At 40.8% G+C, this 72,089-nt stretch overlaps 2 protein-coding genes and 1 pseudogene across 2 annotated transcripts; 1 reads left to right on the top strand and 2 right to left on the bottom strand.

Annotated features, from left to right (window-relative positions):
* Window positions 1-21,704: 21,704 nt before the first annotated feature.
* Window positions 21,705-27,196, bottom strand: LOC102410180 (annotated as a pseudogene).
* A 13,815-nt stretch (window positions 27,197-41,011) lies between these two features.
* Window positions 41,012-41,959, top strand: LOC102410511 (putative olfactory receptor 52P1). The gene has a single exon (XM_006062035.4). It carries the CDS (start codon window positions 41,012-41,014, stop codon window positions 41,957-41,959), a length of 948 nt encoding a protein of 315 aa, XP_006062097.4.
* Window positions 41,960-63,757: 21,798 nt separating this feature from the next.
* LOC102403894 (olfactory receptor 51G2-like) lies at window positions 63,758-64,727 on the bottom strand. Its single transcript, XM_006062018.4, has one exon. It carries the CDS (start codon window positions 64,709-64,711, stop codon window positions 63,758-63,760), a length of 954 nt encoding a protein of 317 aa, XP_006062080.4. The 5' UTR covers window positions 64,712-64,727.
* Between the last annotated feature and the right edge of the window lie 7,362 nt (window positions 64,728-72,089).

The following is a 72,089-nucleotide window of genomic DNA, read 5'->3' as shown; positions in this document are numbered from 1 at the left end:
ATAAGACTGATGTATACATCAGTGTCTCTTTTGCTGTCTTGTACATAGGGTTATTGTTACCATCTTTCTAAATTCCATATATATGCGTTAGTATTGGTGTTTTTCTTTCTGGCTTACTTCACTCTGTATAATAGGTTCCAGTTTCATCCACCTCATTAGAACTGATTCAAATATATTCTTTTTAATGGCTGAGTAATACTCCATTGTATATATGTACCACTGCTTTCTTATCCATTCATCTGCTGATGGGCATCTAGGTTGCTTCCATGTCCTGGCTATTATAAACAGTGCTGCGATGAACATTGGGGTACACGTGTCTCTTTCCCTTCTGGTTTCCTCAGTGTGTATGCCCAGCAGTGGGATTGCTGGATCATAAGGCAGTTCTATTTCCAGTTTTTTAAGGAATCTCCACACTGTTCTCCATAGTGGCTGTACTAGTCTGCATTCCCACCAACAGTGTAAGAGGGTTCCCTTTTCTCCACACCCTCTCCAGCATTTATTGCTTGTAGACTTTTGGATCGCAGCCATTCTGACTGGAGTGAAATGGTACCTCATAGTGGTTTTGATTTGCATTTCTCTGATAATGAGTCATGTTGAGCATCTTTTCATGTGTTTGTTAGCCATCTGTATGTCTTCTTTGGAGAAATGTCTATTTAGCTCTTTGGCCCATTTTTTGATTAGGCCATTTATTTTTCTGGAGTTGAGCTGTAGGAGTTGCTTGTATATTTTTGAGATTAGTTGTTTGTCAGTTGCTTCATTTGCTATTATTTTCTCCCATTCTGAAGGCTGTCTTTTCAACTTGCTAATAGTTTCCTTTGTTGTGCAGAAGCTTTTAAGTTTAATTAGGTCCCATTTGTTTATTTTTGCTTTTATTTCCAATATTCTGGGAGGTGGGTCATAGAGGATCCTGCTGTGATGTATGTCGGAGAGTGTTTTGCCTATGTTCTCCTCTAGGAGTTTTATAGTTTCTGGTCTTACATTGAGATCTTTAATCCATTTTGAGTTTATTTTTGTGTATGGTGTTAGAAAGTGTTCTAGTTTCATTCTTTTACAAGTGGTTGAGCAGTTTTCCCAGCACCACTTGTTAAAGAGATTGTCTTTAATCCATTGTATATTCTTGACTCCTTTGTGAAAGATAAGGTGTCCATATATGCATGGATTTATCTCTGGGCTTTCTATTTTGTTCCATTGATCTATATTTCTGTCTTTGTGCCAGTACATACTGTCTTGATAACTGTGGTTTTGTAATAGAGCCTGAAGTCAGGTAGGGTGATTCCTCCAGTTCCATTCTTCTTTCTCAAGATAGCTTTGGCTATTCGAGGTTTTTTGTATTTCCATACAAATTGTGAAATTATTAGTTCAAGCTCTGTGAAGAATACCGTTGGTAGCTTGATAGGGATTGCATTGAATCTATAAATTGCTTTGGGTAGTACACTCATTTTCACTATATTGATTCTTCCAATCCATGAACATGGTATATTTCTCCATCTATTAGTGTCCTCTTTGATTTCTTTCACCAGTGTTTTATAGTTTTCTATATATAGGTCTTTTGTTTCTTTAGGTAGATATATTCCTAAGTATTTTATTCTTTTCATTGCAATAGTGAATGGAATTGTTTCCTTAATTTCTCTTTCTGTTTTCTCATTGTTAGTGTATAGGAATGCAAGGGATTTCTGTGTGTTGATTTTATATCCTGCAACTTTACTATAGTCATTGATTAGTTCTAGTAATTTTCTGGTGGAGTCTTTAGGGTTTTCTATGTAGAGGATCATGTCATCTGCAAACAGTGAGAGTTTTACTTCTTCTTTTCCAATTTGGATTCCTTTTATTTCTTTTTCTGCTCTGATTGCTGTGGCCAAAACTTCCAAAACTATGTTGAATAGTAATGGTGAAAGTGGGCACCCTTGTCTTGTTCCTGACTTTAGAGGAAATGCTTTCAATTTTTCACCATTGAGGATAATGTTTGCTGTGGGTTTGTCATATATAGCTTTGATTATGTTGAGGTATGTTCCTTCTATTCCTGCTTTCTGGAGAGTTTTTATCATAAATGGATGTTGAATTTTGTCAAAAGCTTTCTCTGCATCTATTGAGATAATCATATGGTTTTTCTTTTTCAATTTATTAATGTGGTGTATTACATTGATTGATTTGCGGATATTGAAGAATCCTTGCATCCCTGGGATAAAGCCCACTTGGTCATGGTGTATGATCTTTCTAATGTGTTGTTGGATTCTGATTGCTAGAATTTTGTTAAGGATTTTTGCATCTATGTTCATCAGTGATATTGGCCTGTAGTTTTCTTTTTTTGTGGGATCTTTGTCAGGTTTTGGTATTAGGGTGATGGTGGCCTCATAGAATGAGTTTGGAAGTTTATCTTCCTCTGCAATTTTCTGGAAGAGTTTGAGCAGGATAGGTGTTAGCTCTTCTCTAAATTCTTGGTAGAATTCAGCTGTGAAGCCTTCTGGACCTGGGCTTTTGTTTGCTGGAAGATTTCTGATTACAGTTTCAATTTCCGTTGTGATGGGTCTGTTAAGATTTTCTATTTCTTCCTGGTCCAGTTTTGTAAAGTTGTACTTTTCTAAGAATTTGTCCATTTCTTCCACGTTGTCCATTTTATTGGCATATAATTGTTGATAGTAGTCTCTTATGATCCTTTGTATTTCTGTGTTGTCTGTTGTGATCTCTCCATTTTCATTTCTAATTTTATTGATTTGATTTTTCTCCCTTTGTTTCTTGATGAGTCTGGCTAATGGTTTGTCAATTTTATTTATCCTTTCAAAGAACCAGCTTTTGGCTTTGTCGATTTTTGCTATGGTCTCTTTTGTTTCTTTTGCATTTATTTCTGCTCTAATTTTTAAGATTTCTTTCCTTCTGCTAACCCTGGGGTTCTTCATTTCTTCCTTTTCTAGTTGCTTTAGGTGTAGGGTTAGGTTACTTATTTGACTTTCTTCTTGTTTCTTGAGGTATGCCTGTATTGCTATGAACTTTCCCCTTAGGACTGCTTTTAAAGTGTCCCATAGGTTTTGGGTTGTTGTGTTTTCATTTTCATTCGTTTCTATGCAAATTTTGATTTCTTTTTTGATTTCTTCTGTGATTTGTTGGTTATTCAGCAGCGTGTTGTTCAGCCTCCATATGTTGGAATTTTTAATAGTTTTTCTCCTGTAATTGAGATCTAATCTTACTGTATTGTGGTTAGAAAAGATGCTTGGAATGATTTCTATGTTTTTGAATTTACCAAGGCTAGATTTATGGTCCAGGATGTGATCTATCCTGGAGAAGGTTCCATGTGCGCTTGAGAAAAAGGTGAAATTCATTGTTTTGGGATGAAATGTCCTATAGATATCAATTAGGTCTAACTGGTCTATTGTATTGTTTAAAGTTTGTGTTTCCTTGTTAATTTTCTGTTTAGTTGATCTATCCATAGGTGTGAGTGGGGTATAAAGTCTCCCACTATTATTGTGTTATTGTTAATTTCTCCTTTCATACTTGTTAGCATTTGTCTTACATATTGTGGCGCTCCCGTGTTAGGTGCATATATATTTATAATTGTTATATCTTCTTCTTGGATTGATCCTTTGATCATTATGTAGTGACCATCTTTGTCTCTTTTCACAGCCTTTGTTTTAAAGTCTATTTTATCTGATATGAGTATTGGTACTCCTGCTTTCGTTTGGTCCCTATTTTCATGGAAAATCTTTTGCCAGCCCTTCACTTTCAGTCTGTATGTGTCCCCTGTTTTGAGGTGGGTCTCTTGTAGACAACATATGTAGGGGTCTTGTTTTTGTATCCATTCAGCCAGTCTTTGTCTTTTGGTTGGGGCATTCAACCCATTTATGTTTAAGGTAATTACTGATAAGTATGATCCTGTTGCCATTTACTTTATTGTTTTGGGTTTGATTTTATACACCATTTTTGTGTTTCCTGTCTAGAGAATATCCTTTAGTATTTGTTGGAGAGCTGGTTTGGTGGTGCAGAATTCTCTCAGCTTTTGCTTGTCTGAAAAGCTTTTGATTTCTCCCTCATATTTGAATGAGATCCTTGCTGGGTACAATAATCTGGGCTGTAGGTTATTTTCTTTCATCACTTTAAGTATGTCTTGCCATTCCCTCCTGGCTTGAAGAGTTTCTATTGAAAGATCAGCTGTTATCCTTACGGGAATTCCCTTGTGTGTTATTTGTTGTTTTTCCCTTGCTGCTTTTAATATTTGTTCTTTGTGTTTGATCTTTGTTAATTTGATTAATATGTGTCTTGGGGTGTTTTGCCTTGGGTTTATCCTGTTTGGGACTCTCTGGGTTTCTTGGACTTGGGTGATTATTTCCTTCCCCATTTTAGGGAAGTTTTCAACTATTACCTCTTCAAGTATTTTCTCGTGGTCTTTCTTTTTGTCTTCTTCTCTGGGACCCCTATAATTCGAATGTTGTAGCATTTAATATTGTCCTGGAGGTCTCTGAGATTGTCCTCATTTCTTTTAATTCGTTTTTCTTTTGTCCTCTCTGATTCATTTATTTCTACCATTCTATCTTCTAATTCACTAATCCTATCTTCTGCCTCTGTTATTCTACTATTTGTTTCCTCCAGAGTGTTTTTAATTTCATTTATTGCATTATTCATTTTATATTGACTCTCTTTTATTTCTTCTAGGTCCTTGTTAAACCTTTCTTGCATCTTCTCAATCTTTGTCTCCAGGCTATTTATCTGTGATTCCATTTTGATTTCAAGATTTTGGATCAATTTCACTATCATTATTTGGAATTCTTTAGATTCCCTATCTCTTCCTCTTTTGTTTGGTTTGGTGGGCATTTATCCTGTTCCTTTATCTGCTGGCTATTCCTCTGTCTCTTCATCTTGTTTAAATTGCTGAGTTTGGGGTGTCCTTTCTGTATTCTGGCAGTTTGTGGAGTTCTCTTCATTGTGGCGTTTCCTCGCTCTGTGTGGGTTTGTACAGGTGGCTTGTCAAGGTTTCCTGGTTAGGGAAGCTTGTGTCAGTGTTCTGGTGGGTGGAGCTGTATTTCTTCTCTCTAGAGTGCAATGAAATGTCCAGTAATGAGTTATGGGATGTCTATGGTTTTAAGGCGACTTTAGGCTGCCTGTATCTTGGAGCTCAGGCTGTGTTCCTTGTTGCTGAAGAATTTGCTTGGTATGTCTTGCCCTGAAACTTGTTGGCCTTTGTGTGGTGCTTGGTTTCAGTGCAGGTATGGAGGCATTTGATGAGCTCCTGTCAATTAATGTTCCTTGGAGTCAGGAGCTCCCTGGATTCAGGGTTTGGACTTAAGCCTCCTGCTTCCAGTTATTGGTCTTATTTTTACAGTAGTTTCAGAGCTTCTCCTTCTATACAGCACCATTGATAAAACATCTACGTTAAAGATGAAAAGTTTCTCTACCGTGAGTGTCATCCAGAGAGGTTCACAGCATTATATGGAGAAGAGAAGAGGGAGGAGGGAGTTAGAGGTGACCCGAATGAGATGAGGTGGAATCAATAGAGGAGAGAGTGGGCTATCCAGTAATCTCTTCCTTATGTGCACTCCACAACTGGACCGCTCAGAGTTGTTCACGGAGTTATACAGAGAAGAGAAGAAGGAGGAAGGTGACAGAGGTGGCCAGGAGGATAAAAGGAGGGAATGAAAAGGAGGGAGACAGATCCAGCCAGTAATCAGTTCCCTAAGTGTTCTCCACCGTCTGGAACACACAGAAATTCACAGAGTTGGGTGGAGTAGAGAGGGATTAGGGAGGAGACACAGGCTACCTGGTGGAGAGAAAGGAGAGTCCAAAGGGAGAGAGAGCAGTTAAGGCAGTTATCTCGCTCCCTAGTGAAAAATGGGTACTGAAGATTGGGTTCTTAAAGGTACAAAATTGGTAACAAATACATAAAAGCAAAAATTAAAAATCTAGAGTAGAGTTTGTAATTTCAAAAATACGATGTTAAAGAAAAGAAGAAGGAAAAGAAAGAGAGAAAAAATGAACAAAAACAAACAAGGTCACGAAAATTGTAAAGAAAATATAGGTACAAAATTGATAACTAATACCAAAAAGCAAAAGTTAAAAATCTAGAGTAGAGTTTGGAATTTCAAAAATACAATGTTAAAAAAAGAAGAAGAAAAAGAACGAGAGAGAAAAAAAAAACAAACAAGAACAAACAAAGTCGCATAAATTATAAAGAAAATACAGGTACAAAATTGATAACAAATACCAAAAAGCATAAATTAAAAATCTAGAGTAGAGTTTGGGATTTCAGATATACAATGTTATTTAAAAGAAGAAGAGAAAGAAACAGAGAAAAAGAAAAAGAAAAAAGAAAAAAGGGTCACAGAAATTATTAAAAAAAATATATATATATATAGGTACAAAATTGATAACAAATACCAAAAAGCTAAAATTAAAAAATCTAGAATAGAGTTTGGAATTTCAAAAATACAATGTTAAAGAAAAGAAGAAAAAAAAACAAGGTCAAAAAAATTATAAATATATATATATATATGAAGTTTGCTTTAAAAAAAATAGGGACTTTTTTTTTTCAAAGTAATCAGTTATAAAAGTGAAAATTAAAGGAATAACAGAGGACTTAAATTTTTTTTTAATTAAAAAAATTTTAAAAAAAGAAAGAAAGAATGATCGTAAAAATAGTAAAAATTTGTCTAGGACTTTCTCCGGTTTTGTAGTGAGTATTGCGGGTTCAGTTCATTTTTGGCTAGTTCCTTGGTCTGACTTATATTTCTCAAGATCTATAGGCCCCTTCCTATGTAGTTGGTACTAACCACAGGGTTTTAATCTATTGCCTGTAGCTTCCAAGGCGATTCCCTCTGTTATAGCTTCTTCTGTTTGCTGGTCTCTTCAGTGTCTGGTTTCCACCCTGACACAAAGGGGACGGTGGAGGACACTTTTTTTTTTTTTAGGATCACTTGTTCAGTCGCGCTGAAGGGAGGTAGGGAGGGATGCTGCAAACAAATAACACTGGCGTGTGCTCGCAGTGCCTCAGCCACACTGGGTCTGCCCCCATTCACGGCGCATGTAGCCTCCCTGCCCACGCTGCTCAGGCTCTAGGCTGCTCCGCCAGGAACCATCCATGGCCGGCCCTGGGCTGCCTGCACTTCCCAGGTCCAAGCCACTCAGGTTCAGGCACTCGGGTAGTCCTCAGAGGTGCAGACTCTTAGTTGGGGCTGCGTTTTGTGCCCTTCCCAGATCCGAGCAGCTCAGGTGATGAGGTGTTTGGCACGCGCAATTGCTGCGACTTATGGCCTCCCTGCCACTCGGTTATCTAGGTGTGCACCGGCGCACCTTGTCAGGCAGATGTTGACTGTCCAGACCCCCAAGAAGTTTTAGTTAACAAAGAAGCCTGCTTACAGTTTTATAGATAATGTCTCTCTGGGGCTGCGATTGTCCCCTTCTGGCTCTGGCTGCCTATCACTGGAGGGGGATGGTCTGCTGCCGGCTATCTCTGTTCAGTCCTTTGTTCCGTGCATGGGCCTGGCGGTGTCTTAGGTTAGGGCTGGCTTTTCGCGTGGTAGATATCCCACAGTCTGGTTTGCTAGCCCAAATTATTTCGCTCAGATAGCGCTCAGGGTATTCAGGCCAGATCCTTGCCATGCAGCCCGCGCAGCGCCTCCCTGCCCAGCCCCGCTTGCTAATGGCGGATGCAGGCGTCTGCGCTGCTTCTCCGCTGGGGGAGTTACCGTAGGGCTCGCAATGTGCAGGGTTTAATTGTTTATTTATTTTTCCTCCCTGTTATGTTGCCCTCTGTGCTTCCAAGGCTCGGCACAGATTCGGCAGTGAGAAGGTTTCCTGGTATTTGGAAACTTCTCTCTTTTTAAGACTCCCTTCCCGGGACGGAACTCCATCCATCCCTCTTTTGTCTCTTTTTTTGTCTTTTATATTTTTCCTACCTCCTTTCGAAGACTTGGGTTGCTTTTCTGGGTGCCTGATGTCCTCTGTCGGCATTCAGAAGTTGTTTTGTGGAATTTACTCAGCGTTTAAATGTTCTTTTGATGAATTTGTGGGGGAGAAAGTGTTCTCCCCATCCTACTTCTCTGCCGTCTTAGCTCCTCCTCCTGGGGACCAAGATTTAAAACCATCATTACTTGCTCCCTTCTCAATCCAAAGTGATATCCTGATAGACTGAGTAGACACTTGCTGCAGCCAGCACAGCAGGTAGGGATCGAAAGTGGTCAACACAGCTTGGGAAAAAGAAACTAGAGATAGAATTAAAGTTTTAAAGATGGGACTGGGAGACTCAAGACCTCTTGGACTGACAGCCCTGTTCCTTGGAGCCACATCACTTTTATTTAATGTCTTGGCACTCAGAAATTATCTGTTGTGCTATGATAAAATCAGCTTCCTCTGTCCCCAGTCATGTCTCTCATTTTATTGATTACTTTGAGCTGTTATTTTCTTGTACAAGGAGTATCACCCAGCTGTAGGTCATAGAACCACATATGTCTTGGGAAAACATATTGGTGTGTGCACAAGCGGCATTCTGAACTTGCATTGACCCGGCGTTCCAAGGTCCACACTATGTTTTTCCTTAGCTTAGCAGGACATGATGACCCCAACTAATAATCTGATGTACTTTTGCTTAGATTACACTGTATTGCTATATTTTGCTTTTATTCTTTTCCCATGGTGTTTTTCTAATGGCTTAGCCAGAGCAACAGGCAGCTGATTATTAACCCCTGCAGACACTAACCACCTTTATGAAGAAAAATCCATTTTTTTTTTACCTGCAGGCTATAGAAAGCCACAGGATTAGAGACAACTACTCAGCAAAAAGCATGGGTAAGTAGTATTTGCTGTTCCCAACCTCCATTAAACAGATGGATCATTATGCATCCCTTGAGAAGGGACTATTAAGATATGGAAAGAGTAGTCAGAAGTGTTTCTTCTAGTTCTGCCCATTTCAGGGGAGTAGCTAAGTCCCTGCATGAAAACAGGGAAGTTAAGCTGCTCCCTTCACATTGATCAAGCAGTAGAAACCAGCAGAAAGGGATGCTACAGTTCAGAAGTGTTGATCAGGAACCAAAATGCAAGATTTTAAAGCTATCTGGGTAAGTCGGAAAATGGCTTTGAGGGCAAGGATAAGAAACCTTTTTCAATGTTAGGCAGTCATTAGTGGGGAAGGTGACTGCTTCCAAAAGGAACTTTGTCAGAGAGATGGATGTTTATGGCTTGTTATTTGACAGCCAAGTTGAAGAATGATTATCTACAAACATGTATTAGTTGGTGGTCATTGCCAAAGAGAAATATGACTGCTGATCAAGAAATAAAGAGTTAAGTAACAACAGCTAGAAGGGGAAAACGCATGTACTGACTTTGAATTAACCGCTCAAACATCCCCATTTTTTGGCTATTGATGCCACCACCTCTATATAGAACATGGAGTAAGGCAGCCAAGAAGAAGTCTGCTTATAGGAAAAAGGAAGGTAATAGCTTGTACCCTATTACCTGCATCCTTAACTCATGTACAGTGAATCCAGACTTAACTGTTCACAGAAGGATTGTTTCCTACCTAGATCTACCCCAGAGAATTCTTGATAACATAGGACAGGCAAGTCCAGGAGAAGCCCCACATGGGGACTTGGACTCCTGAGTGACAGAACACAGTAATGTAAAGAAACAGAAGATGCAGTTTCCCTGTCGTGTGCTTTTCCAAGGAATGACAAGTATCCCTGCTCTGACCTAGACAGCTTCCACAAGACCAGACAGCCTATGGGTAAGACTGCTTACCATCATTTCACACTGAACCCAGCTCCAGAGCTGTCCTGTAACCATAAACAAGAAGTTCCCAGGTGATCCAAGTAGTCTTCAGTTAGAACAATTAGGCTCACAAATCATGTGAACAGCTGTGAACCGTCAACCTTTAATTCCTTTGTGACAAAAGTCCTAAAACAAGCCCAAAGAAATACTGCTAGTGAAGCAGGATATATGAAGCTCTCCACTAGGATTTAATGTTGTGTCTAGACACCAGATTCTGAAAAGTAGTAACTTCTGACTTAGGGCTGAGCTCAACACGTTAGGTTGAGCAGCAACTCCTGTTCCCATAGGATTCCTGCAAACACCTGAGTCACTCTGGGGCTTCCCAGTGGTAAAGAACCTGCCTGCTAACTCAGGGGATATAAGAGACACAGGCTTGATCCCTGGGTCAGGAAGATCCCCTGGAAGAGGGCATGGCAACACACTCCAGTACTCTTGCCTGGAGGACCCCATGGACAGAGGAGCCTGGTGAGCTGCAGTCCACAGGGTCGCCACACAGAGTCAGACACAACTGAAGTGACTTAGCACACATACACGTCACTATTGCAAGGAGCACTTCTCCCAAATCGAGCAGTTCTCATTAGATGTCCCTCCTCTCATCTTCCCTGGTGCAAACTTCCTTCCTCATACTTTTATCCAGGCTTTGACCAGTTACCCACCTCCAATATGATAGCTGCCATTTTTACACCAATTTGCATTGTTATTGGGTTGTTTACCTACCCTGTGATATCCTTAAGAATTCTGAAAGGGACCACAGGAAACAGCATCCTAAGATTCTCTTTCATGTTGTGATGGACCAAGGTAGGGATAAGGGTCTTCATTTTTGTACACAAATGAAAAGAATGACTCTAGAGGAAGCCAGCCATAGGTGAGGCTCTTTAATCCTTCTGCACTGTCTTGTTCATAAGCAATGAACAGCATCTGTGAGATTCTGAATCAAGCACATAGCTTAACCCTCAGTCAGAAGTTACTATTCATGCACTAAGGAAAACTTAAATTTAAGCAATAGACAAATTGAAATAGCAGGGCCCTGTGGTCTTCCCCCTGCCCCACATGTTATCTGCCTGCCTTTTGACTGTGGAAAAAACTTTAACCAAAAAAATAAATTTTAATCAGAGTGAGAAAATGAAGAAACAAAGGAAAACAGTCAAAGAAAACCCAATAATAGCTTAGTCACTAATCAAAGTTAAGATATAATATTCCAAGCCATGTCCTGTGAGCTGTCTTATAGACAGTGAAAAACCCACCAGGTAGAAGTTAACTACATGACCCAACTGTGGCCATGACAAGCTGCCACAATTCAGAGAACTGGCCTCAAGGAGATAGGGACAAACCGACACTGGAGCTGAAGATTAATTGTACTTAAAATAAGGATGATGCTGGTCAGAACACATGACCAATTTCTAGATGACTGAGCTGACTGTGCTGTTTCTGCATATAGCCCCCTCCCTCGGTCTATGAAAGCTATTTCCCCCTGACTGTAGAGGAGGGTGTCAGTCTTTGGACAGCAGTTCCCCTGGCCCAGTTGCTAGCATCCAAAATAAAGCAAACTGTCCTTTCCACCAATCTGGCCTCTTTATTGGCTTCTTAGTGGCGAGCATCTGGACTCAACTTTCAATTACAAAGTTGAGTGCTTTAGGAAGTGCACTTTGATATCAAAAGGTTCTCAGTTAATTTCAGGCACTGGAATGAGTTTTAGGTTGTTGGATTAACAATCTGAGTTGTTCAAACTTTTTGATGTGAAGGTCCCTTTCTTCATCTGTTCCCTGAAGTTTGGCTTATCCTCATCTCTGAGCCTACTCTTAGAAAGTCTGTAACACATTTAATAGTTATTGTCTAAAGGGACTGTCAGTCCTTAACTACAGATTTGTTATTAGAATATAGCTCATAGCTAGTGTCTTTGCCCATTTTGATGACAAGGTTTAATTTATATCTCATAGATGGTATGAAATAGTTTCCTGCTTGGACTAAGCTTCTATCCCTGGTGTGCTCCTCATTTGTGTTAAGACTTCGGGATGTTAGGATAGCCAATGGGAATTTGCTGAATGACTCAGGGAACTCAAAGCAGGGCTTTGTAACAACCTAGAGGGGTGGGATTGAGGCTCAAGAGGGAGGGGATATACCTATGGTTAATTCATGCTGATGTTTGGCAGAAACCAACACAATACCTAAGGCTAATTCATGTTGATGTTTGGCAGAAATCAATAATGTAAAGCAAGTATCTTTTAATAAAAAGATTTTAGGATGTTAAGAGGTATATGGAGACATCTAGCAATTGGAAAGTATTTTTCTAAGTTCTTCTATAATGCAGTACCTCCCACATGGAGAAGTCATAAGTGGGCATAGTTAAATCACAAGTGTAAACAAAAAAATCTTTCAAGACTGGGCCCTGAGCATCTTTTACGACTCCTTTCTGGGTATTAAATTCATGTTGTTCATGTCAAGTTTAAACTAATGAACTAATAACCAGCTGGCCCCCTTTCCTAATGATCAAGCCCAAAGATTCCCACATAGGGGAAACTCTAAAATGAATTAAGACTCTGGGAGAGGTTGGGCTGGAAGCAGTGGCTTTGGCCTGAGAGAAGACATCCAAACACTGCGATGGGGATGATAAATTAGAAAATAAACGTGGAGTTTGGGTCTTGTTGCTCCCCCACATTGCCTTGGAACAGTGTCTACTTAACATTTGTGCTGACTCAGGTATACTCAAGTCACTGATAACCAAGCAGCTCTGTGCTCATGAGAACAGGTAAGATACAGCTACAATGTGGTTCATGTCCCTAACTCCTCTTACACTCTCAGAACTGACATATTATGCAAGGACATTTCTACTCCCCAAGTCTGCTTCTCCCTAGTGGACATAGGTTTTTATTTTGTTTTCCAGTGAGGGAGAAGGATTTACTATCTGTATTTGGTGCTATGTGCTCTTCATCCAAGGGACTCCTACTTTCTTTGATACAGAGGATTGTGCTGTACATGCTCTTTGTCCTGTAGTAGTTAATATCTCCAGGAGATGTTAACACAGGACAGAACAAAATTGAGAACCTAAAAAGACCCCAGTGAATGAGACTATCAGAAGGGGAATTACTAGAATAGATGGATTGCTAACAGCAGGTCACATATTTGGATTAGTATGCTCATAAGACGCAATAGGCTTTAACTTGGCATAAAGTTGGCTTAGCTTTGTAGAAGTAAACAGGACAGGAAATAGAACGGTCCTCCATCCTCAATCCAATTGGGGAGGTCCTGAACTATGCAGCCTCTTGGACCCCTCATCCCTGCAGAAATGAAGATGAGAGGGGGATGAGGCTAACATGAGTTATACTCCACCTTACAGAAGCTCCTGTGTTGATATCCTATTGGGATCCTGCCTTTTCAATTATATACGTCCAATACCAGTGCCACAGACCCCTGGGTCCAGGTGCAGTCTCACAGACAAGAAGATGCTATCAGAAGTTAACATGATTTGATTGGCTTGATGAAAACAATGTGCATTTTGAATTTAACTCAGCTTTTTTAAATAGTGGATTCTTGAAATCCACTTAAAATTTGACTTGAGGATCCTTAACTGTGGGATTTCATGGATAATTCACTTTTCTTAATATTAGTAGCTCAAAAGTTCTCATTTTAGAGAAAGTTTTAAAATGAGGAGATGAACTGACCTTATCCAAACTGAGGGCTGACTTCTTCTCTGGTTTCTTGGAAAGTGATCTCTAAGATTTGGGAATGTCATGGATAATAAGAGTCTCTGTTTACCTGGGGGCTTTGGAACACAATAAATAGTCCTGCAGTGTTGTGGTCACATGGTATTCACTTGACATCTGGAAGAGCTGGAGACTAGTTAGCCATGTGAGCAGTCAACCAGGTCTGAGATACCCAAGCCCCAGTCAAGTGTCCATCTCTGGAACATAAGATGAGTATCCCTGGAAGAAGATATTCCATGGATGGTCTCACACTGCTGCCAGGTGACAGGTGCTGCCTGTGACTCCACTGGGAGAAGATAACTGGAAGCTCTGTGCATTGTATCTTTCAGCATTTCTGCCGGCACTGATTTTACTCTACATGCTTTCACTGTAATACAGTGTGGCCATGAGTATAACAGCTATTAGTGAGTTCAGAGTCCTTCAAAGAATTACCTAATTTGAGGGTGCTATTAAGAGATCTCTTCAGAGAAAGGATGGTTTTATGGACTCCAAACTCTAGGATCAGAAGTAGAGTGGTCTTTGGGCTGTTCTTCTTCTTCAGTTCAGTTTAGTTCAGTCGCTCAGTCGTGTCTGACTCTTTTCGACCCCATGAATCACAGCACACCAGGCCTCCCTGTACCATACCAACTCCCATACCAACTCCCGGAGTTCACTCAGACTCACGTCCATCGAGTCAGTGATGTCATCCAGCCATCTCATCCTCTGTGGTCCCCTTCTCCTCCGGCCTCCAATCCCTCCCAGCATCAGAGTCTTTTCCAATAAGTCAACTCTTCGCATGAAGTGGCCAAAGTACTGGAGTTTCAGCTTTAGCATCATCCTTCCAAAGAAATCCCAGGGCTGATCTTCATCTTCACAGAAATTCAATTCCTTCCATCAGAGCTGTTTAAGTTCCAAATTAGCACTTTAGTTTAACTTAACCCAATATCCAGGTTCTTTCATTGGGAAATCTTGATGTGAGTGATTTCCTTCAACTTTTCATGAGGTCATAGACACCTCAGTGAGAGCCTCACAGTAAGAAGAATGTAAAGTCTTACATTCTTCCATATCTAAGCTCTAATGTGTCTCAAAACTAAAATAGAGCTACCCTCTCAAGTTTGTGATCTGATGCACATTTCTATTGTGGTGCTTTAGGTACTTGTTTTTCTCTCTAAGTTAGCTTTCAGTTAGGAAAATCCAGTGCAAAAACTTTGGAATAGCTTTCCTTTGCTTTCAGTTAGGAAAATCAAGTCCACTGACATAAATGTGCTAAGAAGGAAACGCATCTCTTCATTTCTTCCAGTTGGCATTAGTGGCTTTGAGATTTGAGCCTATACACTTTCACATTCCCTGAGCAAGATGCTGAGGTGTGAAAAAATTTGACTCTAATTGGTGTCATTTTCTACCATGTACTCTATACCCATAGGAAGCAGGATTGTGGTTTAAAAGTGGAGATGTCTAATTTGTTGGGGTTTGGTGTTCAGATAAAGACATTTGCTATTGACATTACTTTGAAAGCATAGAGATAAAATATATGATCTATTTCACTTTTAAAAATAATCATGGTTCAGGTGTCATCTGCTTTAGAAGTTAGACCTTAACACCTCCCACATGTTTAAGTCTAGAAAGCCTAGACATCTGGTGGTCATCATACTTCATGTCATGTTAAGCACCTGTCACAAGAAAATTGAAAAGGTTTTCAGTTCCTACAGAGAAGTGCCGATTGCTTCTTAAAAAGCAAATTTTTCATCATCACATCATTGAAACCACGATACCCAGTGCTGCTGCTGCTGCTGCTAAGTCACTTCAGTCAGTGTCCGACTCTGTGTGACACCATAGACAGGAGCCCACCAGGCTCCCCTGTCCCTGGGATTCTCCAGGCAAGAACACTGGAGTGGGTTGCCATTTCCTTCTCCAATGCATGAAAGTGAAAAGTGAAAGTGAAGTCGCTCAGTCATGTCCAACCCTCAGCGACCCCATAGACTGCAGCCTACCAGGCTCCTCCGTCCATGGGATTTTCCAGGCAAGAGTACTGGAGTGGGGTGCCATTGCCTTCTCCTCTTTAGAAGTCTAAATATTGACATGTCAGCCATCTGATCTGTTTGTTCTGAAATCAAATTAGACTTACTAACAAGGGGACAATCTTTCTCTTTAATTAAGGTTAGAAACTGATCAAGACTAGGGATAGAAAGTCTAAGAATATAGTCAGAGAGGGAAAAAAGGAGTCAGTTCTGATCAAGGACTTGGCAGAAGACTATCTTTGTTTTCTTCATAGGTAAACAAGAGTATATGTGCAGGACAGTAGGTGAAGTTGTGGTCAGCAAGTGGTTGGCAAAAGTTAAGGAGCCAATAGTCTGAGTCTAAAACACTGTACTATAGTTTGAGGAAGAATGCTATAGTACATACTTTTCAGACTGTTTGTTGCTCTTGGAAAAAAAATCTCATCTCCATGGGAAAGAAGCATACAAATTTTCCATGTCCTCTTCATGATGATTCCCAACTGGAACAGAATTGAACCCATGCAGCACTAGAAGCCAGTGATGGGGCTGTTCCAAGAAGCATATGACAATGTATAATACCTTCAAGTCTTAAGATGCCTAGTGTGAAATATATGCCTAGGTTTGGCAACAAGTTTGTGCCCTTTTTTTTAGGAAGAAAGTCTTTAGAGATACAGTTTCCAGAATATAGTCTTTAAGTTAGCTGCTTACTTCTTCTCCCAAAAAGAAAGGGCTCCAGATGAATGGGTTGATAACTAATGGAAATATCCCAGTGTTAAAAAAAAAAAAAAAAAAAGGAACAGCAAGGAAGATTTCCACTTAAGAACACTTGTTCCCAAAGAGTTTTCCTAAACTTTAGGCTATGCTGCTGAAATATACATGTCAGTAGTGAGAATCTTGTAACTTATAAAAATGCACTTCTATTACTTCCATGGGAAAGGCAATTCTGCATTTGAAGAGGGTGCAGTTGGATGTGGGAGAAAATAAGTCATTTCCCTGCCACAGGAAGGATTTCAGCTATAGCCTGAATATCATTTCCCAGGTGGCACTAGTAGTAAAGAGCCTTCCTCCCAATGCAGGAGACATGAGAGGCAGGTTTGATTCCTGGGTCAGGAAGATCCCCCTAGAGGTGGCCATGGCAACCCACTCCAGTATTCTTGCCTAGAGAATCCCATTGACAGAGGAGCCTGATGGGCTACAGCCCATAGGGTCGCAAAGAGTTGGGAAAAGACTGAGGCGACTTAGTATGCATCCTTCATTGGAGCCATTATAGGCAGCAAGAACCATCTTTCATACTTCTAATATCCATCTAAGCAATGTTTTCCCTATTTAGACCCAGAAACAAGGTATGAGATAAAAAATTCACCCCAGAGATTAACCCAAATGCTCAACCTGAGGGTTATTTTTTAAACTAGCCCCTGAAGCAGAGGCTTACTTCCATTTTATAAAACCTGATCAAACTGGCTTAGGTTTACCTGGAGAATAGAAATCCATTAATAGGCATGCATCAGTTTATGGAATCTTTAGGTTGGCTAAATATTAATACAATAGCATGGAAGCAAGTTCTCAAGGAATGCTAGTAGATTGCCTGAGCAGATTAAGGGATAGGTACATGAATTTCTGCTTCAGTAATATCATGTAGTAATGTTACCAAGTAGACATAAAGTGAGGCCTCATGTCAGAGAAGGACTAAAAGGAGCAGTGGGAGAGAAGTGAGGAGAGGGGAGATGGCTATCTTCTGAAAGTGACATGCAGAGTCCTCACTCCTCTCACCTAAGTTTATCCACAGCCCTTCTTCTAGCAACTCTCCTGAAATGCCATCTGTCTGTGGCCATTCCCTATCTCTCTTCAGCTGATTTCTGAGGAGGTGGGAGAGGAGGGGCAGGAGAAGGCAGGGTAGGGAGGAATTCTTTTATAGATAAAGGACTTTCCACAGGCCAAGGAGTCTATTATATCAGCAGTAATGAATCTGGCAAAACCCATCCTTAGGCCCCTGAGGAACCTTACTGGTTCCCATATCAAAAAAAATAGACAAAGCCAATGGATTGTCTAAACTTAGTTTTACTACTTTTCTTGACCCATAAAGAATATCATGGATATTTTATATCCCTTCCCAATAATACATACAAGGACTGACATATTTGAGTTAGGATGGTCTTTGAAAAATCATTAGACCTTCAAATTATTCATGAAGTCACATGTCTAGAATTCTGAACAGACTGAATTCAAGGAGCCTAAGAAATTTGAGGTTTAAGGTCTAAGATGGGAGGTTTTCAGGTCTCCCTCGGTCGAGTGTAGCGGACACTGATAAGCCACCCTGATTTGCTTTAGTGAAGCACTTGAGCCCCAGCTGCTGCTACCAAGCAGCCTTTATCTGTTGGCCTCCCCAAGGGTTGTCTCAGCCTCAGAAACTTCAATGCCACATGTCTTCCAGAGTAGCCCAATGCTGTGGTTATTGTGACTCAACTAAGGCGAAAGCTGAAAGCCCATTCTAGAAAGAGTTCTTGGAGTAGCCAAGGCTATGTTGGATCTGTACCATAGTTCAATTTCTCTCTGCCTTCTTTCCTTATACAGGGCATAAGGGCACTTTTTTTTTTTTTTTAATTTGGGGTTTTATTTGGCCATGCAGCAAAGCACGTGGGATCTTGGTTCCCTGACCAGGGATAAAACCTATGCCCCTTGCAGTGGAAATGCAGAGTCTTAACCACTGCAGCCCCATGAATTGCAGCACACCAGGCCTCCCTGTCCATTATCAATTCCCGGAGTTCACTCAAATTCACATCCATCAAGTCAGTGATGCCATCCAGCCATCTCATCCTCTGTCATCCCCTTCTCCTCCTGTCCCCAATCCCTCCCAGCATCAGAGTCTTTTCCAATGAGTCAACTCTTCGCATGAGGTGGCCAAAGTACTGGAGTTTCAAGCTTTAGCATCATTCCTTCCAAAGAACACCCAGGGCTGATCTCCTTTAGAATGGACTGGTTGGATCTCCTTGCAGTCCAAGGGACTCTCAAGAGTCTTCTCCAACACCACAGTTCAAAAGCATCAATTCTTCGGCGCTCAGCTTTCTTCACAGTCCAACTCTCACATCCATACATGACCACTGGAAAAATAATAGCCTTGACTAGACGGACCTTTGTTGGCCAAGAAATATCTCTGCTTTTCAATATGCTATCTAGGTTGGTCATAACTTTTCTCCCAAGGAGTAAGCATCTTTTAATTTCATGGCTGCAATCACCATCTGCAGTGATTTTGGAGCCCCCCAAATAAAGTCTGCCACTGTTTCCACTGTTTCCCCATCTATTTGCCATGAAGTGATGGGACCAGATGCCATGATCTTCGTTTTCTGAATGTTGAGCTTTAAGCCAACTTTTTCACTCTCCTCTTTCACCTTCATCAAGAGGCTTTTGAGTTCCTCTTCACTTTCTGCCATTAGGGTGGTGCCATCTGCATATCTGAGGTTATTGATATTTCTCCCGGCAATCTTGATTCCAGCTTGTGCTTCTTCCAGCCCAGCGTTTCTCATGATGTACTCTTCATAGAAGTTAAATAAGCAGGGTGACAATATACAGCCTTGAAGTACTCCTTTTCCTATTTGGAACCAGTCTGTTGTTCCATGTGCACTTCTAACTGTTTTTTCCAGACCTGCATATAGGTTTCTCAAGAGGCAGGTCAGGTGGTCAGGCAGGTCAGGCAGGTCGGGTTCCCATCTCTATCAGAATTTTCCACAGTTTATTGTGATCCACATAGTCAAAGGCTTTGGCATAGTCAATAAAGCAGAAATAGATATTTTTCTGGAACTCTCTTGCTTTTTCCATGATCCAGCTGATGTTGGCAATTTGATCTCTGGTTCCTCTGCCTTTTCTAACCAGCTTGAACATCTGGAGGTTCACGGTCTACGTATTGCTGAAGCCTGGCTTGGAGAATTTTGAGCATTACTTTACTAGCATGTGAGATGAGTGCAATTGTGCGGTAGTTTGAGCATTCTTTGGCATTGCCTTTCTTTGGAATTGGAATGAAAACTGACCTTTTCCTGTCCTGTGGCCACTGCTGAGTTTTCCAAATTTGCTGGCATATTGAGTGCAGCACTTTCACAGCATCATCTTTCAGGATTTGAAATAGCTCAACTGGAATTCCATCACCTCCACTAGCTTTGTTCGTAGTGATGCTTTCTAAGGCCCAGTTGACTTCACATTCCAGGATGTCTGGCTCTAGGTCAGTGATCGCACCATCGTGATTATCTGGGTCTTGAAGATCTTTTTTGTACAGTTCTTCTGTGTATTCTTGCCACCTCTTCTTAATATCTTCTGCTTCTGTTAGGTCTCTACCATTTCTGTCCTTTATTGAGCATCTTTGCATGAAATGTTCCCTTGGTATCTCTAATTTTCTTGAAGAGGTCTCTAATCTTTCCCATTCTGTTGTTTTCCTCTATTTCTTTGCATTGATCGCTGAGGAAGGCTTTCTTATCTCTCCTTGCTATTCTTTGGAACTCTGCATGCCAATGGGTATATCTTTCCTTTTCTCCTTTGCCTTTTGCTTCTCTTCTTTTCACAGCTATTTGTAAGGCCTCCCCAGACAGCCATTTCGCTTTTTTGCATTTCTTTTCCATGGGGATGGTCTTGATCCCTGTCTCCTGTACAATGTCATGAACCTCAGCCCATAGTTCATCAGGCACTCTATCTATCAGATCTAGTCCCTTAAATCTATTTCTCACTTCCACTGTATAATCATAAGGATTTTATTTAGGTCATACCTGAATGGTCTAGTGGTTTTCCCTACCTTCTTCAATTTAAGTCTGAATAGGTAGAGATACATATAATTTCTAAACAGTATGGGGAAACAAAGGAGTCACAAGATAAATGTAGAAAATTCATATGTGAAAGATTGTAAATAAGGGCTTGTGTGACCACACAAATGCTAGTTGTCAGCATTAATACTTGAGAATTCTATAGTATGTAAATTTGTATTGGATAGAGGAAAAGAGAGGGAAAAAAGAAAGCATAGGTCAATATCCCCATTTTCTATGGAAACATGAGAAATGACCCCAGATTAAATGTGTTTAAAATGGTCTTTAGGGTTTTCTTCATTACACATAAGTCACCTTAATAAAACATTTTTATGAAGCACTTTGAAAAAACATTTACATTTCCCATCTGCTTTGCTTACCTATTTATTACTTGATACTGGGCCTTGTGATGGGGAGTTCATAGAACATATCATATTGCACTTGATATTTCCTTCTTTGTCTCAGGACGTAGACATAAGTCTAGCATCCCTACCATAACAATCCATGTACAGCCCCTAGCATAGATTTAGCACTCAATAATATTTTGTGAATGAACTAGTAAATAAAAGAGGAATTCACATTCTTTGTAAAAACATAAAATACATCTGTGTGCAAATAAAGAGTTGCATGATACATAGACAAATGGCAGAAAGACTTGTCTTACTGAAAGTATTTAATGGGAGTGATTGTTCATGGGGACGTAGAGGCCAAAAGAAGTCAAACAATAAGCCAACTTATTTGAAGAAATAAATCTTAACATGTAAAGCTGTCTATATTGGAGCCTATAGCCCTGGAAGATCATGAGCTCTCAAAACTGGTAATATTTAGGCAAAGATGGGGCACAAATTGTCAGACTAAAGGGACATTCCTGCCTCAGATGAAATGTTGGTCCTTACCCAGATCTTGACTGGATAATTTACCAAATCCACTTCATAAATAAATGCAAAGGCATCTTTGTGTTCTTAGTGATGTTGCCAACAGAAGAGTGGGTCTAACCTTTGCCTCTGATAGAAGAATGGGCTTTCTGAGGAGACAACAAAGTCAGCGATTTGAGTCAAGAGGTTATCAGACTACACAGAACCTTGAGCACAGATCAGACTGGTGACTCTGAGTTGCAGGATACCAGTTAGCTTTTTCAGTGTACCAGGAAAGGACTAAGGGCTTCCCAGGTGGTGCTAGTGGTGCCAAGGCAGGAGACATAAGAGAGGAGTTTGATCCCTGGGTTGAGAAGATCCCCTGGAGAAGGGAATGGCAACCCACTCTAGTATTCTTACCTGCAGAATCCCGTGGTCAGAGGAACCTGGTAGGCTATAGTCCATAGCGTCACAAAGAGTCGGACATGACTGAAGTGACTTAGCATACACGCAAGAAAGAACTGAGCATGGAGACTCTGGCAGCCCCCTACCACCTATCATTCCCTCAGCCCCACTTCAGCATTCCACCAGTCCCACTCTATCTCCGCCTACCCCTCAACTTCTATGCCTGTCTGATCCAGACATCATTTATACACCCTTTCTCAGGAACAGTCCCAAGACTCCTTCATGAATCTGCTTGCTCTTGACTCCATAGATGATGGGATTCACCATGGGTGGGAAGAGCAGATAGAAATTGGCAAGAAGGATGTGCACGTGTGGAGCAGTCTGGTGAGCTATCTGGTGCATGACTGAGAAGATGACGGGAGGTGTGTTGAAGGTTAAAACGGCACCTATGTGGGACACACATGTCCCAAAGGCTTTGTAGCGAGCCTCCTGAGAGGCAAACTATAGAACTGCCCAGAGGATGAAGATAAAATACAGGATAACAAAAAGCAGATTGAATGCCCCTATAAACATGGCCACAGCAATGCCATAGATGTTGTTGAAGCGAGTGTCCCCACAGGCCAGCCTTACCACAGCCATGTGCTCACAGTAGCAGTGGGCAATCACTGGACCTCGGCAGTAGTGGAAGCATCTGAGCAGAAAGGGGAAGAGGAGTCATTAGTGTCACAGCCCGAGTCACAGCAGCCAAGCCGGTCTTGGTGATAAGTGGCCCAGTGAGGACGGTGCTGTAGTACAGTGGCTTGCAGATGGCCACATAGCTGTCAAAGGCCATGGCCAGCAGCACTGCCGACTCCCTGATGGAGAAGGAGTGGAGAAAGAACATCTGGATCAGACAGGCATAGAAGTTTATCTCTCAATCCCTGAACCAGAAGATGGCCAGCATTTTGGGTACAGTTGAATAGGAGAGACCTGAATCAATGGCTGCCAACATGGCCAGGAAGAGGTACATGGGCTCATGCAGGCCTGCATCAGCCTGAATGATGAAGAAGAGGGTGCAGTTGCCAAGCAGGGCCAGTGTATAGGCTGAGCAGAAAGGAACAGAGATCCAGACATGTAGGTGCTACAGGCCTGGGATCCCCACCAACAGAAAGACTGCTTGATGAGTTGAGGTGATACTGGAGGCTGACAGGGCAAACAGAAATTTCTCTCTCAACAGAAATTCCCTTCCACAGGGCCCTTCTGGACAGTGCACAGTGTCAGCAGGATTACAGTGTTCAGGTTCAAACTCTGATCATTTACATGGAAGGCTTAGCCCTTGATCTTCTGGACCTTAAAAGAAATTAGAAAATAATCCTAATATGAATTGTGGAACATTATATTTCACCTCTGCCTTTAAGATGCTCATAAAACTATTGAGTGGTCAGGACATTAAATAACAATAGAGCTAGTAAGTCATCCTTCATAAAGGAATTCAGTGGATGAAGAGTTTTTGTGGTCTTTGCGTAGTCAAGTACAGTGCTATGAAGGACACAGATACCCATTTGATTCAAAACTTACCCAGAAACATTCACTGTCTTCCTTTGCCTCCCAACTCAACCTATACTCCTAATTACAAAGGGGTGTTTCTCTTCTGAAATGTAAAGCTTGAATCATAACAAACAATTAAGCCTGATTATTCATTTCCTATGATAATTCACTCCCCTCCAAGTTCTAAATATTTTCTCTAAGAAAGGTTCTTAGAGAACGTCAATATGCCAGCAAATTTGGAAAACTCAGCAGTGGCCACAGGACTGGAAAAGGTCCGTTTTCATTCCACTCCCAAAGAAAGGCAATGCCAAAGAATGCTCAAACTACCGCACAATTGCACTCATCTCACATGCTAGTAAAGTAATGCTCAAAATTCCCCAAGCCAGGCTTCAGCAATACTTGAACTGTGAACTTCCTGATGTTCAAGCTGGTTTTAGAAAAGGCAGAGGAACCAGAGATCAAATTGCCAACATCCTCTGGATCATGGAAAAAGCAAGAGAGTTCCAGGAAAACATCTATTTCTGCTTTATTGACTATGCCAAAGCCTTTGACTGTGTGGATCACAATCAACTGTGGAAAATTCTGAAAAAGATGGGAATACCAGACCACCTGATCTACCTCTTGAGAAACATGTATGCAGGTCAGGAAGCAACAGTTAGAACTGGACATGGAACAACAGACTGGTTCCAAATAGGAAAAGGAGTACGTCAAGGCTGTATATTGTCACCCTGCTTATTTAACTTATATGCAGAGTACATCATGTGAAATGCTGGACTGGAAGAAACACAAGCTGGAATCAAGATTGCTGGGAGAAATATCAATAACCTCAGATATGCAAATGACACCACCCTTATGGCAGAAAGTGAAGAGGAACTAAAAAGCCTCTTGATGAAAGTGAAAGAGGAGAGTGAAAAAGTTGGCTTAAAGCTTAACATTCAGAAAACTAAGATCATGGCATCCGGTCCCATCACTCCATGGGAAATAGATGGGAAAACAGTGGAAACAGTGTCAGACTTTATTTTGGGGGGCTCCAAAATCACTGCAGATGGTGATTGCAGCCATGAAGTTAAAAGACACTTACTCCTTGGAAGGAAAGTTATGACCAACCTAGATAGCATATTGAAAAGCAGAGACATTACTTTGCCAACAAAGGTCCATCTAGTCAAGGCTATGGTTTTTCCTGTGGTCATGTATGGATGTGAGAGTTGGACTGTGAAGAAGGCTGAGCGCCAAAGAATTGATGCTTTTGAACTATGGTGTTGGAGAAGACTCTTGAGGGTCCCTTGGACTGCAAGGAGATCCAACCAGTCCATTCTGAAGGAGATCAGCCCTGGGATTTCTTTGCAGGGAATGATGCTGAAGCTGAAACTCCAGTACTTTGGCCACCTCATGCGAAGAGTTGACTCATTGAAAAAGACTCTGATGCTGGGAGGGATTGGGGGCAGGAGGAGAAGGGGACGACAGAGGATGAGATGGCTGGATGGCATCACTGACTTGATGGAAGTGAGTCTGAGTGAACTCCGGGAGTTGGTAATGGACAGGGAGGCCTGGCGTGCTGTGATTCATGGGGTCGCAGAGTCAGACACGACTGAGTGACTGAACTGAACTGAACTTGCCTAAGACCTTCTTGGAATTACTAAGATCACTATATTAACAATGGAATCCACATTCCTCACCCTGGTTTACAGGTTCCTGCAGGGTCTAGTCCCTGCTCATTTTTCAGCCTCATCCCTTTCTACATCTCCCTTCTCCATTATGCTTCAGTCATACAGCTTCTGTCAGATCTTTCTCAATAACGTGCCCCAGGACCCTTCCCCTGAATTCTTTCATGCTGCTTGTCTCCTCTTTCTGCCCTTTTTGTCTTCCTGAAGTCACATCATCAATTGCTTGTGCCACTAGAAAGCTCTCCCTATAGTTTTCCACTACCAATCTGTCTATCTACCATGGTGTGACAGACCTCCTGAAAACCACTGGAGATCTCATGACTACAAGAAAAATTTAAAACTACTCAACATGGATACAAACTTGGTCTTGCCTATATTATTAACCTCACTTCTTACCATTACTTTATATATTCATCCTAGGTTCAGCCACACTGGAGAATCTGCCACCACCTGAAACAATCATGCTTGCAGCTAGGACTATTTATCTTGAATACTTTCCCCTGCCTATTTCCACACCTGACCAAGATCCTGGCACCTTCTTGATGAAGCCTTTGCAGACTCCTCCAGGTAGATTTTCTCAGTGTTTTGAAGAAAGACTTATTAATGGGCTGAATTAAATAACACGGGGAGAATGTGATATGTGTTGCTAATGCACCCATTTGTCCATTCACTGGACTGTGAGTGATATTAGTAAAAGGACTGTGCTTTCTTCATTTCTGTATCCATGAACTCTATTGAACCTGTTTGGTGCTCAGTAGGTGTTTTTTAAATAAATGCATGAAGGACTCCATTCCTGGAGAATCTTCCTCCTTTCTGCTGCTGGATAATATAACTGAGGCAAAGTGAGGCTCACTGGCTATCTCTTAAGTGCCTCCACAAATGGAAATTCTCTAAAACCTTCCATCAGTTTAGGTCAGAATAAGAAGCGTTTTTATTGTTGTTGTTGTTTGTTTGTTTTTAATTAGAAACGTCTCCACATCTAATGTATATCTACATTTTCTCTAAGACAGCATTGGGACCAAGAGCATGGGAAGCCCCATGACACTGGGGCTGTGTTTTTACATTTACTGCTAGTATATCCATGGTAGAGAAACGTGCTAATAATTCTTGAATGAATGAAAGAACATCCTCTTCTCCATGGTGTCACCCTTATCCTAAGTGAATGTGCTTCTCCAGTTCAAAACATGTCTCTCTTCCTCCTTGAGGGCCCACTTCCTAGGAGCTCCATCACAGGCCCTCCAGTTTCTTTGCCCACACAACCTCAGTCTTACTGCTTGACTAGTCTTGTTGAAAATGCCAAATAATACACCATCTTCCCCCTTTCCAGATTCAACAAAAATATACCTCTAATGTCATTCACAATCCAACTCTGCTTATCTGGTTTCTTCTCTTTCCTACCACCCTTCCACACACCTGGCAGGCATGTTATGTCAAGACCTTACCTGTCATTGTCTTGTTTCTTGCCTCCACAGCCAAAAGGTGACCAAATGACTAAAGAAAGCCTGTGTCATTTATTTCAATGTCTCCCCCAAAATTGTATGTGGCTCCATATCTAAAGAGCATTCAGTCAGTGTAGTAAACTGTTAGGTAGGCTACCTTTTTAATCTGAGAGCATCTCAGGATGATGTATTTGGTAAGCAAAGTCCCCAAGTGATCATCCTGGAGGAAATAAGGGGCAAATGAAGGATCAATTTCACATCTTCTAACCTTAATGCCAAGATTCAATCTACAGGACCACACTGAATATATAGCGCTCATTGATGCTGAACCTTTAATAAAGAAGTATAACTGATCTGTCCCTTCCATCTCCTTATTTTTGATTTCTCCTTTTTTCTCTAGACTATTTCAGCAGCTGTGACTGAGGCGGGGCCAGACTGAGGCAGGAGGATAGCAAGTAGCACTCACAGGAGGGAGGTACTAACCTGGTCTGGGTTACATAGATAAGATCTGCATGAGGTGGTCCCTAACATACAACACAGGGCACAGGCCTTGGAGGCAGCAGAGGGTTTCTTCTAATAATAATGACAGGACCTGAGGCTTGTAGAAGACCAAGTATTGGGGGGGGGGGGGGGGGCGGTGAGAGAAGTTCTCCTCTTAAGACAAGGACAGATATACAGGGACGAGAATGACAGAAGATGAGAAGTCATGATCTCAAGTCAGGAGATGAGGTCATGCCACAGAGAAGGTATATTTTCTATCTGGGTATGAGAGTCCATGAGAGATGGATCTTCCCTGTGGTCCCTAGGCTCATGTCCCTGACCTAACCTGTTCTCCTCAAACATGAAGCACTCTTCTATTGGCTCTTTACTCAAACTTTGTGTCATCCCTCTAGTGATTACTATATAGTCAGGTATCTGCTGTTATACCAGTCATTCTGGTCATTCTGCCAGCTCCAACTCACTTGGCCTCTTTCTTATATCTGTGTCCCCAGGCCTCTGCCCCAGCCCTCCAGGAGCCAGCTGATCCCAGCAGAAGTCCCCCTCCCAGGTATGCATGCCTCTCATCCTGGTTGTGCAGCTCCCTTACCGTGCCCTGTGTCCTCATGCCCACCATCCACCACAGGTCATGTGTTCTCACCCCTCAGCATGAGGCTTGGTTCATTCTTTTGGAAGCTTCAGGACAAATGGTACCATTTTCCTGTTAGTGAGGGAAGGGTGGGAAAGAGGGTTATAAAGAGGTCTGACTAATCTTCATGATCAATTATTCTACTTCCAAAAGAAAAAGGAAATAACAGGCCCTGTCCCTGAGGAACAGCCAAAGGGGACCCAAGATGAACCTGGTGTCTTCTCTGGAGTGACTCTGGGGACATTCTGTTCCTATCTCCAGTCCTCTGGGGTCCCTCCCTGGGATCCCCTCACATCCTATTACATCAGGCATGTTTCCCTGGAGGCAGAGCATCCTCTGGTCTCAGTGACCACTGTGCCTCTCTCCACCCTCACCCTCCTTCCTGCAGGGCCTGCCAAGGACACAGCTTCCCCTGAATATGCAAATGGATGCCTGACATGTGTGCTTTCTGAGTGTGACTTATTTAAGTAAGAATCAGCCACAACTGGGTCAAGGTTTGCTATTCATTTTGTGTTTGACTTAATCTGGAGTTTTGATTTTATGCTGTGTTGTGGACAGAACTGTGAGCTAAGGTTATGAGTGAGAAATTAGGTTTGAGTCCCAGTCTATGGCTTTGATGAGGCTATTAACCTTTCTGCTCCTTGGATTGTCTCCTTATCTATCATGTGGAGACCTTCATCCCCGTCCTGCCTACCTCTCATGATTTAGGGAAGATCCATTGTGATCACTGGAGAATAACTATCAATGTCATTATTATTGCTTAATTAACCACTAATAACAACACTAAAGGGGACACTATCCTACTGTGACTGTTCTCAGCGTCTGCTGTTCTGCCATGGTCCTAGAGGGGAAGCTTGTTTTCCAAATGGCAAGCTCTGTCTTTAAACCTGAACTCATTCTATGAACCATCCCAACATCTCCTACTGAGTCATCCCGACATCTCCTACTATATCCTGCAGGCCACCCCTCTCTTCCCACAAAGACATCAGGATCCTGCTCAGATGTCCTAATGTTTGTCCCTAAAGGAAAAGGACTCACCTCTCTCTCCTGGAGTCTTCAGAACACACTGGGGTGAGGCAGACCTTCTACACAGAGCCTGTGTCAGTAGAGTCTAAGTTAGTCTGAGGAGACAAAGTCTATCTGGAGGCTTCCATGATCCAGACTTAAGGTTCACATGCTGATGTTGGGAGCAGTATAGAAGATACCCAGGTTGAGTTAGAAAAAGATAATGGTAATTCTATGTTTACTTTTTAGAGGAACTGCCATGCCATTTTCCACAATGGCTGTACCATTTTGTAGTCCCACCAACGATGGCAGGGTTCCAATTTTAGCACTTCCACTGACACTTGTTATTATCTGTTTTTTTATAATAGTCATCATACAGATATGAAATGGTAGCCCATTGTGTTATGATTTGCTTTTCCCTAATGATTAGTGAGGTTGAGTGTCTTGTGCTTATTGGCCATTTAGATTCAAATCTTTTGTCCATTGTGAATTGCATTATTTTTGTTTTGCTGTTGTAGTCCTTTATGTTTTCTAGATATTAATCTCTTAGCAGCAAATGATTTTCAAATGCTTTCCCATACTATAAGTTACCTTTTCATTCTCTTAATAGTGTCCTTTGATGAAAAAAAGATTTTTATTTTCATGGTGTTCAATTTATTTATCTGTTTTTCTTTTGGTGCCTGCACTTTAGATTTTGCAATGATTTCTTGGCTATGACACCCCATGTCATGAAGCATTTCATCTATCTTTTCTTCTGAATTTTATAATTTCAGATCTTCTGTTTAGGTCTTTGGGCCATTTGAGTTAACTTTTGTATATGGTATAAGAGAATATATTTATTTTGTATGTGGATATCTAGTTTCTTCAGTGCAGTTTATTGAAGCATCAATAATCAATCTTTACATTTTTAATTGAAGTATAATTAATAACTTAAAATTGTATATATTTAAGGTCTACAGCTTGATGTTTTGGTGTACATCTACATTGTGAGATAGTTACCACAATCAAGTTGAGTATATCTATTACCATTTTCTTTTTTTCTTTTTCTTTTTCTTTTTACCATCAAGATACCACTTAAGATCTGTCTTCTTAGCAGATGTCAAGTCTATAACACAGTGTTGTTAACTATCAATAATTCTTAAACACCATCTTATGCAATTCTCTGGTGACATCAAATACGCCCTACTTCCTGGTTTCCTAAATAACACTCTCTGAAAGTTTTCTCCCTCTTATTATGTCTTCTTCTGAGTATCCTTTAGTGTCTAGTTCATCTCTTCTAGCCTCTTATGGTGGAGTCTCTTCTCTAGCTGTACTCATTCTTTAGGTGATTTACTCATTTCTCATGGCTCTAACTATTCTGTGATGAATCCCAAATGTCAATCTTCAACTCAGATATCTTTCCTGAACTTCAGATTGGTAAATATAACTTGTTAACCTGATATCTGGAAAAGGCAAAGGCTACCCACTCCAATATTCGGCCTAGATAATTCCATGGACTACAGTCCATGGGGTCACAAAGAGTCGGACATGAATGAGTGACTTTCACTTCACCTGATACCTATGCCTGAATATCTAATATAAACATATATTTCCAAGCTCACACATCCAAAACTGAACTCTAATTCGGTTCCTTTCTTCCTCTACCCTTATAAACCTGCTTTAATCTCAGTATTTCCCATTGCACTAAAACCCTTCTAATTCACCCAATTCCTCAGGCTGGAAGTCTCCAACCTCAAGTTCATCATATTCTCATAACCCTACATCCAATCCATCCATTAAAAAATACTACCTGCTTCATCTTCAAAGCATATTCCAAACATAATCACTTTTCATTGCCGCTACAATTAATCCTCTGACTCAAACCATCATTTCACTCTTTGAATATAACAATAACTTTCAAATTAGCTTCTCTCTTTGTCCCCCTATATTTAGAACTCAGGGTAGAATTTTTAAAACTTAAGTCACAGCATAACAGAATCCTTTTCAAAGTCATCCAATATCTTTCCACCTCATTTCAGTTTTCATCATGGCTTACCCCCTATTATCTGGTCCCTGGCTACCCTTCCCAATTCCTACCTTCTCCTCTTAATCACTTCACTCCAGCAACTGTCCTGATTCTGTCCCTCAGATTCACCAATCACATTTCAGACCTCAAGACCTGTCCATCTGCTGGTCCCTCTGCCTGGTGCACTGTCCTTCATACAGATGTTCACATGTCTCATCCAGATCTCTACTTAAATGTCACCTCTGCAGAAAGGCCAACCATGACCAATCTATCCAAAATTGTGCTCCCTGTCATTTTCTATCTTCTTATCCTATTATTTTCTTCTTAACATTTATCAGTACCTATTTGCGTCATGTATTATTTAAAAAAAAATAAAATAAAAAGTCATGATCCAGCAATCCCACTGCTGGGCATACACACTGAGGAAACCAGAATTGAAAGAGACACGTGTACGCCAATGTTCATCGCAGCACTGTTTCTAAAAGCCAGGACATGGAAGCAACCTAGATGTCCATCAGCAGATGAATGGATAAGAAAGCTGTGATACATATACACAATGGAATATTACTCAGCCATTAAAAAGAATACATTTGAATCAGTTCTAATGAGGTGGATGAAACTGGAGCCTATTATACAGAGTGAAGAAAGCCAGAAAGAAAAACACCAATACAGTATACTAATGCATATATATGGAATTTAGAAAGATGGTAACAATAACCCTGTATATGAGACAGCAAAAGAGACATTGATGTATAGAACAGTTTTTTGGACTCTGTGGGAGAGGGAAAGGGTGGGATGATTTGGGAGAATGGCATTGAAATATGTATAATATCATATATGAAACGAGTCACCAGGCCAGGTTCGATGCACAGTACTGGATGCTTGGGGCTGGTGCACTGAGACGACCCAGAGGGATGGTATAGGGAGGGAGGAGGGAGGAGGGTTCAGGATGAGGAACACATGTATACCTGTGGCAGATTCATTTTGATATATGGCAAAACCAATACAATATTGTAAAGTTAAATAAAATTTTAAAAAATAAAAAAAAAAAGTCTCTCCACAGACGTAAAGAACAAACATATGGACACCAAGGGAGTAAGGGGTGGAGGTGATAAACTAGGAGGTTGGGATTGACATATATACTCTGTTGATACTGTATATAAAATACACAGCTGAGAACCTACTGTATAGCTCAGGGAGCTCTACCTAATGCTCTCTGGTGACCTAGTGTTAGTCGCTCAGTCATGTCCAACTCTTTGCAATCCCATGGACTGTAGTCTGCCAGGCTCCTCTGTCTGTGAAATTCTCCAGTCAAAAATACTGGAGTGGGTTGACTTTTCTTTCTCAGAAATGGTGAGCTAAATGAGAAGGAAATCCAAAAAAGAGGCATTATGCATAGCTGATTCACTTTGCTGTACAACAGAAACTAACACAACTAATACAACATTGCAAAGCGACTATACACCAATAAAATTTTAATTAAAAATTAGATTAAAAAGCAAAGCAAAAACTAAATAAAGTCTCTCTTACTAACCTAGAAGTTCCAAGAGAAAAGGATTTTGTCTTCTTTGTTCACTACTATATTCCTAGTACTTAGAAAAGTGCTGACACATAGTAGGTGCTCAACGATGTTCTGTACAACAAATATCCTTAGTTGAATAAAGGTCTGCCCAACGATATCCCAGGTTAACAGTGAGTGGCCGTGCCTATCCCTGAGGCACATCAAGATAAGGGAGATCCTAAGCTTAGCTTTGAGCACTGTGATACTGGAATAAAATCTAAGAGTCAGCTTATGAATCTGCTATTGCCATTTTTTCTCTTTATTAGAATCAAATGTGTCTCTGGAAGAACTAAATGAGAGAATAGCCAAAACTCAGTATCTCAGAAACTTAATTCTCGAAGTATGAGGCTCCTATGAGAATCTATGGGAATCTATACACTGAGAACAAAGCCTACACCACCTTTCTCTCTGTCATCTGGGCCATGCCATCTCCCACTACTTCATCCCTCCACTATCTGCATTTAAAGCTACTTAAAGCTGGATTCTTTTTAGTTCTTTGTATCTCCAAGACAAGGTCAGATACATACTAAATAAAGAACATACATTTGTTGACTTCCTGGTTGTCTAAAATAAGTTTCATGTCTGCCTGGCCTACATTTGATTGGAATACCACTGGACAAGATGCTCATTCAACAGCTTCCTCCCCAAACCTAAAATCACACAATCTCATTTTAAGCACTATCAGAGAAAAAGATGGATTCACCATGGTATTTGACTTCACAAAACCCACTGTATGGGAAGATGACTGAAAAAGAATAATGTAGAAATAGCAACAATCATCTATTAAGAACTTATTATGACCCAGGCACTGTGTTAAACATCTTATATGTAATATGACAACTCTCCCTATATTTATAGAGGCTAAGAAGCAGTTATTTATCTAAGGTAACACTAGGCCATTCAGGTATGACCTAAATGAAATCCCTTATGATTATACAGTGGAAGTGACAAATAGATTCAAGAGATTAGATCTGATAGACAGAGTGCCTGAAGAACTATGGAGGAGGTTCATAATAGTGTACATGGGGCAGTGATCATAGCCATCCCCAAGAAAAAAGAAATGCAAAAAGCAAAATGTTTGTCTGAGGAGGTCTTGCAAATAGCTGAGAAAAGAAGGGAAGTGAAAGGCAAAGAAGAAAAGGAAGATATATCCATCTGAATGCCAAAGAGTTCCAAAGAATAACAAAGAGAGATAAGAAAGCCTTCCTCAGTGATCAAGGCAAAGAAATAGAGAAAAACAATAGAATGAGAAAGACCAGAGATCTCTTCAAGAAAATTAGAGATACCAAGGGAACATTTCATGCAAAGATGGCTTCAATAAAGGAGAGAAATGGTATGGACCTAACAGAAGCAGAAGATATTAAGAAGAAGTGGCAAGAATAAACAAAAGGATTATACAAAAAAGGTCTTAATGACCCAGATAACCATGATGATGGATCACTCACCTAGAGCCAGATATCTTGGAGTGCAAAGTCAAGTGGGCCTTAGGAAGCATCACTAAAAACAAAACTAGTAGAAGTGATGAAATTCCAGCTGAGCTATTTCAAATCCTAAAAGATGATGCTGTTAATGAGCTGCACTCAATACACCAACAATTTTGGGAAACTGAGCAATGGCCATAGGACTGGAAATGTCAGTTTTCATTCCAATCCCAAAGAAAGGCAATGACAAAGAATGTTCAAATTACCACACAAGTGCACTCATTTCACATGCTAGAAAAATAATGCTCAAAATTCACCAAGCTAGGCTTCAACAATATGTGAAGCAAGAACTTCCAGATGTTCAAGCTGGATTTAGAAAAGGCAGAGGAACCGGATATCAAATTGTCAACATCTCCTGGATCATAGAAAAAGCAAGAGAATTCCAGAAAAACACCTACTTCTGCTTCATTGACTAGGCTAAAGGTCTTTGACTGTGTGGATCACAACAAACTGTGGAAAATTCTTAAAGAGATGGGAATACCAGACCACCTCACCTGCCTCCTGAGAAATCTATATGCAGGTCAAGAAGCAACAGTGAGAACCAGACATGGAACAATGGACTGGTTCCAAATTGGGAAAGGAGTACGTCAAGGCTGTACATTCTCACCCTGCTTATTTAACTCATATGCAGAGTACATTATGTGAAATACAAGGCTGGATGAAGCACAAACTGGAATTAGGACTGCCAGGAGAAATATCAATAACCTCAGATATGCAGATGACACCACCATTATGGCAGAAAGCAAAGAGGAACTAAAGAACCTCTTGATGATGGTGAAATAAGAGAGTAAAAAGCTGGCTTAAAAGTCAACATTCAAAAAACTAAGATCGTGGCATCATGTCATGGCAAATAGATGGGTAAACAATGGAAAGAGTGGGAGACTTTATTTTGGGGGGCTCCAAAATCATTGTGGATGGTGACTGTAGCGATAAAATTAAAAGACGCTTACTCCTTGGAAGAAAAGCTATGACAAACTTATTAAAAAGCAGAGACATTACTTTGCCAACAAAGGTCTGTCTAGTCAAAGCTATGGTTTTTCCAGTAGTCATGTATGGATGTGAGTGCTGAACCATAAAGAAGGTTGAGCACCGAAGAATTGATGCTTTTGAACTGTGGTGTTGGAGAAGACTCTTGAGAGTCCCTTGGACTGCAAGGTGATCAAACCAATCAACCCTAAAGGAAATCAATCCTGAATATTCATTGGAGGGACTGATGCTGAATATTGATGCTGAAGCTCCAACACTTTGACCAGCTGATGTGAAGAGCTGACACATTGGAAAAGACCTGATGCTGGGAAAGATTGAAGGCAGGAAGAGAAGAGGATGACAGAGGATGAGATGGTTGGATGGCATCACCGACTCAATGGCTATGAGTTTGAGCAAACTCCGTGAGACAGCGGAGGACAGGGACGCCTGGAGTGCTGCAGTCCATGGAGTTGCAAAGAGTTGGACACAACTGAGCAACTGAACAACAACAAGGTAACACCAAAGAGATTTAAAGTAGTCAGTATCACACAAGCAGCATTTGATAAGATATTGTGTGGACACTCATTGTGGCTCTGAGGATCAGAGACGATTCATAAAAATAAAAACTTTGATTTAGGCTTCAGTGGTTTCTAGGAAATGCTCATTATACCTTATCTGCCATGTTTTACACATGCTGTCTTCTCTCCCTCATGTGCCCCTTTCTCCAAGCCCACCTTGTACTTCTAAACCCGAAATCCTTGACCCTAATTCCCTGCTGAATAGCCTCTGTGTCTTTTTTTATGTCTATACATATCTTATTGAATTAATTAACTTTTGTATGTCTTACCCATTCTCCAAACCAGGGTGAGACCTCCTTGAGTACAGGGGCATAGTCTTTCAACTCTGTGCCCTAATATCTTGCATAGTTCTTTGCATATAATAGATTCTCAAAAAGTGATCACTGAATTGGATAAAATAATAAAAACTCTTACTTTTTATTGAGAGTTTAGCATAAACCAAGCAAAATGTTCTATGCCCTGAATATATCATCTCATTTACTATTCATTGCCTCCTCATTTTATAAAGAAATGACATTCAGAGGAGTAGCTTGCTCCACCACCCTACCCCCAACCCCTGCAAAAAAAAAAAAAAAAAAAAAAAAAACCACTGATAAACAAATTGGATTTGGAACAGATGGAAGGGACCAGGAGGGAAAACAATATTAGTTTTATATATATATATATATATATATATATATTATATATATATATATACATATATATATATACATATATATATATATATATATATATATATTTGGCACAGGAATGCATTTAAGGATATATATATCCTTAAATGCATTCCTGTGCCAAAAACCCTTAGGATTACTTGTGCTCAGGGGTCTCTCCACCTAATCCTCTCCTACCCACACTGAACTTGCAGGGTAGATCTTCTTTGGTGTCCTATCCTTCCCTCCTACTCCATCAAAGTCTACATTTCCTAACTTCAATTTTCTGACTCTTTGCAGCATCCCAGAGGTCTTTTTAGTGCCTTCATCCCCAGGGAATTTTTCACTCTCAGCTAAGGCCCTAATAACAAGATAAATACTCCAGCTCTTTTGCTCCCCACACTCCAAGCCCTGCAGGACCTGAGGCTCCACTGCCACTCCCTACCCCAGACCCGGTAAGCCTGTGTGTTCATTCCTACAATAGGCACAGTACTCAGCAAATCAAAGACCAGACAGCTACTAAGATAATTTTCTCCTGAGGTATTCTCCACTTCATACAAAAAGGCTTAGGAATCATCACACCTTTTGATCATCATTCTGTGCCACGTGGTCTTATTGCTCTTCAGATATGTGTCTCCCATAATGATTCCTCCTAGTAGTCCCTGACATAGGAATCATCCCCTTTGGGTCACAGATAAGAAAGCAGGTGGAGAGAGGTTAGGTGACGACTGAGATCACACAGCTTGGCAGGGAACTTCCAGGTGCTTATGAGCACCTCTAGTGACAGAGAACTTGCTCTTTTCCTTGTAAGACAGCCTTGTTCCTGAAACTTTAGCTTCTATTCTTGTATATTTTTAAGTAAAGGCTTTCTCACCCCAAATACGAAGATAATTAGGAATAAAGAGAGGTTAGGGGCATTTTGTTGTTGTTGAGTACCCATTTACATAGTAGGAAAAATGAAGTTGGAATATTTTTTGTTAAGCAAAATAAATGCTCAGATTCCAGGAAAGAGGTCAAGGTGAAGGTAAGGGCTTTTGGATCCTCACTTTCTGGTCTTCTCATTAATATTTGAGTTAGATCCCATGAAAACCAAGAGGGGAAGATTGCAGGAATTTAGGAAATGATGCAAGGCAGAAAGTGGGTTACCATCATCAGCATTCAGATGAGCTCTTGCTGCTTTCAGTTCAGTTCAGTCACTCAGTCGTGTCCGACTCTTTGCAAGCCCATGAACTGCAGCATGCTAGGCCTCCCTGTCCATCACCAACTCCCGGAGTCCACCCAAACCCATGTCCACTGAGTCGGTGATGCCATCCAATCATCTCATCTTCTGTTGTCCCCTTCTCCTCCTGCACTCAATCTTTCCCAGCATCAGGGTCTTTACAAACGAGTCAGCTCTTCACATCAGGTGGCCAGAGTATTGGAGTTTCAGCTTCAGCATCAGTCCTTCCAATGAACACCCAGGACTCATCTCCTTTAGGATGGACTGGTTGGATCTCCTTGCAGTCCAAGAGACTCTCAACAGTCTTATCCAACACCACAGTTCAAAAGCATCAATTCTTCAGTGCTCAGCTTTCTTTATACTCCAACTCTCACATCCATACATGACTACTCAAAAAACCATAGCCTTGACTAGACTGACATTTGTTGACAAAGTAATGTCTCTGCTTTTTAATATGCTATCTAGGTTGGTCATAACTTTTCTTCCAAGGAGTAAGCGTCTTTTATTTCATGGCTGCAATCACCACCTGAAGTGACTTTGGAGCCCCCAAAAATAAAGTCAGCCACTGTTTCCACTGTTTCCCCATCTATTTGCCATGAAGTGATGGGACCAGATGCCATGATCTTCGCTTTTCTGAATGTTGAGCTTTATGCCAACTTTTTCACTCTCCTCTTTAACTTTCATCAAGAGGCTCTTTATTTCTTCTTCACTTTCTGCCATAAGGGTGGTGTCATCTGCATATCTGAGGTTATTGATATTTCTCCCGGCAATTTTCATTCCAGCTTGTGCTTCCTCCAGCCCAGTGTTTCTCATGATGTACTCTGCATATAAGTTAAATAAGCAGGGTGACAATATATAGCCTTGATGTACTCCTTTTCCTATTTGGAACTAGTCTGTTGCTCCATGTCCAGTTCTAACTGTTGCTTTTGATCTGCATATAGGTTTCTCAAGAGGCAGGTCAGGTGGTCTGGTATTCCCATCTCTTTCAGAATTTTCCACGATTTATTGTGATCCACACAGTCAAAGCCTTTGGCATACTCAAAAAAGCAGAAATATATATTTTTCTGGAACTCTCTTGCTTTTTCAATGATCCAGAAGATGTTGGCAATTTGATCTCTGGTTCCTCTGCCTTTTCTAAACTCAGCTTGAACATCAGGAAGTTCACAGTTCACGTATTGCTGAAGCCTGGCTTACAGAATTTTAAGCATCACTTTACTAGCGTGTGAGATGAGTGCAATTGTGTGGTAGTTTGAGCATTCTTTGGCATTGCCTTTCTTTGGGATTGGAATGAAAATGGGCCTTTTCCAGTCCTGTGGCCACTGCTGAGTTTTCCAATTTTGCTGGCATATTGAGCGCAGCACTTTCACAACATCATCTTTCAGGATTTGAAATAGCTCCACTGGAATTCCATCACCTCCACTAGCTTTGTTCATAGTGATGCTTTCTAAGGCCCACCTGACTTCACATTCCAGGATATCTGGCTCTAGGTGAGTGATCACACCATCGTGATTATCTGGGTCGTGAAAATCTTTTTTGTACAGTTCTGTGTACACCACCTCTTCTTAATATCTTCTGCTTCTGTTAGGTCCATACCATTTCTGTCCTTTATTGAGCCCATCTTTGCATGAAATGTTCCCTTGGTATCTCTAATTTTCTTGAAGAGATCTCTAGTCTTTCCCATTCTATTTTTTCCCTCTATTTCTTTGCATTGATCACTGAGGAAGGCTTTCTTATCTCTCCTTGCTATTATTTGGAGCTCTGCATTTATATGGGTATATCTTTCCTTTTCTCCTTTGCTTTTCACTTCCCTTCTTTTCACAGCTATTTGTAAGGCCTCCTCAGACAGCCATTTTGCTTTTTGCATTTCTTTTTCTTGGGGATGGTCTTGACTCCTATCTCCTGTACAATGTCACGAACCTCTGTCCATAGTTCATCAGGCACTCTGGCTATCATATCTAGTCCCTTAAATCTATTTCTCACTTCCACTGTATAGTCATAAGGGACTTTATTTAGGTCATACCTGAATGGTCTAGTGGTTTTCTCCACTTTCTTCAATTTAAGTCTGAATTTGGCAATAAGGAGTTCATGGTCTGAGTCACAGTCAGCCCCCCGTCTTAGTAAACAGTAAAAGTGGCACACTTTACAGTGGCTGCTTAGGAACTGAGGAAATTTGATTCAATTTTTAAAAGACTGAGTGGGGGAAGGAAAACATGGAAAGGAAAGAAAACAAGATTGCTCCACTTAAACCTGGATTTTTCAACTCTCAATTGCCTCCACACCAAAGAAAAGGCACTGAAGCAAGCACACTCCAAAAACAAAGTCTTACCTAGCTATATGGACCTATGTCTTCTGAATACAGCCTTGCACATGTGCTTTGCACAACATATACAGACACACACAATCACACACTCAGCCAAACACACAGTATTCCCATTCATAGCATGGGACGGTTTTACATATACCATTTCATGAAATGCCCCCACCCAGATATTTCTCTGTCCCTGACCCTTCAGCCACCACCCAAATTAAATCCCTTCTAGATCTGCTTGGGTCCAAGATGGATGGTGAAAACTTGGGAAAGAAGATAGCACAGAAGAGAAAGTAGGGAATACATGGAGGAAAGGAGGAGGAGGCAGAAGGAGACAGTGTGATTCATTCATTATCACAGTAACAGCCACAGTTGGCACAGGTATGGAAAATCAGGCATCCTGGTCCAGGGTTCCTTCCCCCAGATCACACTGGAAGACGTCACCCTTTTTCTTCTTGCCATTTTGTCTCTGGGTTTGGACAGCTGATGCAAGAGATTACAAGGAATATTGCCATTTAAGGTCAGGGATACATATGGGCTACCTCCAGAGGATCCAATCAGTTTCACACTCTCTGTCCCAACTAGCAACCAGAACATAGTCACATCCTGTTATCTTAGAAATGAGGGCATGACAGGTAGCTTTGTCTCTCTCCCCTCTTTTCTACTCTCTCTTTTGTCCATTTCTGATTCTTATTCTCAGTCTTCTCTTCTTTTCATCCTTATCTCCTCTCCATCTAGTGTCTCTCCTTCTTGAATTTTTAAATTTAATCTCCCCTGTTTCTCAGAGTCTCAGTTACTGGCTGGCTAGTGGCTAAGAGAGAAATGAGAAGGCACATGTGAGAGAGAAGATCAGGGGATACAGAGACTGTGAGTAGTGGACAGAGATAGGGAGGAGATGTGTAGGAGGTCAGTACTATCATTAGACCAACCTTGGTCTCTCTATTTGCTTACGGTGAATGAGTCTATTATTCTAGTGATTAAAATTCGCTTCTCATCCCCTCTTTTTTTCCCATGTAATTTTGATTTTTATGAGAGACTATACTTTGTCTGCAATTGTCCCTCAGTAACTATATTAGATCACCCATTATGGCTGAATCACCTGACATCTACCACTGACAAATTCTGCATGATTTCACCCGTTTTCTAGCAGCATCCATACAGGACACTTAAGGCAAGTGCAGGATCCCAGTACTGACATTACTCAGGCAGTGTTGTGGCTATAACAGTGTACAAGAGACCCAGCCCCTCAACATGTGTTTCACTGTGCCTGATCTGAACAGAGATTTTTTTTAATTTGTAAAAAAAAAAAAAAAAAAATTTGGTGGTGCCACACAGAATGTGAGATCTTAGTTCCCTGATCAGAGATCAAACCTGTACCTCCTACACTGGAAGAATGGAGTCTTAACCACTGGGCTTCAAGGGAAATCCCCTCAACCCAGATTTTTGAGCCTTATCTGTGAGTAATCATAGTCTCGATGGATGGAAAAATCCACCCAAGATTTCCTTGCCTTCCCTTTTCTTCCCTTCAGTCCTGATCTTCCCATCTTGAAAAGTAACCACATCTGATTCATTTGACCATGACATTACCCTTATATTGTCACCCAGGCAGATGACTCAGTAAGTAGATGGATATAGACAGAGTATAGGCAGAAGATGATCCACAGGCAGGAAAAGAAAGAAAGCTGTAAGAGTTTGTAGCTACTCATCTTCACCATGAAGAGGGTTCTGCACCCATTCCACTCACCCTTCACCCTTTAAGATAGACATTATCAAATCAGACAATAAGAGGAAAGGGCTCCTTTGAATGATCATGATAACTTCACCTCTTGCCTTGCATCATTTCCCAGCACTCTATAATCTCATACTGAATATTTTTCATGATATCTAACTCAAATATTTCCTGCTGCCATTTCTGTTTCAGCCACAGCATAAGGATGCATCCCAAATGCTTCATCTCTCAGCACTTCCTAGAGTTCAGATCAAGACAATAATTTCTCTACCTACCCTACTTTGACTTAGCCATGAAATTCACAAACCACAGCCAGCAGAATCCAACCTCCTTCCTGCTCATGGGAATTCCTGGCCTTGAGGCCTCTCACTTTTGGATTGCATTTCCATTCTGCTCCATGTACACCCTGGCAGTACTCAGCAACATGGCAGTGCTGCTGGTGGTGTACTCGGAGCCTGAGCTGCACCAGCCCATGTACCTGTTCCTATGCATGCTGTCCATCATCGATCTGGTGCTCTGCACCTCCACTGTGCCCAAGCTCCTTGCACTCTTTTGGGCAAACACTGCTGAGATCACCTTTGGGGGCTGTGCCACCCAGATGTTCTTCATCCATGGCTTCTCAGCTGTAGAATCTGGCCTCCTGCTAGCAATGGCCTTTGACCGCTACTTGGCCATCTGCCGGCCCCTGCATTATGGGTTATTGCTGCCCCCAGAGGCTGTGGGCAAGTTGGGGGCTGCTGCTGTGTTTCGTGGCTTGGGACTCATGACCCCGCTCACCTGCTTACTGGCAAGACTGAGCTACTGTGGCCGAGTGGTGGCCCACTCCTACTGTGAGCACATGGCTGTGGTGAAGCTGGCATGTGGGGGCACACAGCCAAACAACATCTATGGCATCACGGCTGCCACATTGGTGGTGGGTACTGACTCCATCTGCATTGCTATATCCTATGCACTCATCCTCCGGGCAGTGCTAGGCCTCTCCTCCAAGGAGGCAAGGGCTAAGACCTTTGGCACTTGTGGCTCCCACCTGGGCGTCATCCTTCTGTTCTATACACCGGGACTCTTCTCGTTCTACACTCAGCGCTTTGGTCAGCATGTGCCCCGGCACATCCACATTCTCTTGGCTGATCTCTACCTTGTCATACCGCCCATGCTCAATCCCCTCATCTACGGCATGAAGACCAAGCAGATCCGGGATGGGGCCCTCCGACTGCTGAAGCGGGGCATTGTCCAGTCATAAAGTCTTCAACCCCACCTGGAGACCCCATCCTATTCTTCCCTTAGCCTTTGGGCAATGTCTAAGAGATCAGTGGCTCCCAGCATGACGGAGAGACAGAAACCCACATTCAAAGGTATCCTTCCTTTGATAAGGAAGCACAGTACAGGTGGGATGGGAGAAGAACCATCAGGTGTTTCCCACTTGTGATGTGGGTGTGGTTACAATGCCCTGGGAGCCTCTGTGCAATGGGAAACATGGTTACCAAGCAGAAGACGGCCTCCCGGGGAATCCTACTCTGCTGTTCTGACATGGTTCCTGCCTTCCAGGAGACCTTGATAAAGTGAGAAAGATATGACTAGAGGTCTGACAAGGAGAAATTACCTTCATCCATAGTCAGGTGTTCCTACTCTGATGGGAATACGTGGATACCTCCCTCAGTAAGCACTAAATCTGATGGGAGAAACACACAGAATTCAAAGGGGCAGAAAGACAGAGGCAGACCAGTCAGCAGTGGGTCAAAGGGAAAACAACGAATAAGAATCAAGGGCAGAGGCGGTCCTAAGATGGCAGAGGAATAGGACGGGGAAATCACTTTCTCGCCCACAAATTTATCAAAAGAACATTGAACGCTGAGTAAATTCCATGAAACAACTTCTGAATGCCGGCAGAGGACATCAGGCACCTAGAAAAGCAGCCCATTGTCTTCAAAAGGAGGTAGGAAAAAATATAAAAGACAAAAAGAGAGACAAAAGAGGTAGGGACGGAGCTCTGTCCTGGAAAGGGAGTCTTAAAAAAGAGGTTTCCAAACACCAGGAAACACTCTCACTGCTGAGTCTGTGGTGAGCCTTGGAACCACAGAGGGCAACATAACTGGAAGGAAAAATAAATAAATAATTAAAACCCATAGATTACGTGCCCAGTGGTAACTCCCCCAGCAGAGAAGCAGCCCAGACGTCTGCATCCACTACTAGCAAACAGGGGCTGGGCAGAGAGGCACGGGCTGCATTGCTTGGAGTAAGGACCAGGCCTGAATGCCCTGAGGGCAATCTGAAGGAACTAACTTGGGCTAGCAAATCAGACTATGGGATAGCTACCACATGAAAAGCCCTAACCTAAGACACCACCAGGCCCGCTCACAGAACAAAGGACTAAGCAGAGATAGCCGGCTGCAGACCATCCCCTTCCGGTGACAGGCAGCCAGAGCCGGAAGCGGGCAATTGCGGCCCCAGAGGGGCATTATCTACCAAACTGCAAGCAGGCTTTGTTGCTAACTAAGACTTCTTGGGATTCTGGAAGGTCAACATCCGCCTGAGAAGGTGCGCCAGTTGTACACCCAGAAAACCGAGTGGCAGGGATGGGGGAGGCGATAAGTTGCAGCGACCACACTCACCAAACACCTGATCACCTGAGCTGCTTGGACTTGGGAAGGGCACCAAAACACAGGCCCAACTGAGTCTGCACCTCTGAGGACTACCCAAGTGCCTGAACCTGAGAGGCTTAGACCTGGGAAGTGCATACAACCCAGGGCTGGCCTCAGACAGTTCCCAGCAGAGCAACCTAGAGCCTAAGCAGTGTTGACAGGGAAAGCACACACGCCGTGAGTGGGGGCAAACCCAGTGTGGCCAAGACACTGCGAGAACATGCCAGTGTTATTTGTTTGCAACATCCCTCCCTCCCCACAGCACGACTGAACAAGTGAGCCTAAAAAAGTGTCCACCACTGCCCCCTTCTGTCAGGGCAGAAATTAGACACTGAAGAGACCAGCAAACTGAAGAAGCTAAAACAGAGGGAACCTCCTTGGAAATGACAGGTGCAATAGATTAAAACCCTGTAGTTAGTACCGACTACATAGGAAGGGGCCTATAGATCTTGAGAAATATAAGCCAGATCAAGGAACTATCCAAAAATGAACTGACCCCACAACAACACCAGAGAAAGTCCTAGATATGTTTTTACTATTTTTACTATCATTCTTTTTTTTTTAATTTTTAAGTCCTCTATTACTCCTTTAATTTTCATTTTTATAACCTACTATTACTTTGCAAACTTCATATATATATATATATATATATATATATATAGTAATTTTTGTGACTTTGTTTTGTTTTGTTTTGTTCTTTAATATTGCATTTTTGAAAATCCAACCTCTACTCTAGATTTTTAATCTTTGCTTTTTGGTATTTGTTATCAATTTTGTACTTTTAAGAACACAATCTTTAGTACCCATTTTTACTTGGGAGCGAGATTAGTGGCTTGACTGCTCTCTCCCCCTGTGGACTCTCCTTTTTCTCCACCAGGTCGCCTCTATCTCCTCCCTCCCCCTTCTCTTCTCTACCCAACTTTGTGAATCTCTTTGTGTGTTCCGGACAGTGGAGAACCCTTAGGAAACTGATTACTGGCTGGATCTGTCTCTCTCCTTTTATTCCCCCCTTTATCCTCCTGGCCACCTCTGTCTCCTTCCTCCCTCTTCTCTTCTCTGGATAACTCTGTGAACATCTCTGAGCAGTCCAGACTGTGGAGCACATATAAGGAAGTGATTACTGGCTGTCGGGGTCCTTTAATAGATCTGGACCTGGAGGTCCAGAGGCGATGATAAGAAAGTGAAAGAGAGAAAGAGGCTGATACTCCCTGGTTTATGCAGAAAACCAATAAAGTCCTTGACACAGGACTTGCGTCTCTCACGAAGGCACCAGGCGCCCTCTCGAGGAGGGTGAAGGCACAGGGCACCTTCTCAGGAGAGTCTTATAAGCCCAGGCAGAAGAGTGAGCAAGATGGGTCTCTGTGCTCCAAAAAATCAGCCGAAGAGAGAGAGAGAGAAAGAAAGAAAGACAGACACGGGGACCCAAGCTCTGATGGAGCAAAGGTGCTTTAATGATTTTTCTGTGAGTATATATAGGCTGTAGTACAAGAAGTTTCTTTTGTCAATGATAAAGATCAGAAAACCAAATGTACAGTAACCGTTACCAAGGGAACAGGGATGATGATGGTCAGGAGACAATCCATATCTCAAGAAAGGGGATTGAGACTAAGCAGTTTTGTTGTAAAGAGAATGTTTACTAAAGGAGATTCAAGCCTGTCTCACACAGTGACCCCAGTTCCTGGGAGCAGTGTGCTGTTTCGCTTAAAGAGAAACAAAGGACTCGTGAGAAACAGCACGTAGGAATCCTCCTGTTAAACATTCCCTGACAATTCTCCCTTATTTACTTATAATATTTGTAAAAAGAGTTCTGTTCATTACAGTTTGTTTAGTTTTAACAATCTTTGCATGAAGGCAATGGTAGATGACAAATATGATTATCAAGACAATCATTAAAATTACAGTTCCAGACCCGATGTTGTGAGTAATGCTTTGGAATCATCCGTGTGGTTCTAGCCCAGATAATTGATTAGCTAGTTGTTCAGCTTAAGTTTTCATATTAGTGGAAGAGAGCAGATCATTAGAAAAGGTTTCAAATATTTCTTTTTGTAATAATTGTACATTCAGAGAGACATTATCATGTATGTTTTGTAAATGAAATTTGATTTGTTCCTAGTTGTAGGCATTATTATTGAAATGAACAGGAGTAACACAAAATTGAGTAGAATTCCAATCACATTTTAACATTACCTGTTTTTGTACATCTGTTAATTGATCTCCAACCCATTTGATGGCTGTTTTTAGTTCCTGTATTACTTCTTGAATATCCTCATCTATCTGAGACTGAGTGGCCCACATAGTATGGGGATCTTTAGTCCAATTTTGAATAAAATTATGTGTTTGAATTGAGGTTTGTAAAGCAACACCAGTGACAGCAACCGCGGTGCAAATAGCTATTAATCTCAAAATGCCAAAAATTAGCCATCCAATGAATTGTTTAGATCGTCAGAGCAATTTAGTAAGTAACTGGGAAGCAAGTCCAGCCATGGGACCTTCTTCCTAGGGCTGCTGGAGATTTATTGGTAACCATAGATTATGTTGAAATCAAAGAATCAAAAGGCAGTCATTTTACAAGGAAATAGAGGAGTTAAGACAAGTATATAATTTACAATTTATGCAAGTTATAGAACATAAAGCCTTATTGAATTGTAAGTTTCCTATAGCTACAACAAAAGGAAGTAGAACACAGGCTTGTATAAAATATGATTGATTATAGTGAAATAAACAATTGCTATGGCTACAATTAGTCCTTGTGAAATGTCCAGTCCAAGTCCCAAGTTCCTCGATGCTTGCAGCAAGTTTCCAGATGTCCCATTGTTCAAGTCCAATCTGTTTATCAAGAACAATTCGAGGATGAGGTGGGGCCACTCCACCATCAAGCCATCCAAGAAGTCCTCTGTCATGGTAATGCTCCATTGTAGTATTAGTAACCTTCTATGTTATTTGATTAATATAATCATATCTAGTGTTGTAATATCATCTGAGCAGTTAGATAACCATATACCATGGGGTCCCCAATCAACAACTGTATGATTAGCCATAAACATTAATTTTCCTGATTTGGCCTGACATTTGTCCCAATGAACAGGAATATATTTAAAATTCTTATTAGTAAATCCTTTGCATAGTGTTCTTTTTTCTTTCCCTAATTCTTTCCCTAAAGGTTTAGTAATATAAACATGGCTCATGGACAAAGAAAGGGTAGTAAATAATCCAAGCAGTGTCCGCAAGTCCTCTTTTAGAGGCAGGGTGAAAGCCCAAGTTTGTCGGCTAACATTTATGTATAATTCTGTTGGGCCCATATACAAAGAAAGGACTTCATAACCTAGAGAGATATTAATTAGTTTTTCTCCTTCTTCAGGATGATAGGGCCCCTCCAAGTTCCAAGGAGGGGGCATATGTGTTGAGTCATTAGTGGATATGATTGGTCTTATATCTGTCCATTTTATAACCTACAATAAAAGGGGGGGTTAAGTATATAAACCAATTAAGTGTGATCAATCAAGTCAGCCTGAGCAGGGGAAGCAAAAGCAAGCAAAGCAAGCATAGTGAAGAAAGATATTTTCAGGATTCCGAGGCATTCCCTGTTGAGAAGTCAGATTTTCAGCTTGATTAGTAAGGGCATTTATCTGTCCCCAAGGAGGGAGATTATAAGGTCGGTGATGTCAAGTGCAGCATTTTTTGGAAATTTTTAAAGTCACCATGGCTTGTATTGGAATTCCTTCTTCCTGAGGTTTTTGTTGTATTGTCTCTAGTCTGAATGTTGGGGGCCCCTTTAGGTTGAATCTTCTGAAGAGGAAGTCATATGAGTTTGTTGGATCCATCTGGAGAAATAGAAGCATATCCCTTTCCCTGTAAGATTAGTTTCTTAGATTTCCATTGATTAGTTAACCCATCTTGACATCAAATGGGCAAAGGAAGGGAAGTGTTCTTTAATGTTTCAAAGTGTTTTTTTACTGTTTTTGTCAAAATATCTTCTTTCAGTAACTTTAAAAAATTTAAAACAAATATATTAACAATAGTTATAGAAAGGAAAGCGATAATGATGAAAACATTCCTAGGAACTATTTCAGTCCAAAAATAACCATCTAGAGATCTGTTTGGGGATTGGTAGATAATGTCCACCAAGAGGACATTGAGAAGCTTTTATTTTAAATTGACCTTGACTCTTGACGACTTAAACCTTTCTTCTTGAATGTTGTTTCCATGAATTTGTTCATTTCTGTGTCAAAGGTATGAGTCATCATCTTGTTCAGCCAATGCTATTGTTCTTCTTTTTAATATATGTAAATCAAATATGTAGACCCAATTTTGGTTTTAACTCCTTAGTCTTTGGGTATTTTGGAATTGACAACATTGATGTTGTTAGAGGTAGGTTTTTCTGGTTGATACAGTTTATGCCTCATGTTTAACAGATGGGACAGTCAGTGGCTTAAAACAAGCTTTTGTAGATATATGTACCCATTTAAAAAATATTTTTTCATTTAAGCCCAGGTATTGGTGGCATAGTCTGTCTAATGTAGAGTTTATCAGTTCCAACCAAGCGATGTGTCAGTAAGTAAGTTTGTCTTAAATTCCATGAGGTACTATAGTCTTGTTGTCATCATTAACTAACCATGAAAATTTGGCTGTGGTTTTGAAATAATGGGTTTATTTCTTTCTCATTCAGCATATATGTTTTTTCTAATATAAAAAGAAATGGGATCTGACTGTGTTTTAAGTGGTTTGTGTTATTTGGGGCAAAGGATTAGGAGCAAACATGCAAATATTTTTTCTTAAGTGAAATTATTGAAAAGCTGATGCAGAACAACTTGCTAAATGAAATGTTGCTCATACCCAAATATATTTGACCTTGTCCTTGGAAAAGAAATGAAGCCTGGCAGTTGTCTAATCTCTCTGTTCAATGTGTCAAGGAAGATTATATTTTCAAGACAGACCTTAAAAGAAGGTGAATATTTTGCACTTTTGATATTCTTAGGAACAAACAATCTTTTTGGCAAGTGGTGTCTTTTTTATGTTGTTTTAGTTTTGCATTGTGAAACAGGCATTCAAGTTGATGTTATTTTGTTTTAAGAATCTTACAAATTGGAAATAGCAATAAAATTATATTAATAATAGTTATAGGTTTAAAGACTATATTGTATTAGAATCTAGTAAAGTCTGTTCTGGATAAGAAAGATAAAAGTGTTCCTGTGTATACCCTCTTATTTAATTTTTTTTGTTTGTTTGTTTGCAGTTACAGTGTGTAATATGTTTGCTTAATTATCTCTTGTGTTTATGGATTATAAGGCATGTCTGTAATCTGTTTAATAGAGAATGAATGTAAAAATTGTTTAAATTTGCTTAGAAATATAGATAGGGCCATTGATTGTTTTTATAGAATTAGGTATTCTCATTATTGTAAAGTGAGCTAATAGGTGGGTTATAACATATTGTGTAGTTTCACCTTGGAGAGGTGTGGTCCATATAAAAGAAGAATTTGTATGACTTGAGACATGTAAGAAGGAAGAGGAAGAAAGTTCAGGGCAATGAGTTATATCCATTTGTCATAAAACTTTCTTTCATTTGTCATAAACTCCTTTTTATATTTTTATATTCATCATTTTATTTGCCATTTCTTATAACTTTTTATCAAAAGCATATATCTTATTTTTCTTTAGCTACTATGAAGTGTCTTGTATGTTAGTATTTTATAGATTGGTGAATATATTTATTATATCATATTATATATTATAATATATATTTTTATATAAACATATGTTTATATTTATATATATATTTCTTAATAGTTTAAAATCTTTTTAGTTTATCTGTAAGAAAAAATTTTTGTAACAGGAAATTAATGTTCAGTGATTAATGTTTTAAAATCTTACTTCATTTGGAAATGACCTAGCTATTTAATAAACTTTTATTATTTAGTTTAGTATAACTCCAGAAACTTAAGTTACCCCAATGCTAAGAGATTATTTTAGATTATAATAATAGATTATTCTATTAAAAATATAATTATTTTTAATAGGGTTATTTAAAAGTTTTCATCTTATTTATATATATATATAAAGTTACCCTTTTGTTGACAAATTTAGTTTACCTTAAACCTAGGCATAATAAAAGTATTATATAATGTTGATGACTTAAGACATGTCTTAATTAGATTAGCAAGCAAGTGAATTTAAATAGGGCTCATTGACTTCATATTATTCAAAAACAAAGACATATATTGAAACCTAAATAATTTTAGATAGATAGGCATAGTTTTCCTCTTGAAATTTAAAATATCTTTTTGTTTTATTTTTATTTATTTTTTTTTTTTTTTTTTTTTTTAGTTCCACCAATTCGTTTATGGCTGGAGTCCTAGATAGAGTGGGCTGTGTATCCCAAGGACATGATAAGAGTTAACTTTAGGTTTTTTCTTAGGCCTGTTTTTGTTTCCCAGGCAGAATTGGAGCTCCAAAGAAGTATTTTAAGAACTTAACTTTTTCCTAATTACACAAGTAAAAAGAACTGGTTTTGCAATTTCCAAAAAGATTTTATTTTAATCAGTTTTCTCTGGAGTCTAAAGAATATCATGGTCATTCATTGTCAAAAATATCATTTCTCCTTTTTTGTAGTTACAGTATATTATTAATGATATATGCATGAGGGAATTGCTGTCACATAGGAAGTAAAGCCTTGGCTATAAAATTTTGACAAATATTAGGATTGTTACAAATAGCTTTGAAAAGAAGGGAAGCGAAAAGCAAAGGAGAAAAGGAAAGATATAAGCATCTGAATGCAGATCTCCAAAGAATAGCAAGAAGAGATAAGAAAGCCTTGCTCAGCGACCAATGCAAAGAAATAGAGGAAAACAACAGAATGGGAAAGACTAGAGATCTCTTCAAGAAAATTAGAGATACCAAGGGAACATTTCATGCAAAGATGGGCTCGATAAATGACAGAAATGGTATGGACCTAACAAGCAGAAGATATTAAGAAGAGGTGGCAGGAATACACAGAAGAACTGTACAAAAAAGATCTTCATGACCAAGATAATCACGATGGTGTGACCACTCACCTAGAGCCAGACATCCTGGAATGTGAAGTCAACTGGGCCTTAGAAAGCATCACTATGAACAAAGCTAGTGGAGGTGATGGAATTCCAGTTGAGCTATTTCAAATCCTGAAAGATGATGCTGTGAAAGTGCTGCACTCAATATGCCAGCAAATTTGGAAAACTCAGCAGTGGCCACAGGACTGGAAAAGGCCCATTTTCATTCCAATCCCAAAGAAAGGCAATGCCAAAGAATGGTCAAACTACCACACAATTGCACTCATCTCACGCGCTAGTAAAGTAATGCTAAAAAATCTCCAAAACCGGCTTCAGCAATACATGAACCATGAAATTCCAGATGTTCAAGCTGGTTTTAGAAAAGGCAGAGGAACCAGAGATCAAATTGCCAACATCCACTGGGTCATCAAAAAAGAAAAGAGAGTTCCAGAAAAACACCTATTTCTGCTTTATAGACTATGCCAAAGCCTATGACTGTGTGGATCACAATAAACTGTGGAAAATTCTGAAAGAAATGGGAATAATATAGGTTTCTTAAAAGGAGGGTCAGGTGGTCTGGTATTCCCATTTCTTTCAGAATTCTTAAGAAACCTATATGCAGGTCAGGAAGCAACAGTTAGAACTGGACATTGAACAGCAGACTGGTTCCAAATAGGAAAAGGAGTACGTCAAGGCTGTATATGGTCACCCTGCTTATTTACCTTCTATGCAGAGTACATCATGAGAAACTCTGGGCTGGAAGAAGCACAAGCTGGAATCAAGATTGCCGGGAGAAATATCAATAACCTCAGATATGCAGATGACACCACCCTTATGGCAGAAAGTGAAGAGGCACTCAAAAGCCTCTTGATGAAAGTGAAAGAGGAGAGTGAAAAAAGGTGGCTTAAAGCTCAACATTCAGAAAATGAAGATCATGGCATCTGGTCCCATCACTTCATGGGAAATAGATGAGGAAACAGTAGAAACCGTGTCAGACTTTATTTATTGGGGCTCCAAAATCACTGCAAATGGTGATTGCAGCAATGAAATTAAAAGGCACTTACTCTTGGAAGGAAAGTTATGACCAACCTAGATAGCATATTGAAAAGCAGAGACATTACTTTGCCAACAAAGGTCCGTCTAGTCAAGGCTATGGTTTTTCCAGTGATCATGTATGGATGTGAGAGTTGGACTGTGAAGAAAGCTGAGCACTGAAGAATTGATGCTTTTGAACTGTGGTGTTGGAGAAGACTCTTGAGAGTCCCTTGGATTGCAAGGAAATCAAACCAGTCCATTCTGAAGGAGATCAGCCCTGGGATTTCTTTGGAAGAAATGATGCTAAAGCTGAAACTCCAGTACTTTGGCCACCTCATGTGAAGAGTTGACTCATTGGAAAATACTCTGATGCTAGGAGGGATTGGGGGCAGGAGGAGAAGGGGACAACAGAGGATGAGATGGCTGGATGGCATCACTGACTTGATGGACGTGAGTCTGAGTGAACTCCGGGAGTTGGTGATGGACAGGGAGGCCTGGCGTGCTGTGATTCATGGGGTCGCAAAGAGTCAGACACGACTGAAGGACTGAACTGAACTGAACTGAGAGCAAATATTTTGATAAGAATATTGTATCAATGTTCATTATAGATATGTATCTTATAATTTTCTTTCTTACAATATCCTTATCAGGTTTTTATATCTTGGTTTTGCTTGCCTCATAAGCATATTAGAAAGCATTCCTTACTGCTTTATTTTTGGAAAACGTAGATCCGTCTAGTCAAGGCTATGGTTTCTCCAGTGGTCATGTATGGATGTGAGAGTTGGACTGTGAAGAAAGCTGAGCACCGAAGAATTGATGCTTTTGAACTGTGGTGTTGGAGAAGACTCTTGGGAGCCCTTGGACTGAAAGGAGATCCAACCAGTCCACTCTGAAGGAGATCAGCCCTGGGATTTCTTTGGAAGGAATGATGCTAAAGCTGAAACTCCAGTACTTTGGCCACCTCGTGCGAAGAGTTGACTCATTGAAAAAGACTCTGATGCTGGGGGGGATTGGGGGCAGGAGGAGAAGGGGACGACAGAGGATTAGATGGCTGGATGGCATCACTGACTCGATGGGCATGAGTTTGAGTGAACTCCGGGAGTTGGTGATGGACAGGGAGGCCTGGCATGATGCAATTCATGCGGTCGGAAAGAGTCTGACATGACTAAGTGACTGAACTGAACTGAACAGAATATTTTATTTATTCCTAAAATATTTGATAGACTTCTACAGGAAATATCTGGATCTGACATTTCTTTTTTTTGTTTTGTTATTATACATTTAATTTTTCATAAATATAGGTATATTCAGATTTTCTATTTTTACAAGCTGTCCAATTTTCCCTAAATTACCAAAATAATATAATATTCAAAATAATATACTAATATATTACAAAATTGTTTATAACTTCCTCTTATTCTCTCAGTTCTGTAGGACCTGTCACTTCTTTTATTTCTGATATAGGTTATTTGTGTGAGTTTGCCCTGTTCTATCATGCCAGTGGGGGTAGGGGGAAAGGAGAGAAATGTATCAATTTTATTAATGTTTATAACCAATTTGTAGATTTATTGATTTTTCTTTATTGTTTGCTTTTTCTTTCATTGATTTTTGCTCTTTTTTATTTCCATTCTTCTGTTTATTCTGGGTTTAGTCTGCTCTTCTCTTTTAGTGGCCAGGGTCATTGTGCTCACTCCTTTCTTATTCTCCAGCTGATTCCTCATCACATGTACTGCTCTATTGTCTCATCTTCAATATGAGACAGCCCACCACTTTCCTTCATCTGAGAGTCAGTTTTCTGGCCCTTTTGATCCTTTTATCCTTTCTGACACCCACTTTTTAAGCATTCTCCCAGAAATATTAGGAATCCAAGACTTTCTCACTACACCACTTTTCTCTACTTTGTAAATCCAAATGGCCAGGGGCTAACATCGTATCTTATTTAAATGAGTGATTGCTTCTGCTAAGTCGCTTCAGTTGTGTCCTACTCTGTGCGACACCATAGACGACAGCCCACCAGGCTTCCCTGTCCCTGGGATTCTCCAGGCAAGAACAGTGGAGAGGGTTGCCATTTCCTTCTCCAATGCATGAAAGTGAAAAGTGAAAGTGAAGTTGCTCAGTTGTGTCCGACTCTTAGCAACCCCATGGACTGCAGCCTACCAGGCTCCTCCGTCCATGGGATTTTCCAGGCAAGAGTACTGGAGTGGGTTGCCTTTGCCTTCACTTGAAATGAGTGATTAGACGGGCTTAAACAAGTGACTGACATTAATATATACTTTGAAGCAAGGAATGGCTGTAAGATGACTGCCTCAGCCATCTCATGTGAGAAGACACTAGATATCCTGGTGTCTGGAACCAAAAGAATGTCCTTGTGAACTGAGTTGGAACAACTTCCATTGAGTTTTTCCAAGAATGAAGATAGCTTGCAAAGTCGTAAGATTGGTATACAGAGCCTGAGCCACCTAGGGTACAAAGTCAGAAGAGGAAAAGACTGTATAGCAAAAAAAGAAATTGATGAAATAAAAGTTTGTATAGGAGAGACAGATGAAAGTGATGAATAGAACATAGAGCTCACTTCTTCCCATAGATAAATCAAAAATACATCTACAAATGGAACCGTTCTCACAGAATACCTACTGAACACCAGCAGATCTCATACAACTGAAGCTGCAGGAAGGATCACCACATAACCAAGCAGAACAAAAGAAAGAAAAAGAAATGGGGAAAGGACCTGCACCCCTGGGAGGGAGCTGTGAAAGAGGAATGTCTCCTAGAAACTGCCTTCACTGGCCAGATCAGCTGGGATAAAGAGAGTGCTTTGGAGATTCAGAGGAGAGTGTAGCAACTGGCTTGAGGCAGGCAGAACAGAGAGAGACCAGCATAGATGGTCGTAGGCACCTCACTGCACTCCCCAGACTGAGACATAGATCTGCTGACGCACAAAGGGGCTGGGTGCTGAAACTGGGACTTCAGTGGAGAGACCCAGGGATGTCTGCTCCTGAAGTTGTGTGTGTCTGCACAGCTGTGTTGTTTGGCAGGTTTATACCACAGGGGTCTTTGCGAGCTCAGTGCCTAGGGGACATCCAAGCAGATCACTGATGCTCCTGAGACTGGGGTCGGTATGGCATGAGCAGCTGCAGGCTTTACAGGCACGCACATGCAGAGACAGGGCTGGGTCTGGGCTGATTCTGTAGCTCCAGATGCATGAATACACCAGGTCCCAGTGCTGGACTTCAGCAGATGTGCACTGGCGAATACGCACCAGTGGCTTTGTGAGCACAACCCCTGAAGGATGTCCAGGGTAACTGATTGCACTGTCAGGTTGAGGCAGATAAGAGAGTAATGCCAACAACAGTGTACTTTGTGAGCCCACAAAACAGGTAACAGGTGACACCAAAGAGAACACCTCAAGGTGGACAGCTCCTGTGAAGGGGTACTTAGGCGCTCCTCTCCCAGCAAAAGTATTCCAGTCCAGCCAGCATTACACTGCAGCTCAGAAATGGATGTGGGGGCTTCTCCTCCAACAATGGGAACAGACTCTGCCCCCCACAGGGCTGTTACAACCACAGAGCAAAGAGGAGGCCCCACCCAACCTCCAGAGCAGTCCCTTGTCACCACAATACCAATTGAAACCCCTATCATGGGGATAATGACCAGCACACACCGAGGAAAGATATGGAAGACAACCATACTAAAAACAGCCCTCATAACAAAAGTATCAGGCTCACACAGGCTACACAGGGACACTTTCATATAAAAACAGCCCTTCAAGACCACAGTAGATAATTGTTTCTCCCAAATTCATAGTCAGAGAAATAAAACTAAAATGAAGAAGAGGAACCACTCCCAACTAAAAGAATAAGTGACATTTCCTGAAAGAACAATGAAACAGATCTCTCCAGTCTACCAGATTCTGAGTTCAAAAAGGAGATAATTAAAATACTGAAGGAATTAAGAAAGACTTTTGATAGAAATGTGGATCACTGTAACAAGGAACTAGAAACTATAAAGAGGAGCCAATTAGAAGGTTCATTTGCCAAGATAAAAGTCAAGTTAAAAGCAATAAATAACTAAATAATGCAGAAGAATGAGCAAGTGATCTGAAAGACAGAATATAGAAATCATCCAATAAGAAGAGCAGACAGAAAAGCAAATGAAAGCAATATATGAGCTCTATGGCACAATATAAACTGAGACAATATACTCATAATAGGAATCCTAAGAGAAGAAAGAGAAAAAGAGGATTGAAAATGTATCTGAAAAAATTATAGCTGAAAAATTCCCCAAACTAAGGAAGGAAACAGATATATAAGTACAGGAAGAACAGAGGGTCCCAAATAAGATGAACCCAAACAAACCTACATTAAGACATATTAAAATTAAAATGGCAAGAGTGAAAGATAAAGAGAAGATTCTAAAGGCAGCAAGAGAAAAAGACTTAGTTCAACTAATTTCTCTACAGAAACACTGCAGGCCAGAGTGAGTGACAAAATATATTCAAGTCCTGAAAGGAAATAACCTGCAATCTAGGGTACTCTCACCAGCAAGATCATGCAATGAAGTGTCACCTCATACAGGTTAGAGCATCTACCATCAAAAAATCTACAAATGATAAATGCTGGAGAAGGTATGGAGAAAAGGGAACCCTCCTACACAGCTGGTGGTATGTAAATTGATGAGGCGACAATAGAGAAGTTATGAATGTTTCTTTAAAAACTACAGATACGGTTGTCATATGATCCAACAATTCCATCTATGGGCATATATCCAGAAAAAAAAGTCTAATTCATAAAGATACATGCACCATAATGTTTATTTCAGCACTATTTAAAATAGCCAAGATATGGAAGCAACCTAAATGTTCATCAACATATGAATGGATAAAGATGTAGTATACATACACACACACACATACACACACACACACACACACACACACAGAGGAATACTTTTCAGCCATTAAAAGTAATGAAATAATGCCATTTGTAGCAACATGAATGGACCTAGAGATTATCATACTAATGAAGTAATTCAAAGAAAAATAACATGATATAACTTATATGTTAAATGTAAAAATGCGATACAAGTGAATTTATTTATAAAATAGAAAGAGACTCAAAGACATAGTAAATAAACGTGGTTACCAAAGGGGGATGGGGTGGAGGGATAAATTTGGAGGATAAAGTATGAGTTTCAAACTAGATAAACAACAAGGTCCTACTATACAGCATACAGAACTATATTCAATATCTTGTAATAAATTCCACTAGAAAAGAATATGAAATAAAATGTATGTGTGTACAACCAATCCCAAAGGGCAGTGCCAAAGAATGTTCAAACTATTGCACAATTGCACTCATTTCACATACTAGCAAAGTAATGCTCAAAATCCTTCAAGCTAGGCTTCAACAGTATGTGAACTGAGAACTTCAGATGTACAAGCTGGATTTAGAATAGGCAGAAGAGCCAGAGATCAAATTGTCAACATCAGTTGGATCATAGATAAAGCAAGAGAATTCCAGAAAAAAAACATCTACTTCTGCTTCATTGACTATGCTAAAGCCTTTAACTAATGGCTCACACCACCCTTCATGGCAGAAATCAAGAAGAACTAAAGAGCTTCTTTACAGGGGTCCAGCCCCAGTAGGATCCAGGAATTCCCTCAGGAGGACGGCGTCAGCGATAAGGAAAGTAAAAGGTGAGAGAAAGAGGTTTGATCTTCCTTGATTTACACAAAAAGGCAATAAAGCTCCTCATACAGAACTTGCTCTGTTCACGGAGGCCGCAGGCACCCTCTCAGTGGGGTGAGGACGCAGGACACCCTTTCCACAGTGAAGACACAGAGCACCTTCCCGATCAGGTCTCAGAAGCCCAGGCAAACAAGTGAACTCAGAGAGCCCCTGTGCTCCAAGTAGTCATCCTGAAAGAAGAACAGAGAGAGAAAAAGAGAGAAAAAGAAAAAAAGAATGACATGGGGAGACCAAGCCTGATGAGCAAGGCCTGTAACTTTATTTATAAAAGGAGCTTTTATACCCTCAGTTGTATATAGAGGATAATAGGGGGGTGTGGAGTCATGCAAGATCAGCAGTCCTTGACCCTTATCGAAACCAGGCTTTCTTTCTGCAAACTTATCATATACAAAGACTTTAGGTGATTTACATCATCTTCTGGCCAGGAGGCCTGTTAACATTTTTATTCTGATAAAGGTTAGTTAACCAGAAAACTTATTTTCTCCAAAGGTGATCTTTCTAGAAGTTTGGTGCCACTCCCGGAAAGCACTAGATAAAGTTGCATTTTTATAGGGCAAAGGTGCGGTGGGGTGTAACAAGGAAAGAATTTATTACCTCAAGGGTCTAAAGTTGTTAACATCAAGGCTACTACTTATTTTTCCTATATTCCAACTATGTTAATTAATATACTCACAAGGACACAATGGGTAAGGAATATGGAAACTTGGCAGCAAGCATTAGCTCAACAATGAAATCCTCTACCAGTTCTATTCTAATAATTTTAAACTCCACGAGAAACTCTGCATTGTTAGAATATCTTAAGCTTCCCATGCATCTCGTGGTTGGGAGGCTGTAAACAATCACATGCATAGCTGTAAGAGTCCGGATAAACCTGTCAGGCAAGTTAGAAAGCTATCTGAGGGATTTGAATTGGAACACACCTATTATGCCCAGGAGACTTATTAACTAGAGCTTTAAGTTGATGTCCTTCAGAGAAAGGTGGTCGGGGATAGCCCCCCGTTAATGTCAGAGGAGTTGGTGAAAGTCATAAAATAGTAAGACAGACAGACTCTGGTTTTAGGGTAGATGCTCGAGCAGGTCCAGGGGGTCCCTCCAGTCCTGATCCGCCTTTGACTTCAGGCCCTCTCCACATGACCTTTGTCATGGGTGGGATCTCCTGTGCTGGCTCTCGGCACTTCTTGATGAAAGTAGAAGAGGAGAGTGAAAAAGTTGGCTTCAAATTCAACATTCAGAAAACTAAGATCATGTCATCTGGTCCCATCACTTCACGGCACATAGATGGGGAAACAATGGAAACAGTGAGAGATTTTATTTTGGGGAGCTCCAAAGTCACTGCAGATGGTGACTACAGCCATGAAATTAAAAGATGCTTGCTCCTTGGAAGAAAAGTTATGACCAACCCAGACAGCATATTAAAAAGCAGAGACATTACTTTGCTAACAAAGGTCCATCTGGTCAAAGCTATGGTTTTTCCAGTAGCCATGTATGGATATGAGAGTTGGATTACAAAGAAAGCTGAGCACTGAAGAATTGATGCTTTTGAACTGTGGTGTTGGAGACGACTCTTGAAAGTCTCTTGAACTGCAAGGAGATCCAACCAGTCCATCCTAAAGGAAATCAACCTTGAATATTCATTGGAAGGACTGATGCTGAAGCTGAAACTCCAATCCTTTGGCCACCTGATGCAAAGAACTGATTTATTTGAAAAGACTACGATGCTGGGAAAGATTGAAGGCAGGAGGAGAAGGGGACAACAGAGGATGAGATGGTTGGGTGGCATCCCTGACTCAATGGACATGAATCTGAGTAAACTCCGGGACTTGGTAATGGACAGGGAGGCCTGGCGTGCTGTAGTCCATGGGGTTGCAAAGAGTCAGACATGACTGAGCAACTAAATTGAATGAATCACAACAAACTGGAAAATTCTGAAAGAGATGGGAATTCCAGACCACCTTACCTGCCTTTTCAGAAACCTGTATGCAGGTCAAGAAGCAACAGTTAGAACAGGACATGGAACAACAGACTGGCTTAAAAGTGGGAAAGGAGTATGTCAAGTCTGTATAATGTCACCCTGCTTATTTAACTTATATGCTGCGTAATCATGCGAAATGCCTGGCTGGATGAAGCACAAGCTGGAGTCAAGATCTCTAGAAGAAATATCAATACTCTCAGATATGCAGATGACACCACCATAATGGCAAAAAGGAAAGAATTAAAGAGCCTCTTGATGAAAGTGACCACCCACAGGTGGCTCAGCTGGTTAAGAATCCACCTGCAATGGGGGAGACCTGGGTTCGATCCCTGGCTTGGGAAGATCCCCTGGAGAAAGGAAGGGCTACCCACTCCAGTATTCTGGCCTGGAGAATTCCATGGACTGTATAGTCCACGAGGTTGCAAAGAGTTGGACACCACTGAGCAACTTTCACTTTCATGAAAATGAAAGAGGAGAGTGAAAAAGCTGACTTAAAACTCAACATACAAAAAATGAAGATCATGGCATCTGATCCCATCACTTCATGGCAAGTAGATGCGGAAACATAGGAAACAGTGACAGACTATTTTCTTGGGCTCCGAAATCACTACAGGTGGTGACTTGCAGCCATGAAATTAAAAGACACTTGCTCCTTGGAGAAAAGTTATGACAAACCTAGACAGCATGTGAAAAAGCAGAGACATTACTTTGTCAACAAAGGTCCATATAATCAAACTATGGTTTTTTCCAGTAATCATGTACAGATGTGAGAGCTGGACAATAAAAAAAGGCTGTGTAAAAGAATTGATGCCTTCAAATTTTGGTGCTGGAGAAGACTCTTGAGAGTCCCTTGGACAGCAAAGAGATCAAACCAGTTGATCCTAAAGGAAATCAATCCTGAATAGTCATTAGAAGGACTGATGCTAAAGCTCCAATACTTTGGCCACCTAATGTGAAGAGCTGACTTATTGGAAAAGACCCTGATGCTGGGAAAGATTAAAGACAGGAGGAGAAAGGGACAACACAGGATGAGATGGCTGGATGGCATCACTGACTGGATGAACATGAGTTTGAGCAAGCTCTGGAAGTCAGTGATAGAGAAGCCTGGCATGCTGCAGTCCATGGAGTCGCAAAGAGTCAGACATGACTGAGTGACTGAACAACAGCAAATAACTGAATCACTTTGCTGTACATCAGAAATTAACATAATATTGTAAATAAACTATACTTCAATTTAATAAAACAGTCAGTTCAGTTCAGTCGCTCAGTCATGTCCGACTCTTTGCGACCCCATGAATTGCAGCACGCCAGGCCTCCATGTCCATCACCAACTCCTGGAGTTCACTCAGACTCACGTACATCAAGTCAGTGATGCTATCCAGTCATCTCATCCTCTGTCGTCTCCTTCTCCTCCTGCCCCCAATCCCTCCCAGCATCAGAGTCTTTTCCAATGAGTCAACTCTTCGCATGAGGTGGCCAAAGTACTGGAAATAAAGGCAAATGGCTAAAGTGGGCATTGCCACAAACCTACCCAGGCTCCTATGATACAAGCACTCAATCTGATACGGTTCACATATAAAAATATCAAGTAGAAGACACCAGTAAAATTAAGGGCTCTGAAACTATCACCACAATCTAAGTATATGCATATCCATCACCTCCAAAAGTTTCCTCTTGCCTTTTTTATTTATTACCATGTTTATTTGCCAAAAACATAAGATCTATCTTATTAGAAAATTTTTAAAATACAATATTGTTAACTATAGGCACTATGCTGTATAGCAGATTATATCTCATCTCCAAACTCAAGTTGTATACACTAAATATGCACAACTTTTTATATGTCAATCATACCTCAATAAAGTGGGTTTTTAAAAAATGAATCAATAAAAGGAAGAAAGGAAGGGGGGAAATATCCTCAGGAAGGAAGGAAAAAAATAATTAAGACTTGAAAGATAGGCACTGTTAATGCTACAGGAATTTCTTTCATTGTCTCATGCATGGTAATGGCTCACCTATCATGCAGTTACCAAGAGTGACAACAGAATAAATGTGGAAATTAATACTTACATCCTTACAAATCATATCCAATAGGGTTGGCAGTTTTAGCAATATAGAGATTTTGTAAATCCTGGGTGAAATGTTTTCTTAAAAGTTAAAACCATGGAAAACAAAAAACCTCGAATAGCAAAAGCGATCTTGAGAAAGAAGAATGGAACTGGAGGAATCAACCTACCTGACTTCAGGCTCTACTACAAAGCCACAGTTATCAAGACAGTATGGTACTGGCACAAAGACAGAAATATAGATCAATGGAACAAAATAGAAAGCCCAGAGATAAATCCACGCACATATGGACACCTTATCTTTGACAAAGGAGGCAAGAATATACAATGGATTAAAGACAATCTCTTTAACAAGTGGTGCTGGGAACTCTGGTCAACCACTTGTAAAAGAATGAAACTAGAACACTTTCTAACACCATACACAAAAATAAACTCAAAATGGATTAAAGATCTCAACGTAAGACCAGAAACTATAAAACTCCTAGAGGAGAACATAGGCAAAACACTCTCTGACATACATCACAGCAGGATCCTCTATGACCCACCTCCCAGAATATTGGAAATAAAAGCAAAAATAAACAAATGGGACCTAATTAACCTTAAAAGCTTCTGCACATCAAAGGAAACTATTAGCAAGGTGAAAAGACAGCCTTCAGAATGGGAGAAGATAATAGCAAATGAAGCAACTGACAAACAACTAATCTCGAGAATATACAAGCAACTCCTACAGCTCAACTCCAGAAAAATAAATGACCCAATCAAAAAATGGGCCAAAGAACTAAATAGACATTTCTCCAAAGAAGACATACAGATGGCTAACAAACACATGAAAAGATGCTCAACATCACTCATTATCAGAGAAATGCAAATCAAAACCACTATGAGGTACCATTTCACACCAGTCAGAATGGCTGCGATCCAAAAGTCTACAAGTAATAAATGCTGGAGAGGGTGTGGAGAAAAGGGAACCCTCTTACACTGTTGGTGGGAATGCAAACTAGTACAGCCACTATGGAGAACAGTGTGGAGATTCCTTAAAAAACTGGAAATAGACCTGCCTTATGATCCAGCAATTCCACTGCTGGGCATACACACTGAGGAAACCAGAAGGAAAAGAGACACGTGTACCCCAATGTTCATCGCAGCACTGTTTATAATAGCCAGGACATGGAAGCAACCTAGATGTCCATTGGCAGATGAATGGATAAGAAAGCTGGGGTACATATACACAATGGAGTATTACTCAGCCATTAAAAAGAATACATTTGAATCAGTTCTAATGAGGTGGATGAAACTGGAGCCTATTATACAGAGTGAAGTAAGCCAGAAGGAAAAACACCAATACAGTATACTAATGCATATATATGGAATTTAGAAAGATGGTAACAATAACCCTGTGTACGAGACAGCAAAAGAGACACTGATGTATAGAACAGTCTTATGGACTCTGTGGGAGAGGGAGAGGGTAGGAAGATTTGGGAGAATGGCATTGAAACATGTAAAATATCATGTATGAAATGAGTTGCCAGTCCAGGTCCGATGCACGATACTGGATGCTTGGGGCTGGTGCACTGGGACGACCCAGAGGGAGGGAATGGGGAGGGAGGAGGGAGGAGGGTTCAGAATGGGGAACACGTGTATACCTGTGGTGGATTCATTTTGATATTTGGCAAAACTAATACAGTTATGTAAAGTCTAAAAATAAAATAAAATTAAAAAAAAAAAAAGTTAAAACCATGGAATCTAGCACCAAATCTGGACTCTTCCCTCATGTGGGCTCTAATGCAAGCTCAGAAAGTGGATCTAACCATTATTTCAAATACTTAATCATAAAATCTAAACAGACAGTGAGCAGCCTTCTAGGGCTTGACACTGCCAAACTTTCTCTCTAGCTCAAAGCAGAGACATACATGAAGAGAACCAAGAGAAAACTAATACTCCCTAAGGTGTACATAGGTATAGATGGACTTAGCATGTACAGTTTATCCTATGCATTTCCTACCAACCACTCCTCTTTTCTGTTTCTTGGTATATGAGTTGGTTAATATTAAATGTGGGAGATCAGTATTCAGATGAATATAGTTTAGGCTTCCCTGGTGGTTCAGATGATACAGAATACACTTACACATAATATTCTCATTATAAACAATATAATAGGATATAGCTTTTCCAAAAGTTTGAAATGAATTGTGGGGGAGGGTGGAATCTGGTGGGGAAAAGAATAGAAGTGCCTATACAAACAGATATGCATACACATCCTCTCCGTGGGTGGGGTTAAGTCCCCCAGGCCAGGAGATGTTACTGTATACATGAGTCTGAAATACTTCAACTCTGATCAGAGCAACAAGAGGATTATCAAGATGATACTTCTATATGCTTTCCAATGATCTCCGTCCCCCAAAACTATAATTATAGAAGCTGATGGTGCCCCAAAAAAGGTTCAGTGGTAAGATCCGAAACATCCAGAAACCTCAAAAATTAACTACACCACTAATCCTCCCCCAAGATCCAGGTTGACCCACAGAGGTTGCATACCACGAGATCCTTCCGCTGCTCTAAGAGACATCAACCCTTTTCTGCTGGAAGCGCTTTAAGAGGCCCTGACGGATCTGCTTAGACTTGACGCAGTAGACGATGGGGTTCATGAAGGGTGGCACCAAGAAGTGCAGGTTGGCCATGAGCACTGCCAGAGCAGGGTAGCTGTGCTTTTCTACTCGGTGCAAAACTGACAGCCCCAGTTTGGGCAAGTAAAAGATGAGAACAATGCAGAGGTGTGAGACACAGGTGTTGAGTGCCTTTAATCGTTCCCCAGGGGAGGCAGTGCTCAGCACGGTCTGTAGGATCAGGGAGTAGGAGAGCATGATAAGGGAAGAGTCAAAGCCCAAAGAGAGGAGGATGGAGACCAGGCCAACCAGGCTGTTGACCTGAGTGTCTGAGCAGGCCAGTCCCACAAGGTCACAGTGCAGGCAGTAGCAGTGAGAGAGTACACTGACCTGAGGAAAGAGCAGACGCCGCAGGAGGACGGGTCCTGGGAGATTGAGCAGGACGGCCCTCACCAGGATGGCAGCCCCCACTTTGGCCATGGCTGAATGGGTAAGAATGGAGGCATAGTGCAGAGGGTCCTGGATGGCAACAAAGCGATCAAAGGCCATGGCCAGCAGCACCCCAGATTCCACATAGGTGAAGGCATGGATGAAGAACATCTGTGCTGCACAGAGATCAAAGGGCAGCTCGCGAACACCCAGCCAGAAGAGCTGCACCATGGTGGGGAAGGTGGAGGCACAGAGGCCCAGATCAGAGGCTGCCAGCATGGACAGGAAGCTGTACATGGGTTCATGTAAGGCTGGATCTGTGCTGACCAGGAAGAGGATGACACTGTTCCCCAGGATGGAAACCACACAGATGAGGTTGATGGGGATGGAAACCCAATGGTGAGAAGCTTCCAGACCTGGGAAGCCAGTGAGGAGGAAGGTAGAATGACCAGAAGTGCTGGTATTGCAGGAGAACATCGTGATTTCAGGAGGCAGTGGTCCACCCTACAAAGAAGAAGCATTCATTCCTTTGATTATCACTTAAAAGTCCCTACCAAGAACTAAGGGCTAGAAAAGAAGAGTTGCCCCATCAGTGTTTCTCAGGCCATGAGAGAAACCTCATTCTTCTGAGGAGCTCCATTCCCCTCTGTTTCCTGGATCATTTAATCTTCTCCTTGAATAAAGTTATACTGAATAAATTTTATGAGATTATATAAAATATATATATATAATATATATATTTATATATATTATATAAAATATATAAAATAAATTTTATAATCTCTGCATATTGCTTTAGCCACTGGATATCTACCATCTTTTTGGCCTAAACACCCTCCTTTTTCACTTAAGCTATACTCAAAAGCTATCTCAAGTGTCTTCTCAGACTAAATAATATATAAAGGAGAATAATTTTATATTTGAATTTAGTATGCTGTTAGAAACAAGCAGTTTAGATTCCATTTCTATTTCTTAGAGGCAGGTTTTCCATAGTGTGACTTATCTTAACAGATACAAATACACCAAAAGGGACACATTCAAACCCATGAAATATTTTCAAAACCATCCTCTAAGAAAGCTTTTTGTTTTTTCCTCTAATTCTGTTCTGGAACCAACATTTTCTGTGTTTCTTTTCTGGAAAAGACTTTGAGGTCCAAAGGTTCTTTCCAGTGTGTTCATTGGTGACAAATATCTCCTCTGTAAAGATGGGTTGACCTAGAAGGAGTATTCAAGTGTTCTTTAAAGCTAAATCTGGTAAACAAGATGAGAAATGAGATGGATTCACCTTTGTTAAACTCCTTCCCCAATCCCACTTCCACCTCATGGGCTGCTTAAACTTGCACATTTTATTCTGACCCTTGGAGACAGTCCTGTAGCCATGGGCTTAATTAGAAGGCATTTTCCCTTAAATATCTTTTTTTTAATCCCCTCTTACCATAAAAGCTGTTATGACAGCACCAAGTGCTTTGTTCTCCAGAGTTGGGCACTGAAGGGTGAACCTGGCAGGTCTTGAGGGGCACCACCTACAGAGCCAAGCAGAGAAGGTTGATAACATTAAGCAAGGAGCCCGGAGTGTGGTGTGTAAGTCCACCTTTTCCCATTACTTCACATAACACTTTTGGGCTACAAAGCTTCCCATTTCTTTCCTTTGCAACAGCACTGTATCTCCATTTATCTAGTAAGTATTTTCACATTGGTATGCCTGTGAATTGAATGTCCTGCAGAACCACAAACTATAATTCCTCTTTCCACCCAGAACTCACCTTCCAAAACCTATTGGGCCTTCCTTCCTCTCCTGTTATCCTCAAAATCTCCAGGGAGAAAAACAAAAACAAAAACACCTCAGCATCTCTTTTCACTCTATAATATACTCCACAAACCAATTATCTTTGAACTATCTCCTCCTTTAAGATCCCAAAGAAAATAATCTAGCCAAAATCATCATTTCCCCAGATATTATTATAGCCTCCTAACTATTCCACTTTCTTCAGTATTTCTGTATTCTGATCCACCTTCCAAATTTCCATTCAAATCATAATCAGAATACTGAAGAAAAGGAAAGGAAAGCATGGACATTTAAATGAGCATATGCTTGGGGAGGAAACAGTGATCAGATCTGTTTCAGGAAGAGATCTCCTACTGTCACCTTGTTTAATGATCCTCACTGGTCCCTGATGCCACAAGATCAGGTCTAAGCAAGATCTTTATACTAGGTCCAGGAGAGGAAGGACCCTGTTCTGACATCTGTAGCCTACTCAGTCACCTCTCCCCTAAGCATTATAAACATGATTCATAGGTATCTTTCTACTCAGCAAATTGACCATATTTGATAATACTTAAAATGTCTTTATATGTATACATATAACTGATTCATTTTGCTGCACAGTAGAAAGTAATACAAAATTGTAAAGCAACTATATTCCAACAAAAATTAATTTTAAAAAATTTCTTTTTAGTTGAAATATAAAATACAAGTAAAAAAGTCAATATCTCCTAAATATAAAACGATGAATTTCCTCCAAGTGAACACAGTCATGTGACAAGCACCCAGCTCAAGAAACAGAATTTTGTCAGCTGCCCAGGAACCCCTTGTGACTCTTTCCAGTCACTCCATCCTCTCAGTGATAACCACTATCCCAGCTTCTAATACCACAGATTAATTTCACCTGTAAGAATCATGCAGCAGATACTCTTTTCTATCTGGCTCTCTTCATTCAAGGAGTGAATTGAAGGAGTGAACAGATGGTTTGATTTGTTTTACTCACTGTCTTACTAAACTTACTTTCCATTATGTGTCAAGTGTTGCATTAAGAAACAGCATATAGCAACGAAAGCTCATGTAAGACAGGAGTCCCCTAAAGCAGTGGTCCCCAACCTTTGTGGCAATAGGGACCAGTTTCATGGGAGATCATTTTTCTGTGGAACAGTGAGGAAGGCATGATTCAAGCACATTACATGTATTGTACACTTTATTCCTCTTATTACATCAGCTCCACCTCAGATCATCAGATCCTATAGGATCCTAATCCTCAGAGCATTAGATCCTATAGGCTGGGGACCCCTGCCCTAAAAGAATGTGCTTATTTGTTCCAATATGGGCCTGTGAGCTTCCACCAATCAGTTTCTGATGGTGATTACAATAGTAAGAGTGATAGCTATAATTTACTGATTATGTGTCAGACACTGAGTAAGCATATTCCTACCATCTTCTCAGGTTGAATAACTTGCTGTAAGCCAAAGTGGGTGATCCTGATCTCAGCTCAGCCCTGATACTCAAGCAGAAAGCTCATGAAATATTTCCCAAACTGTCAGGCAAGACATGCATTATCTGATAGGCCAGAGCCCAAGTAGAAAGAATTTTCTCTGGATACAACTTAGCCTATACACAAAATAGCAGCTTGAGGCCCACCTGTGTGCAATGTTTTCGTGGACTATCATTCCATATGCCATCATATAGTTTTGCATAAAGCTTCTGTCCACAGCATAGTCAAATGACAACCATGTGTCCACAATCCCACCTGAAAAAGAGAACAGCCTTCTCAAATATTTGGATCTTCTCAAGCAACTTGGACACCCCGCTTCTCTTTGTTCCCTAGAGATCCCTGTATCACTGTACTGGAGTTACATCCACCTTGCTTTACCCTAATTTCTCCCCTTTTTGCCATGTCCCTTGCTTTCTGACACTTCTTCAGGATCCTAAGTTTATTTATTTATTTTTCACTAAATAATTGTAAGGGTCAGAAAATTACATTATTTGTCCTTTATAAATGCTCTCTACACATATGCTTGGGCTTCGCTTGTGGTTCAGATGGTAAAGAATCTGCCTACGATGCAAGAGACTCAGGTACGATCCCTGGGTCAGGAAGATGACCCTGAAGGAGGGCATGGCAACCCATTCTAGCGTTCTTGCCTGGAGAATCCCAAGCACAGAAGAGCCTGGAGGGCTACAGTCCATGAGGTCACAAAGAGACACTGCTGCTGCTGCTAAGTCACTTCAGTCATGCCCGACTCTATGTAACCCCATAAATGGCAGCTCACCAGGCTCCCCTGTCCCTGGGATTCTCCAAGCAAGAACACTGGAGTAGGTTGCCATTTCCTTCTCCAATGCATGAAAGTGAAAAGTGAAAGTAAAGTCGCTCAGTCGTGTCCAACTCTCAGCGACCCTATGGACTGCAGCCCACCAGGCTCCTCCCTCCATGGGACTTTCCAGGCAAGAGTACTGGAGTGAGTTGCCTACTGAGTGACTAACATTTTCACTTTCACTACACACATGCTTACTTAATCCTCTGACCCTGTGAGATATTTTTTGATTTTCTGATGAAGAAATTGGAGCCCAGGGAGGCTAAATAACTTCCCCAAGTTCATGATGTTAGGTAATAGATCCAGGATTTAAATCTTAGCTGCCCTAAAGAGAAAGGCTATTCACTTAAGTGCTTCATATAAGAAAAAGCAATTCTGATACTTTGTGATTATTAGTTTTGTCCTCAGGATAATTTAAAGGTCAGCTTTTCTGTCCCCTCCCTCTACCCTCATCTCCCTTTAAAGCAGATGAGGACGTCTGAGACCAGAGTGAAATCACCTAAGAGAAGCAGTCTTCATACTAGTCCAGCCAGGCCTCTCTGCTTCCATCGCTCCCAGATTTTCCCAGCCTTTCAACATAGGTTGTGGCTCATCATCTGGATGCAATGGCCAAATTACCATGCACAGCCTGCCTGCAACCAAGACCCAAGAATTCATCAGTGTGTAATACCAGGGAGGCTGCCTCCTCTTCCCTCCATTCTAAGGCTGCAGGCGTTACAAGAAGCTCACCAAAAGTCTGTACCCTTATCATGTTTAAAAAAAAAAAACAATAACTCTAGCTTCATAGAGTGGTTGTGAACATGGAAAAGTCTATAAACTTCTTGAGCACACCATCATTGTTTAGTCGCTAAGTCGTATTGGACTCTTTTTCGACCCCTTAGACCGAAGCCCACCAAGCTCCTGTCCATAGGATTTCTCAGGCAAGAATAGTGGAGTGAGTAGCCATCCCCTTGTGTAAGGGATCTTTCCAACTTAAGGGGTCAAAGCCACATCTCCTGCATTAGCAGGCAGATTCTTTACCACTGAGCCACAAGGGAAACCCTGTTGAGCACAGAGCAGGCATTAAAATGTAACAATAAGCAGAGACACCTACTATTTCCACACCCATTATCTCAGTAAGTCTCCTTCCTTCCAAAACCTGTAAGTGGTACCATTCCCCTTCTGCAAATGAGGAACTAGAGCCTGAGAAGGGAGGAAACCTATTAGTGACCCCATTAAGAGGAAGGAGAAGAGACTGGCTTAAGGCACAGTCCATCTGACTCCAAGCCTCATGCATCTATCCATTTCTCAGTACTCTCATCTCTAAAATCTTTGAAAATAATGCATCTCTAGAGATCAATATAGAGACTGAAATACATGAAAAGCACTTCAGATAGTGCCTTACACATACTAAGCACTTAAAAATAATAATGCTTGATATGTATCAAGCAAGTATTTACTGCCTTATGATAGTAATAATCTTCATTCCCATTTTGCATATAGGAAAACTGGGCACTAAGTGGTCAAATAACTGGCCTAAGCTCATAAATTAAGAAAGTGGATGAGCAAAGGTTTAAATGTAAACAGTCAGACTCCAGAGCCCACATTCTTTTTTTCCTCTAATTTTATTTTAGTTTTTACTTTACATTGGAGTATGGTGTGTTAGTTTCAGGTGTACAGTAAGGTGATTCAGTTATACATATACATACATCTATTCTCTTTCAAATTCTTTTCCCACTTAGGTTATTATCAAATACTGAGTTGAGCTCCCTGTGCTAAACTCCAGAGTCCACACTCTTAAGCACTGTGCTATGCTGCCTCTGCCTGCTAGCTATGATGGTTATTAATTTATTAAAGCTGCAAATTCTCATCCCCAAAGAAGATGAAATAGGATTTCAAATTTATGAGATCTCATTTACCATCCCTGCCTCCTCCCTGACTGCTTATATGCACCAATCCCTCAAGTTTTAAGATTATAAGAGCCCCACATGCTTATTGACAATTTTTGTATTGCACACTACATGAGTTTAGTTATAGGCTCATGGCTTAGGAAGAACTTTCTCCTCAAATAAGAACTCTCTTGAGAGAGCAAAAGAAAAACATGGTAAAACTACATGTGGAAAGAGAAACACAATGAGAAAGAGATGGTGAGAGTAACAGAGAATCAAGGCATAGCACACCCTTTCAAGGATGATTTTAAAAAAAAACTGAATTACGCTCTCTGCCCCTCTATCATTTTATTCATCCAGGTTCCAGAAGACCATGAACAGTACAAAAACTATATTTCTCTAACCAGAGAAGTATGCCCCCAGTTTGGTTCAAGGCCAAACTGTGAGCCACCAAAAAGAAATGACCCAGCTTGGAGAAGATTAGAGACCTTCTTTCCATAAGATGATCTCATGGCAACCAACGCCCAAGAGGATACTAGGCTTTAAGCCTCTGGATTTTCCAGCTGAGTCCTGGGACTGAAGAAGCCCCAGGCATGGGGCTAAAAGGGAGGTTACAGAAAAACAGGCCCTGGCACTGCAGCTCTGGCTTAGCAAGGACTATGGGGAGCTGGGGAGCCAAGTTTTCCCCAAGACCATGAAGCTGTTGTGCTTTAGCCAAGAAGAGCTCTAATACTGCTCTGCTCAGAAATAAGCTTAGCATAAACCTGTCTAGGCTGGCACCTGTAACTGGGCAGCCACTACCTATCTGCAGGGGCTCCAGCTCCCCAAAAACAACTCAGACCCCTCTACCTTCTGCTGCTTTCTAGCAGCTTGAAGCCCTCTTATGTTCTAGGGATGAATAAGAGATGTTCAGCCCACACTGCATATAAACAAAAAGGCCACTGCTTTCAAACAAGACTTAAATCCTGAAAGCTATCAGTGAAATGGGGCTTCCCTGGTGGCTCCGATGGTAAAGAATCTGCACTGCAGGAGATGCAAGTTCAATCCTTGGGTTAGGAAGATCCCCTGGAGAAGGGAATGGCTACCCACTCCAGTATTCTTGCCTGGAGAATCCCATTGACAGAGGAGCCTGAGAGGCTACAGTCGTCTCAGGGTTGCAAAGAGCTGGACATGACTGAGCGACTAGGCACACACACCAATGAAACTGCAGTGAAATCTGAGTATAGCAAGAAAATTGCAATTCCTCTAAAGGCTTTAGTTTGTTTATAGATATGGGATCCATATAGGAAGAAATCATTATTAAATAAATCTGATCCTATCAGTTCTTAAAATGTTTTATCTCTTTAATTGTTTTTAAACAGTAGATCCCCTTCAAATCTAACTACTGTATATGTGTTGTCTCATTTCAAAAGCTGGCAACAAAAATCCTTGATTAGATTTAACTGGTGAAGCCTAGTTATTTAGGAAGAGATCCTATGGTCTGGAATGAATTCAGAATGTCTCTAGTGTTGAATATTTAAGTTAAAATTATAAGTAGGTAGGCAGAATCAATCTGGTTTAGAGGTTTGTTTGTGTAAATCACCGGTACCTGTGAATATATTGTAACCCAGCCTTCTATGGTCTCAAATGGTTTTAGCAGGTCTCATATATCTGCAAATGTGATATCTCTTTAATTTCCTTGAAGGCCTTAAATACCATGAATAATGGTTGTTCTATTGAAATCATGAGTCTCCTCACATTAGCATTTCAGAGGTTGGGATGTTCAGAGTTGGCATCTTACACATATATTTTCCAGGCTAGGCAGCACAGAGTAGAAGTATATGTTCCAGACCCAGATTGCCTAAGTTTAAATCCTGGCTCCAGTACCGATTAACTATATGATCACGGGCAGATTTCTTAACATTGTC

This window comes from Bubalus bubalis, chromosome 16, assembly GCF_019923935.1.
Source record: "Bubalus bubalis isolate 160015118507 breed Murrah chromosome 16, NDDB_SH_1, whole genome shotgun sequence".
NCBI lineage: Eukaryota > Metazoa > Chordata > Mammalia > Artiodactyla > Bovidae > Bubalus > Bubalus bubalis.
The sequence above is the reverse complement of the archived record's forward strand: the minus strand, read 5'-3'. Positions and strand labels throughout refer to the sequence as shown.

Excerpts from the sequence above, each read along its gene's own strand:
- LOC102410511 (XM_006062035.4), top strand. The coding sequence starts at position 41,012 with ATGAAATTCACAAACCACAGCCAGCAGAATCCAACCTCCTTCCTGCTC.
- LOC102403894 (XM_006062018.4), bottom strand. The coding sequence starts at position 64,711 with ATGTTCTCCTGCAATACCAGCACTTCTGGTCATTCTACCTTCCTCCTC.